This window comes from Ovis canadensis, chromosome 17, assembly GCF_042477335.2.
Source record: "Ovis canadensis isolate MfBH-ARS-UI-01 breed Bighorn chromosome 17, ARS-UI_OviCan_v2, whole genome shotgun sequence".
In the NCBI taxonomy this organism is placed as follows: Eukaryota; Metazoa; Chordata; class Mammalia; order Artiodactyla; family Bovidae; genus Ovis; species Ovis canadensis.
Window position 1 is genome coordinate 6,941,958 of NC_091261.1, and position 69,923 is coordinate 7,011,880.

Genomic DNA, 69,923 nt, shown 5'->3' on the forward strand with positions numbered 1-69,923 from the left:
CGCCGCGTGGATCAAAGGATCTATGGTTTTCCCTCGAGTCTTTCCCACGAGGCTTTCCCACGAGGCTTTCCCACAGGGCTGTCCCACGTGCACACGTGGTGGGAGTCGATCCTCGTCTTGAACGTCAAGGCAGTTCAGGGAAAACAGGTTCCTCTGGAATGGACTGACACATCTGGGGGACTCTTGGAATGGTGGCAACCCTGGAGTTCCTCTCGCCTTTCCTGTGGAGAGCGCCTCTTCTTGAGATGCGACGGGAACGCCGGGAATTCTTTCCCTACGAAACAGGGAAAGGATCCCTCATCTCGAGCTAGGAGGCGGAAACGGGGCTTCCCTGGATGTGTGCGGGAAACCACGTGCTTCCTCTCAAGTGCAGACGGGTATGTCGGGGAACTTCTTGAGTTGCAGCAAGGGTGTGAAGGACCCTTTGGAAGTTCCAGTGGTTAGATGTGATTGGCCTCGAGAAGCCTCAGCGGAAATGGGCCTCATCTCGCCTGGAGGGCAAAACCTCCTGGATTTTCTCGAGTTGCGGCAGGTGCTCTCGACTTACGACGGGGACCTCAGGGACCCGCTCTGGTGTCCTCAGGAAAGGCCAGTCCCCATGCGAGTTCCTCGGGGGCCTCTCGGGATTCCTCTCCCGTCGATGCCGGGGCCTAAGACCTTGTGTGGAGTCGGGGCCAGAACCTGAGGATTCCTCTCCAGTGCTGACATGGATCTTGGGGTACTTCTGGAGTCTCCCCAGGGGAGTCAGTCCTCGTCTCGAATGCGAGCATGCACTTGCGCTTTCCTCCAGAGCGGTAGCAGCAGTGTCACGCAGTCCGCCGCGTGGATCAAAGGATCTATGGTTTTCCCTCGAGTCCTTCCCACGAGGCTTTCCCACGAGGCTTTCCCACAGGGCTGTCCCACGTGCACACGTGGTGGGACTCGATCATCGGCTTGAACGTCAAGGCAGTGCAGGGAAAACAGGTTCCTCTGGAATGGACTGACACATCTGGGGGACTCTTGGAATGGTGGCACGACCCTGGAGTTCCTCTCGCCTTTCCTGTGGAGAGCGCCTCCTCTTGAGATGCGACGGGAACGCAGGGAATTCTTTCCCTACGAAACAGGGAAAGGATCCCTCATCTCGAGCTAGAAGGCGGAAACGGGGCTCCCCTGGATGTGTGCGGGACCCCACGTGCTTCCTCTCGAGTGCAGACGGGTATGTCGGGGAACTTCTTGAGTTGCAGCAAGGGTGTGAAGGACCCTTTGGAAGTTCCAGTGGTTAGATGTGATTGGCCTCGAGAAGCCTCAGCGGAAATGGGCCTCATCTCGCCTGGAGGGCAAAACCTCCTGGATTTTCTCGAGTTGCGGCAGGTGCTCTCGACTTACGACGGGGACCTCAGGGACCCGCTCTGGTGGCCTCAGGAAAGGCCAGTCCCCATGCGAGTTCCTCGGCGGCCTCTCGGGATTCCTCTCCCGTCGATGCCGGGGCCTAAGACCTTGTGTGGAGTCGGGGCCGGAACCTGAGGATTCCTCTCCAGTGCTGACATGGATCTTGGGGTACTTCTGGAGTCTCCCCAGGGGAGTCAGTCCTCGTCTCGAATGCGGGCATGCACTTGCGCTTTCCTCCAGAGCGGTAGCAGCAGTGTCACGCAGTCCGCCGCGTGGATCAAAGGGTCTATGGTTTTCCCTCGAGTCTTTCCCACGAGGCTTTCCCACGAGGCTTTCCCACAGGGCTGTCCCACGTGCACACGTGGTGGGAGTCGATCCTCGGCTTGAACGTCAAGGCAGTGCAGGGAAAACAGGTTCCTCTGGAATGGACTGACACATCTGGGGGACTCTTGGAATGGTGGCACGACCCTCGAGTTCCTCTCGCCTTTCCTGTGGAGAGCGCCTCCTCTTGAGATGCGACGGGAACGCCGGGAATTCTTTCCCTACGAAACAGGGAAAGGATCCCTCATCTCGAGCTAGGAGGCGGAAACGGGGCTCCCCTGGATGTGTGCGGGACACCACATGCTTCCTCTCGAGTGGAGACGGGTATGTCGGGGAACTTCTTGAGTTGCAGCAAGGGTGTGAAGGACCCTTTGGAAGTTCCAGTGGTTAGATGTGATTGGCCTCGAGAAGCCTCAGCGGAAATGGGCCTCATCTCGCCTGGAGGGCAAAACCTCCTGGATTTTCTCGAGTTGCGGCAGGTGCTCTCGACTTACGACGGGGACCTCAGGGACCCGCTCTGGTGTCCTCAGGAAAGGCCAGTCCCCATGCGAGTTCCTCGGGGGCCTCTCGGGATTCCTCTCCCGTCGATGCCGGGGCCTAAGACCTTGTGTGGAGTCGGGGCCAGAACCTGAGGATTCCTCTCCAGTGCTGACATGGATCTTGGGGTACTTCTGGAGTCTCCCCAGGGGAGTCAGTCCTCGTCTCGAATGCGAGCATGCACTTGCGCTTTCCTCCAGAGCGGTAGCAGCAGTGTCACGCAGTCCGCCGCGTGGATCAAAGGATCTATGGTTTTCCCTCGAGTCCTTCCCACGAGGCTTTCCCACGAGGCTTTCCCACAGGGCTGTCCCACGTGCACACGTGGTGGGACTCGATCATCGGCTTGAACGTCAAGGCAGTGCAGGGAAAACAGGTTCCTCTGGAATGGACTGACACATCTGGGGGACTCTTGGAATGGTGGCACGACCCTGGAGTTCCTCTCGCCTTTCCTGTGGAGAGCGCCTCCTCTTGAGATGCGACGGGAACGCAGGGAATTCTTTCCCTACGAAACAGGGAAAGGATCCCTCATCTCGAGCTAGAAGGCGGAAACGGGGCTCCCCTGGATGTGTGCGGGACCCCACGTGCTTCCTCTCGAGTGCAGACGGGTATGTCGGGGAACTTCTTGAGTTGCAGCAAGGGTGTGAAGGACCCTTTGGAATTTCCAGTGGTTAGATGTGATTGGCCTCGAGAAGCCTCAGCGGAAATGGGCCTCATCTCGCCTGGAGGGCAAAACCTCCTGGATTTTCTCGAGTTGCGGCAGGTGCTCTCGACTTACGACGGGGACCTCAGGGACCCGCTCTGGTGGCCTCAGGAAAGGCCAGTCCCCATGCGAGTTCCTCGGGGGCCTCTCGGGATTCCTCTCCCGTCGATGCCGGGGCCTAAGACCTTGTGTGGAGTCGGGGCCGGAACCTGAGGATTCCTCTCCAGTGCTGACATGGATCTTGGGGTACTTCTGGAGTCTCCCCAGGGGAGTCAGTCCTCGTCTCGAATGCGGGCATGCACTTGCGCTTTCCTCCAGAGCGGTAGCAGCAGTGTCACGCAGTCCGCCGCGTGGATCAAAGGGTCTATGGTTTTCCCTCGAGTCTTTCCCACGAGGCTTTCCCACGAGGCTTTCCCACAGGGCTGTCCCACGTGCACACGTGGTGGGAGTCGATCCTCGGCTTGAACGTCAAGGCAGTGCAGGGAAAACAGGTTCCTCTGGAATGGACTGACACATCTGGGGGACTCTTGGAATGGTGGCACGACCCTCGAGTTCCTCTCGCCTTTCCTGTGGAGAGCGCCTCCTCTTGAGATGCGACGGGAACGCCGGGAATTCTTTCCCTACGAAACAGGGAAAGGATCCCTCATCTCGAGCTAGGAGGCGGAAACGGGGCTCCCCTGGATGTGTGCGGGACACCACATGCTTCCTCTCGAGTGGAGACGGGTATGTCGGGGAACTTCTTGAGTTGCAGCAAGGGTGTGAAGGACCCTTTGGAAGTTCCAGTGGTTAGACGTGATTGGCCTCGAGAAGCCTCAGCGGAAATGGGCCTCATCTCGCCAGGAGGGCAAAACCTCCTGGATTTTCTCGAGTTGCGGCAGGTGCTCTCGACTTACGATGGGGACCTCAGGGACCCGCTCTGGTGGCCTCAAGAAAGGCCAGTCCCCATGCGAGTTCCTCGGGGGCCTCTCGGGATTCCTCTCCCGTCGATTCCGGGGCCTAAGACCTTGTGTGGAGTCGGGGCCGGAACCTGAGGATTCCGCTCCAGTGCTGACATGGATCTTGGGGTACTTCTGGAGTCTCCCCAGGGGAGTCAGTCCTCGTCTCGAATGCGGGCATGCACTTGCGCTTTCCTCCAGAGCGGTAGCAGCAGTGTCACGCAGTCCGCCGCGTGGATCAAAGGATCTATGGTTTTCCCTCGAGTCTTTCCCACGAGGCTTTCCCACGAGGCTTTCCCACAGGGCTGTCCCACGTGCACACGAGGTGGGAGTCGATCCTCGGCTTGAACGTCAAGGCAGTGCAGGGAAAACAGGTTCCTCTGGAATGGACTGACACATCTGGGGGACTCTTGGAATGGTGTCACGACCCTGGAGTCCCTCTCGCTTTTCCTGTGGAGAGCGCCTCCTCTTGAGATGCGACTGGAACGCCGGGAATTCTTTCCCTACGAAACAGGGAAAGGATCCCTCATCTCCAGCTAGGAGGCGGAAACGGGGCTACCCTGGATGTGTGCGGGACCCCACGTGCTTCCTCTCGAGTGGAGACGGGTATGTTGGGGAACTTCTTGAGTTGCAGCAATGGTGTGAAGGACCCTTTGGAAGTTCCAGTGGTTAGATGTGATTGGCCTCGAGAAGCCTCAGCGGAAATGGGCCTCATCTCGCCTGGAGGGCAAAACCTCCTGGATTTTCTCGAGTTGCGGCAGGTGCTCTCGACTTACGACGGGGACCTCAGGGACCCGCTCTGGTGGCCTCAGGAAAGGCCAGTCCCGATGCGAGTTCCTCGGGGTCCTCTCGGGATTCCTCTCCCGTCGATGCCGGGGCCTAAGACCTTGTGTGGAGTCGGGGCCGGAACCTGAGGATTCCTCTCCAGTGCTGACATGGATCTTGGGGTACTTCTGGAGTCTCCCCAGGGGAGTCAGTCCTCGTCTGGAATGCGGGCATGCACTTGTGCTTTCCTCCAGAGCGGTAGCAGCAGTGTCACGCAGTCCGCCGCGTGGATCAAAGGATCTATGGTTTTCCCTCGAGTCTTTCCCACAAGGCTTTCCCACGAGGCTTTCCCACAGGGCTGTCCCACGTGCACACGTGGTGGGAGTCGATCCTCGGCTTGAACGTCAAGGCAGTGCAGGGAAAACAGGTTCCTCTGGAATGGCCTGACACATCTGGGGGACTCTTGGAATGGTGGCATGACCCTGGAGTCCCTCACGCCTTTCCTGTGGAGAGCGCTTCCTCTTGAGATGCGACGAGAACGCCGGGAATTCTTTCCCTACGAAACAGGGAAAGGATCCCTCATGTCGAGCTAGGAGGCGGAAACGGGGCTCCCCTGGATGGGTGCGGGACCCCAAGTGCTTCCTCTCGAGTGGAGACGGGTATGTCGGGGAACTTCTTGAGTTGCAGCAATATTGTGAAGGACCCTTTGGAAGTTCCAGTGGTTAGATGTTATTGGCCTCGAGAAGCCTCAGCGCAAATGGGCCTCATCTCGCCAAGAGGGCAAAACCTCCTGGATTTTCTCGAGTTGCGGCAGGTGCTCTCGACTTACGACGGGGACCTCAGGGACCCGCTCTGGTGGCCTCAGGAAAGGCCCGTCCCCATGCGAGTTCCTCGGGGGCCTCTCGGGATTCCTCTCCCGTCGATGCCGGGGCCTAAGACCTTGTGTGGAGTCGGGGCCGGAACCTGAGGATTCCTCTCCAGTGCTGACATGGATCTTGGGGTACTTCTGGAGTCTCCCCAGGGGAGTCAGTCCTCGTCTCGAATGCGGGCATGCACTTGCGCTTTCCTCCAGAGCGGTAGCAGCAGTGTCACGCGATCCGCCACGTGGATCCAAGGATCTATGGTTTTCCCTCGAGGCTTTCCCACGAGGCTTTCCCACAGGGCTGTCCCACGTGCACACGTGGTGGGAGTCGATCCTCGGCTTGAACGTCAAGGCAGTGCAGGGAAAACAGGTTCCTCTGGAATGGACTGACACATCTGGGGGACTCTTGGAATGGTGTCACGACCCTGGAGTTCCTCTCGCCATTCCTGTGGAGAGCGCCTCCTCTTGAGATGCGACTGGAACGCCGGGAATTCTTTCCCTACGAAACAGGGAAAGGATCCCTTATCTCGAGATAGGAGGCGGAAACGGGGCTCCCCTGGATGTGTGCGGGACACCACGTGTTTCCTCTCGAGTGGAGACGGGTATGTCGGGGAACTTCTTGAGTTGCAGCAAGGGTGTGAAGGACCCTTTGGAAGTTCCAGTGGTTAGATGTGATTGGCCTCGAGAAGCCTCAGCGGAAATGGGCCTCATCTCGCCTGGAGGGCAAAACCTCCTGGATTTTCTCGAGTTGCGGCAGGTGCTCTCGACTTACGACGGGGACCTCAGGGACCCGCTCTGGTGGCCTCAGGAAAGGCCAGTCCCCATGCGAGTTCCACGGGGCCCTCTCGTGATTCCTCTCCCGTCGATGCCGGGGCCTAAGACCTTGTGTGGAGTCGGGGCCGGAACCTGAGGATTCCTCTCCAGTGCTGACATGGATCTTGGGGTACTTCTGGAGTCTCCCCAGGGGAGTCAGTCCTCGTCTCGAATGCGGGCATGCACTTGCGCTTTCCTCAAGAGCGGTAGCAGCAGTGTCACGCAGTCCGCCGCGTGGATCAAAGGATCTATGGTTTTCCCTCGAGTCTTTCCCACGAGGCTTTCCCACGAGGCTTTCCCACAGGGCTGTCCCACGTGCACACGTGGTGGGAGTCGATCCTCGGCTTGAACGTCAAGGCAGTGCAGGGAAAACAGGTTCCTCTGGAATGGACTGACACATCTGGGGGACTCTTGGAATGGTGGCATGACCCTGGAGTTCCTCTCGCCTTTCCTGTGGAGAGCGCCTCCTCTTGAGATGCGACGAGAACGCCGGGAATTCTTTCCCTATGAAACAGGGAAAGGATCCCTCATCTCGAGCTAGGAGGCGGAAACGGGGCTCCCCTGGATGTGTGCGGGACACCACGTGCTTCCTCTCGAGTGGAGACGGGTAAGTCGGGGAACTTCTTGAGTTGCAGCAAGGGTGTGAAGGACCCTTTGGAAGTTCCAGTGGTTAGACGTGATTGGCCTCGAGAAGCCTCAGCGCAAATGGGCCTCATCTCGCCAAGAGGGCAAAACCTCCTGGATTTTCTCGAGTTGCGGCAGGTGCTCTCGACTTACGACGGGGACCTCAGGGACCCGCTCTGGTGGCCTCAGGAAAGGCCCGTCCCCATGCGAGTTCCTCGGGGGCCTCTCGGGATTCCTCTCCCGTCGATGCCGGGGCCTAAGACCTTGTGTGGAGTCGGGGCCGGAACCTGAGGATTCCTCTCCAGTGCTGACATGGATCTTGGGGTACTTCTGGAGTCTCCCCAGGGGAGTCAGTCCTCGTCTCGAATGCGGGCATGCACTTGCGCTTTCCTCCAGAGCGGTAGCAGCAGTGTCACGCAATCCACCACGTGGATCCAAGGATCTATGGTTTTCCCTCGAGGCTTTCCCACGAGGCTTTCCCACAGGGCTGTCCCACGTGCACACGTGGTGGGAGTCGATCCTCGGCTTGAACGTCAAGGCAGTGCAGGGAAAACAGGTTCCTCTGAATGGACTGACACATCTGGGGGACTCTTGGAATGGTGTCACGACCCTGGAGTTCCTCTCGCCTTTCCTGTGGAGAGCGCCTCCTCTTGAGATGCGACTGGAACGCCGGGAATTCTTTCCCTACGAAACAGGGAAAGGATCCCTCATCTCGAGCTAGGAGGCGGAAACGGGGCTCCCCTGGATGTGTGCGGGACCCCACGTGCTTCCTCTCGAGCGCAGACGGGTATGTCGGGGAACTTCTTGAGTTGCAGCAAGGGTGTGAAGGACCCTTTGGAAGTTCCAGTGGTTAGATGTGATTGGCCTCGAGAAGCCTCAGCGGAAATGGGCCTCATCTCGCCTGGAGGGCAAAACCTCCTGGATTTTCTCGAGTTGCGGCAGGTGCTCTCGACTTACGACGGGGACCTCAGGGACCCGCTCTGGTGGCCTCAGGAAAGGCCAGTCCCCATGCGAGTTCCTCGGGGCCCTCTCGTGATTACTCTCCCGTCGATGCCGGGGCCTAAGACCTTGTGTGGAGTCGGGGCCGGAACCTGAGGATTCCTCTCCAGTGCTGACATGGATCTTGGGGTACTTCTGGAGTCTCCCCAGGGGAGTCAGTCCTCGTCTCGAATGCGGGCATGCACTTGCGCTTTCCTCCAGAGCGGTAGCAGCAGTGTCACGCAGTCCGCCGCGTGGATCAAAGGATCTATGGTTTTCCCTCGAGTCTTACCCACGAGGCTTTCCCACGAGGCTTTCCCACAGGGCTGTCCCACGTGCACACGTGGTGGGACTCGATCATCGGCTTGAACGTCAAGGCAGTGCAGGGAAAACAGGTTCCTCTGGAATGGACTGACACATCTGGGGGACTCTTGGAATGGTGGCACGACCCTGGAGTTCCTCTCGCCTTTCCTGTGGAGAGCGCCTCCTCTTGAGATGCGACGGGAACGCCGGGAATTCTTTCCCTACGAAACAGGGAAAGGATCCCTCATCTCGAGCTTGGAGGCGGAAACGGGGCTCCCCTGGATGTGTGCGGGACCCCACGTGCTTCCTCTCGAGTGCAGACGGGTATGTCGGGGAACTTCTTGAGTTTCAGTAATGGTGTGAAGGACCCTTTGGAAGTTCCAGTGGTTAGATGTGATTGGCCTCGAGAAGCCTCAGCGGAAATGGGCCTCATCTCGCCTGGAGGGCAAAACCTCCTGGATTTTCTCGAGTTGCGGCAGGTGCTCTCGACTTACGACGGGGACCTCAGGGACCCGCTCTGGTGGCCTCAGGAAAGGCCAGTCCCCATGCGAGTTCCTCGGGGGCCTCTCGGGATTCCTCTCCCGTCGATGCCGGGGCCTAAGACCTTGTGTGGAGTCGGGGCCGGAACCTGAGGATTCCTCTCCAGTGCTGACATGGATCTTGGGGTACTTCTGGAGTCTCCCCAGGGTAGTCAGTCCTCGTCTCGAATGCGGGCATGCACTTGCGCTTTCCTCCAGAGCGGTAGCAGCAGTGTCACGCAGTCCGCCGCGTGGATCAAAGGATCTATGGTTTTCCCTCGAGTCTTTCCCACGAGGCTTTCCCACGAGGCTTTCCCACAGGGCTGTCCCACGTGCACACGTGGTGGGAGTCGATCCTCGGCTTGAACGTCAAGGCAGTGCAGGGAAAACAGGTTCCTCTGGAATGGACTGACACATCTGGGGGACTCTTGGAATGGTGGCACGACCCTCGAGTTCCTCTCGCCTTTCCTGTGGAGAGCGCCTCCTCTTGAGATGCGACGGGAACGCCGGGAGTTCTCTCCCTACAAAACAGGGAAAGGATCCCTCATCTCGAGCTAGGAGGCGGAAACGGGGCTCCCCTGGATGTGTGCGGGACACCACATGCTTCCTCTCGAGTGGAGACGGGTATGTCGGGGAACTTCTTGAGTTGCAGCAAGGGTGTGAAGGACCCTTTGGAAGTTCCAGTGGTTAGACGTGATTGGCCTCGAGAAGCCTCAGCGGAAATGGGCCTCATCTCGCCTGGAGGGCAAAACCTCCTGGATTTTCTCGAGTTGCGGCAGGTGTTCTCGACTTACGATGGGGACCTCAGGGACCCGCTCTGGTGGCCTCAGGAAAGGCCAGTCCCCATGCGAGTTCCTCAGGGGCCTCTCGGGATTCCTCTCCCGTCGATGCCGGGGCCTAAGACCTTGTGTGGACTCGGGGCCGGAACCTGAGGATTCCGCTCCAGTGCTGACATGGATCTTGGGGTACTTCTGGAGTCTCCCCAGGGGAGTCAGTCCTCGTCTCGAATGCGGGCATGCACTTGCGCTTTCCTCCAGAGCGGTAGCAGCAGTGTCACGCAGTCCACCGCGTGGATCAAAGGATCTATGGTTTTCCCTCGAGTCTTTCCCACGAGGCTTTCCCACGAGGCTTTCCCACAGGGCTGTCCCACGTGCACACGTGGTGGGAGTCGATCCTCGGCTTGAACGTCAAGGCAGTGCAGGGAAAACAGGTTCCTCTGGAATGGACTGACACATCTGGGGGACTCTTGGAATGGTGTCACGACCCTGGAGTCCCTCTCGCGTTTCCTGTGGAGAGCGCCTCCTCTTGAGATGCGACTGGAACGCCGGGAATTCTTTCCCTACGAAACAGGGAAAGGATCCCTCATCTCCAGCTAGGAGGCGGAAACGGGGCTACCCTGGATGTGTGCGGGACCCCACGTGCTTCCTCTCGAGTGGAGACGGGTATGTCGGGGAACTTCTTGAGTTGCAGCAATGGTGTGAAGGACCCTTTGGAAGTTCCAGTGGTTAGATGTGATTGGCCTCGAGAAGCCTCAGCGGAAATGGGCCTCATCTCGCCTGGAGGGCAAAACCTCCTGGATTTTCTCGAGTTGCGGCAGGTGCTCTCGACTTACGACGGGGACCTCAGGGACCCGCTCTGGTGGCCTCAGGAAAGGCCAGTCCCCATGCGAGTTCCTCGGGGGCCTCTCGGGATTCCTCTCCCGTCGATGCCGGGGCCTAAGACCTTGTGTGGAGTCGGGGCCGGAACCTGAGGATTCCTCTCCAGTGCTGACATGGATCTTGGGGTACTTCTGGAGTCTCCCCAGGGGAGTCAGTCCTCTTCTGGAATGCGGGCATGCACTTGTGCTTTCCTCCAGAGCGGTAACAGCAGTGTCACGCAGTCCTCCGCGTGGATCAAAGGATCTATGGTTTTCCCTCGAGTCTTTCCCACGAGGCTTTCCCACGAGGCTTTCCCACAGGGATGTCCCACGTGCACACGTGGTGGGAGTCGATCCTCGGCTTGAACGTCAAGGCAGTGCAGGGAAAACAGGTTCCTCTGGAATGGACTGACACATCTGGGGGACTCTTGGAATGGTGGCATGACCCTGGAGTTCCTCTCGCCTTTCCTGTGGAGAGCGCCTCCTCTTGAGATGCGACGGGAACGCCGGGAGTTCTTTCCCTACGAAACAGGGATAGGATCCCTCATCTCGAGCTAGGAGGCGGAAACGGGGCTCCCCTGGATGTGTGCGGGACACCACGTGCTTCCTCTCGAGTGCAGACGGGTATGTCGGGGAACTTCTTGAGTTGCAGCAAGGGTGTGAAGGACCCTTTGGAAGTTCCAGTGGTTAGACGTGATTGGCCTCGAGAAGCCTCAGCGGAAATGGGCCTCATCTCGCCTGGAGGGCAAAACCTCCTGGATTTTCTCGAGTTGCGGCAGGTGCTCTCGACTTACGACGGGGACATCAGGGAACCGCCTTGGTGGCCTCAGGAAAGGCCAGTCCCCAATCGAGTTCCTCGGGGGCGTCTCGGGATTCCTCTCCCGTCGATGCCGGGGCCTAAGACCTTGTGTGGAGTCGGGGCCGGAACCTGAGGATTCCTCTCCAGTGCTGACATGGATCTTGGGGTACTTCTGGAGTCTCCCCAGGGGAGTCAGTCCTCGTCTCGAATGCGGGCATGCACTTGTGCTTTCCTCCAGAGCGGTAGCAGCAGTGTCACGCAGTCCGCCGCGTGGATCAAAGGATCTATGGTTTTCCTTCGAGTCTTTCCCACGAGGCTTTCCCACGAGGCTTTCCCACAGGGCTCTCCCACGTGCACACGTGGTGGGAGTCGATCCTCGGCTTGAACGTCAAGGCAGTGCAGGGAAAACAGGTTCCTCTGGAATGGACTGACACATCTGGGGGACTCTTGGAATGGTGGCATGACCCTGGAGTTCCTCTCGCCTTTCCTGTGGAGAGCGCCTCCTCTTGAGATGCGACGGGAACGCCGGGAATTCTTTCCCTACGAAACAGGGAAAGGATCCCTCATCTCGAGCTAGGAGGCGGAAACGGGGCTCCCCTGGATGTGTGCGGGACACCACGTGCTTCCTCACGAGTGCAGACGGGTATGTCGGGGAACTTCTTGAGTTGCAGCAAGGGTGTGAAGGACCCTTTGGAAGTTCCAGTGGTTAGACGTGATTGGCCTCGAGAAGCCTCAGCGGAAATGTGCCTCATCTCGCCTGGAGGGCAAAACCTCCTGGATTTTCTCGAGTTGCGGCAGGTGCTCTCGACTTACGATGGGGACCTCAGGGACCCGCTCTGGGGGCCTCAGGAAAGGCCAGTCCCCATGCGAGTTCCTCGGGGGCCTCTCGGGATTCCCCTCCCGTCGATGCCGGGGCCTAAGACCTTGTGTGGAGTCGGGCCCGGAACCTGAGGATTCCGCTCCAGTGCTGACATGGATCTTGGGGTACTTCTGGAGTCTCCCCAGGGGAGTCAGTCCTCGTCTCGAATGCGGGCATGCACTTGCGCTTTCCTCCAGAGCGGTAGCAGCAGTGTCACGCAGTCCGCCGCGTGGATCAAAGGATCTATGGTTTTCCCTCGAGTCTTTCCCACGAGGCTTTCCCACGAGGCTTTCCCACAGGGCTGTCCCACGTGCACACGTGGTGGGAGTCGATCCTCGGCTTGAACGTCAAGGCAGTGCAGGGAAAACAGGTTCCTCTGGAATGGACTGACACATCTGGGGGACTCTTGGAATGGTGTCACGACCCTGGAGTTCCTCTCGCGTTTCCTGTGGAGAGCGCCTCCTCTTGAGATGCGACTGGAACGCCGGGAATTCTTTCCCTACGAAACAGGGAAAGGATCCCTCATCTCCAGCTAGGAGGCGGAAACGGGGCTACCCTGGATGTGTGCGGGACCCCACGTGCTTCCTCTCGAGTGGAGACGGGTATGTCGGGGAACTTCTTGAGTTGCAGCAATGGTGTGAAGGACCCTTTGGAAGTTCCAGTGGTAGATGTGATTGGCCTCGAGAAGCCTCAGCGGAAATGGGCCTCATCTCGCCTGGAGGGCAAAACCTCCTGGATTTTCTCGAGTTGCGGCAGGTGCTCTCGACTTACGACGGGGACCTCAGGGACCCCCTCTGGTGGCCTCAGGAAAGGCCAGTCCCCATGCGAGTTCCTCGGGGGCCTCTCGGGATTCCTCTCCCGTCGATGCCGGGGCCTAAGACCTTGTGTGGAGTCGGGGCCGGAACCTGAGGATTCCTCTCCAGTGCTGACATGGATCTTGGGGTACTTCTGGAGTCTCCCCAGGGGAGTCAGTCCTCGTCTGGAATGCGGGCATGCACTTGTGGTTTCCTCCAGAGCGGTAGCAGCAGTGTCACGCAGTCCGCCGCGTGGATCAAAGGATCTATGGTTTTCCCTCGAGTCTTTCCCACGAGGCTTTCCCACGAGGCTTTCCCACAGGGCTGTCCCACGTGCACACGTGGTGGGAGTCGATCCTCGGCTTGAACGTCAAGGCAGTGCAGGGAAAACAGGTTCCTCTGGAATGGACTGACACATCTGGGGGACTCTTGGAATGGTGGCATGACCCTGGAGTTCCTCTCGCCTTTCCTGTGGAGAGCGCCTCCTCTTGAGATGCGACGGGAACGCCGGGAATTCTTTCCCTACGAAACAGGGAAAGGATCCCTCATCTCGAGCTAGGAGGCGGAAACGGGGCTCCCCTGGATGTGTGCGGGACACCACGTGCTTCCTCTCGAGTGCAGACGGGTATGTCGGGGAACTTCTTGAGTTGCAGCAAGGGTGTGAAGGACCCTTTGGAAGTTCCAGTGGTTAGATGTGATTGGCCTCGAGAAGCCTCAGCGGAAATGGGCCTCATCTCGCCTGGAGGGCAAAACCTCGTGGATTTTCTCGAGTTGCGGCAGGTGCTCTCGACTTAAGACGGGGACCTCAGGGACCCCCTCTGGTGGCCTCAGGACAGGCCAGTCCCCATGCGAGTTCCTCGGGGGCCTCTCGGGATTCCTCTCCCGTCGATGCCGGGGCCTAAGACCTTGTGTGGAGTCGGGGCCGGAACCTGAGGATTCCTCTCCAGTGCTGACATGGATCTTGGGGTACTTCTGGAGTCTCCCCAGGGGAGTCAGTCCTCGTCTCGAATGCGGGCATGCATTTGCGCTTTCTTCCAGAGCGGTAGCAGCAGTGTCACGCAGTCCGCCGCGTGGATCAAAGGATCTATGGTTTTCCCTCGAGTCTTTCCCACGAGGCTTTCCCACGAGGCTTTCCCACAGGGCTGTCCCACGTGCACACGAGGTGGGAGTCGATCCTCGGGTTGAACGTCAAGGCAGTGCAGGGAAAACAGGTTCCTCTGGAATGGACTGACACATCTGGGGAACTCTTGGAATGGTGGCACGACCCTGGAGTTCCTCTTGCCTTTCCTGTGGAGAGCGCCTCCTCTTGAGATGCGACGGGAACGCCGGGAATTCTTTCCCTACGATACAGGGAAAGGATCCCTCATCTCGAGCTAGGAGGCGGAAATGGGGCTCCCCTGGATGTGTGCGGGACACCACGTGCTTCCTCTCGAGTGCAGACGGGTATGTCGGGGAACTTCTTGAGTTGCAGCAAGGGTGTGATGGACCCTTTGGAAGTTCCAGTGGTTAGATGTGATGGGCCTCGAGAAGCCTCAGCGGAAATATGCCTCATCTCGCCTGGAGGGCAAAACCTCCTGGATTTTCTCGAGTTGCGGCAGGTGCTCTCGACTTACGACGGGGACCTCAGGGACCCGCTCTGGTGGCCTCAGGAAAGGCCAGTCCCCATGCGAGTTCCTCTAGGTCGTCTCGGGATTCCTCTCCCGTCGATGCCGGGGCCTAAGACCTTGTGTGGAGTCGCGGCCGGAACCTGAGGATTCCTCTCCAGTGCTGACATGGATCTTGGGGTACTTCTGGAGTCTCCCCAGGGGAGTCAGTCCTCGTCTCGAATGCGGGCATGCACTTGCGCTTTCCTCCAGAGCGGTAGCAGCAGTGTCACGCAGTCCGCCGCGTGGATCAAAGGATCTATGGTTTTCCCTCGAGTCTTTCCCACGAGGCTTTCCCACAGGGCTGTCCCACGTGCACACGTGGTGGGAGTCGATCCTCGGCTTGAACGTCAAGGCAGTGCAGGGAAAAGAGGTTCCTCTGGAATGGACTGACACATCTGGGGGACTCTTGGAATGGTGGCACGACCCTCGAGTTCCTCTCGCCTTTCCTGTGGAGAGCGCCTCCTCTTGAGATGCGACGGGAACGCCGGGAGTTCTTTCCCTACGAAACAGGGAAAGGATCCCTCATCTCGAGCTAGGAGGCGGAAACGGGGCTCCCCTGGATGTGTGCGGGACACCACATGCTTCCTCTCGAGTGGAGACGGGTATGTCGGGGAACTTCTTGAGTTGCAGCAAGGGTGTGAAGGACCCTTTGGAAGTTCCAGTGGTTAGACGTGATTGGCCTCGAGAAGCCTCAGCGGAAATGGGCCTCATCTCGCCTGGAGGGCAAAACCTCCTGGATTTTCTCGAGTTGCGGCAGGTGCTCTCGACTTACGATGGGGACCTCATGGACCCGCTCTGGTGGCCTCAGGAAAGGCCAGTCCCCATGCGAGTTCCTCGGGGGCCTCCCGGGATTCCTCTCCCGTCGATGCCGGGGCCTAAGACCTTGTGTGGAGTCGGGGCCGGAACCTGAGGATTCCGCTCCAGTGCTGACATGGATCTTGGGGTACTTCTGGAGTCTCCCCAGGGGAGTCAGTCCTCGTCTCGAATGCGGGCATGCACTTGCGCTTTCCTCCAGAGCGGTAGCAGCAGTGTCACCCGGTCCGCCGCGTGGATCAAAGGATCTATGGTTTTCCCTCGAGTCTTTCCCACGAGGCTTTCCCACGAGGCTTTCCCACAGGGCTGTCCCACGTGCACACGTGGTGGGAGTCGATCCTCGGCTTGAACGTCAAGGCAGTGCAGGGAAAACAGGTTCCTCTGGAATGGACTGACACATCTGGGGGACTCTTGGAATGGTGTCACGACCCTGGAGTTCCTCTCGCGTTTCCTGTGGAGAGCGCCTCCTCTTGAGATGCGACTGGAACGCCGGGAATTCTTTCCCTACGAAACAGGGAAAGGATCCCTCATCTCCAGCTAGGAGGCGGAAACGGGGCTACCCTGGATGTGTGCGGGACCCCACGTGCTTCCTCTCGAGTGGAGACGGGTATGTCGGGGAACTTCTTGAGTTGCAGCAATGGTGTGAAGGACCCTTTGGAAGTTCCAGTGGTTAGATGTGATTGGCCTCAAGAAGCCTCAGCGGAAATGGGCCTCATCTCGCCTGGAGGGCAAAACCTCCTGGATTTTCTCGAGTTGCGGCAGGTGCTCTCGACTTACGACGGGGACCTCAGGGACCCGCTCTGGTGGCCTCAGGAAAGGCCAGTCCCCATGCGAGTTCCTTTGGGGCCTCTCGGGATTCCTCTCCCGTCGATGCCGGGGCCTAAGACCTTGTGTGGAGTCGGGGCCGGAAACTGAGGATTCCTCTCCAGTGCTGACATGGATCTTGGGGTACTTCTGGAGTCTCCCCAGGGGAGTCAGTCCTCGTCGGGAATGCGGGCATGCACTTGTGCTTTCCTCCAGAGCGGTAGCAGCAGTGTCACGCAGTCCGCCGCGTGGATCAAAGGATCTATGGTTTTCCCTCGAGTCTTTCCCACGAGGCTTTCCCACGAGGCTTTCCCACAGGGCTGTCCCACGTGCACACGTGGTAGGAGTCGATCCTCGGCTTGAACGTCAAGGCAGTGCAGGGAAAACAGGTTCCTCTGGAATGGACTGACACATCTGGGGGACTCTTGGAATAGTGGCATGACCCTGGAGTTCCTCTCGCCTTTCCTGTGGAGAGCGCCTCCTCTTGAGATGCGACGGGAACGCCGGGAGTTCTTTCCCTACGAAACAGCGATAGGATCCCTCATCTCGAGCTAGGAGGCGGAAACGGGGCTCCCCTGGATGTGTGCGGGACACCACGTGCTTCCTCTCTAGTGGAGACGGGTATGTCGGGGAACTTCTTGAGTTGCAGCAAGGGTGTGAAGGACCCTTTGGAAGTTCCAGTGGTTAGACGTGATTGGCATCGAGAAGCCTCAGCAGAAATGGGCCTCATCTCGCCTGGAGTGCAAAACCTCCTGGATTTTCTCGAGTTGCGGCAGGTGCTCTCGACTTACGACGGGGACCTCAGGGACCCGCTCTGGTGGCCTCAGGAAAGGCCAGTCCCCATGCGAGTTCCTCGGGGTCGTCTCGGGATTCCTCTCCCGTCGATGCCGGGGCCTAAGACCTTGTGTGGAGTTGGGGCCGGAACCTGAGGATTCCGCTCCAGTGCTGACATGGATCTTGGGGTACTTCTGGAGTCTCCCCAGGGGAGTCAGTCCTCGTCTCGAATGCGGGCATGCACTTGCGCTTTCCTCCAGAGCGGTAGCAGCAGTGTCACGCAGTCCGCCGCGTGGATCAAAGGATCTATGGTTTTCCCTCGAGTCTTTCCCACGAGGCTTTCCCACGAGGCTTTCCCACAGGGCTGTCCCACGTGCACACGTGGTGGGACTCGATCCTCGGCTTGAACGTCAAGGCAGTGCAGGGAAAACAGGTTCCTCTGGAATGGACTGACACATCTGGGGGACTCTTGGAATGGTGGCATGACCCTGGAGTTCCTCTCGCCTTTCCTGTGGAGAGCGCCTCCTCTTGAGATGCGACGGGAACGCCGGGAATTCTTTCCCTACGAAACAGGGAAAGGATCCCTCATCTCGAGCTAGGAGGCCGAAACGGGTCTCCCCTGGATGTGTGCGGGACACCACGTGCTTCCTCTCGAGTGCAGACGGGTATGTCGGGGAACTTCTTGAGTTGCAGCAAGGGTGTGAAGGACCCTTTGGAAGTTCCAGTGGTTAGATGTGATTGGCCTCGAGAAGCCTCAGCGGAAATGGGCCTCATCTCGCCTGGAGGGCAAAACCTCCTGGATTTTCTCGAGTTGCGGCAGGTGCTCTCGACTTACGACGGGGACATCAGGGAACCGCTCTGGTGGCCTCAGGAAAGGCCAGTCCCCAATCGAGTTCCTCGGGGGCGTCTCGGGATTCCTCTCCCGTCGATGCCGGGGCCTAAGACCTTGTGTGGAGTCGGGGCCGGAACCTGAGGATTCCTCTCCAGTGCTGACATGGATCTTGGGGTACTTCTGGAGTCTCCCCAGGGGAGTCAGTCCTCGTCTCGAATGCGGGCATGCACTTGCGCTTTCCTCCAGAGCGGTAGCAGCAGTGTCACGCAGTCCGCCGCGTGGATCAAAGGATCTATGGTTTTCCCTCGAGTCTTTCCCACGAGGCTTTCCCACGAGGTTTTCCCACAGGGCTGTCCCACGTGCACACGTGGTGGGAGTCGATCCTCGGCTTGAACGTCAAGGCAGTGCAGGGAAAACAGGTTCCTCTGGAATGGACTGACACATCTGGGGGACTCTTGGAATGGTGTCACGACCCTGGAGTTCCTCTCGCGTTTCCTGTGGAGAGCGCCTCCTCTTGAGATGCGACTGGAACGCCGGGAATTCTTTCCCTACGAAACAGGGAAAGGATCCCTCATCTCCAGCTAGGAGGCGGAAACGGGGCTACCCTGGATATGTGCGGGACCCCACGTGCTTCCTCTCGAGTGGAGACGGGTATGTCGGGGAACTTCTTGAGTTGCAGCAATGGTGTGAAGGACCCTTTGGAAGTTCCAGTGGTTAGATGTGATTGGCCTCGAGAAGCCTCAGCGGAAATGGGCCTCATCTCGCCTGGAGGGCAAAACCTCTTGGATTTTCTCGAGTTGCGGCAGGTGCTCTCGACTTACGACGGGGACCTCAGGGACCCGCTCTGGTGGCCTCCGGAAAGGCCAGTCCCCATGCGAGTTCCTCGGGGTCGTCTCGGGATTCCTCTCCCGTCGATGCCGGGGCCTAAGACCTTGTGTGGAGTCGGGGCCGGAACCTGAGGATTCCGCTCCAGTGCTGACATGGATCTTGGGGTACTTCTGGAGTCTCCCCAGGGGAGTCAGTCCTCGTCTCGAATGCGGGCATGCACTTGCGCTTTCCTCCAGAGCGGTAGCAGCAGTGTCACGCAGTCCGCCGCGTGGATCAAAGGATCTATGGTTTTCCCTCGAGTCTTTCCCACGAGGCTTTCCCACGAGGCTTTCCCACAGGGCTGTCCCACGTGCACACGTGGTGGGAGTCGATCCTCGGCTTGAACGTCAAGGCAGTGCAGGGAAAACAGGTTCCTCTGGAATGGACTGACACATCTGGGGGACTCTTGGAATGGTGGCATGACCCTGGAGTTCCTCTCGCCTTTCCTGTGGAGAGCGCCTCCTCTTGAGATGCGACGGGAACGCCGGGAATTCTTTCCCTACGAAACAGGGAAAGGATCCCTCATCTCGAGCTAGGAGGCGGAAACGGGGCTCCCCTGGATGTGTGTGGGACACCACGTGCTTCCTCTCGAGTGCAGACGGGTATGTCGGGGAACTTCTTGAGTTGCAGCAAGGGTGTGAAGGACCCTTTGGAAGTTCCAGTGGTTAGATGTGATTGGCCTCGAGAAGCCTCAGCGGAAATGGGCCTCATCTTGCCTGGAGGGCAAAACCTCCTGGATTTTCTCGAGTTGCGGCAGGTGCTCTCGACTTACGACGGGGACCTCAGGGACCCGCTCTGGTGGCCTCAGGAAAGGCCAGTCCCCATGCGAGTTCCTCGGGGGCCTCTCGGGATTCCTCTCCCGTCGATGCCGGGGCCTAAGACCTTGTGTGGAGTCGGGGCCAGAACCTGAGGATTCCTCTCCAGTGCTGACATGGATCTTGGGGTACTTCTGGAGTCTCCCCAGGGGAGTCAGTCCTCGTCTCGAATGCGAGCATGCACTTGCGCTTTCCTCCAGAGCGGTAGCAGCAGTGTCACGCAGTCCGCCGCGTGGATCAAAGGATCTATGGTTTTCCCTCGAGTCCTTCCCACGAGGCTTTCCCACGAGGCTTTCCCACAGGGCTGTCCCACGTGCACACGTGGTGGGACTCGATCATCGGCTTGAACGTCAAGGCAGTGCAGGGAAAACAGGTTCCTCTGGAATGGACTGACACATCTGGGGGACTCTTGGAATGGTGGCACGACCCTGGAGTTCCTCTCGCCTTTCCTGTGGAGAGCGCCTCCTCTTGAGATGCGACGGGAACGCCGGGAATTCTTTCCCTACGAAACAGGGAAAGGATCCCTCATCTCGAGCTAGGAGGCGGAAACGGGGCTCCCCTGGATGTGTGCGGGACCCCACGTGCTTCCTCTCGAGTGCAGACGGGTATGTCGGGGAACTTCTTGAGTTTCAGTAATGGTGTGAAGGACCCTTTGGAAGTTCCAGTGGTTAGATGTGATTGGCCTCGAGAAGCCTCAGCGGAAATGGGCCTCATCTCGCCTGGAGGGCAAAACCTCCTGGATTTTCTCGAGTTGCGGCAGGTGCTCTCGACTTACGACGGGGACCTCAGGGACCCGCTCTGGTGGCCTCAGGAAAGGCCAGTCCCCATGCGAGTTCCTCGGGGGCCTCTCGGGATTCCGCTCCCGTCGATGCCGGGGCCTAAGACCTTGTGTGGAGTCGGGGCCGGAACCTGAGGATTCCTCTCCAGTGCTGACATGGATCTTGGGGTACCTCTGGAGTCTCCCCAGGGGAGTCAGTCCTCGTCTCGAATGCGGGCATGCACTTGCGCTTTCCTCCAGAGCGGTAGCAGCAGTGTCACGCAGTCCGCCGCGTGGATCAAAGGATCTATGGTTTTCCCTCGAGGCTTTCCCACGAGGCTTTCCCACAGGGCTGTCCCACGTGCACACGTGCTGGTAGTTGATCCTCGGCTTGAACGTCAAGGCAGTGCAGGGAAAACAGGTTCCTCTGGAATGGACTGACACATCTGGGGGACTCTTGGAATGGTGGCATGACCCTGGAGTTCCTCTCGCCTTTCCTGTGGAGAGCGCCTCCTCTTGAGATGCGACGGGAACGCCGGGAATTCTTTCCCTACGAAACAGGAAAAGGATCCCTCATCTCGAGCTAGGAGGCGGAAACGGGTCTCCCCTGGATGTGTGCGGGACACCACGTGCTTCCTCTCGAGTGGAGACGGGTATGTCGGGGAACTTCTTGAGTTGCAGCAAGGGTGTGAAGGACCCTTTGGAAGTTCCAGTGGTTAGATGTGATTGGCCTCGAGAAGCCTCAGCGGAAATGGGCCTCATCTCGCCTGGAGGGCAAACCTCCTGGATTTTCTCGAGTTGCGGAAGGTGCTCTCGACTTACGACGGGGACCTCAGGGACCCGCTCTGGTGGCCTCAGGAAAGGCCAGTCCCCATGCGAGTTCCTCGGGTTCCTCTGGGGATTCCTCTCCGGTCGATGCCGGGGCCTAAGGCCTTGTGTGGAGTCGGGGTCGGAACCTGAACATTCCTCTCCAGTGCTGACATGGATCTTGGGGTACTTCTGGAGTCTCCCCAGGGGAGTCAGTCTTCGTCTCGAATGCGGGCATGCACTTGCGCTTTCCTCCAGAGCGGTAGCAGCAGTGTCACGCAGTCCGCCGCGTGGATCAAAGGATCTATGGTTTTCCCTCGAGTCTTTTCCACGAGGCTTTCCCACGAGGCTTTCCCACAGGGCTGTCCCACGTGCACACGTGGTGGGAGTCGATCCTTGGCTTGAACGTCAAGGCAGTGCAGGGAAAACAGGTTCCTCTGGAATGGACTGACACATCTGGGGGACTCTTGGAATGGTGGCACGACCCTGAAGTTCCTCTCGCCTTTCCTGTGGAGAGCGCCTCCTCTTGAGATGCGACGGGAACGCCGGGAAATCTTTCCCTACGAAAAAGGGAAGGATCCCTCATCTCGAGCTAGGAGGCGGAAACGGGGCTCCCCTGGATGTGTGAGGGACCCCACGTGCTTCCTCTCGAGTGGAGACGGGTATGTCGGGGAACTTCTTGAGTTGCAGCAAGGGTGTGAAGGACCCTTTGGAAGTTCCAGTGGTTAGACGTGATTAGACTCGAGAAGCCTCAGCGGAAATGCGCCTCATCTCGCCTGGAGGGCAAAACCTCCTGGATTTTCTCGAGTTGCGGCAGGTGCTCTCGACTTACGACGGGGACCTCAGGGACCCGCTCTGGTGGCCTCAGGAAAGGCCAGTCCCCATGCGAGTTCCTCGGGGGCCTCTCGGGATACCTCTCCCGTCGATGCCGGGGCCTAAGACCTTGTGTGGAGTCGGGGCCGGAACCTGAGGATTCCTCTCCAGTGCTGACATGGATCTTGGGGTACTTCTGGAGTCTCCCCAGGGGAGTCAGTCCTCGTCTCGAATGCGGGCATGCACTTGCGCTTTCCTCCAAAGCGGTAGCAGCAGTGTCACGCAGTCCGCCGCGTGGATCAAAGGATCTATGGTTTTCCCTCGAGTCTTTCCCAGGAGGCTTTCCCACGAGGCTTTCCCACAGGGCTGTCCCACGTGCACACGTGGTGGGAGTCGATCCTCGGCTTGAACGTCAAGGCAGTGCAGGGAAAACAGGTTCCTCTGGAATGGACTGACACATCTGGGGGACTCTTGGAATGGTGTCTCGACCCTGGAGTTCCTCTCGCCTTTCCTGTGGAGAGCGCCTCCTCTTCAGATGCGACGGGAACGCCGGGAATTCTTTCCCTACGAAACAGGGAAAGGATCCCTCATCTCGAGCTAGGAGGCGGAAACGGGGCTCCCCTGGATGTGTGCGGGACCCACGTCCTTCCTCTCGAGTGGAGACGGGTATGTCGGGGAACTTCTTGAGTTGCAGCAAGGGTGTGAAGGACCCTTTGGAAGTTCCAGTGGTTAGACGTGATTAGCCTCGAGAAGCCTCAGCGGAAATGGGCCTCATCTCGCCTGGAGGGCAAAACCTCCTGGATTTTCTCGAGTTGCGGCAGGTGCTCTCGACTTACGACGGGGACCTCAGGGACCCGCTCTGGTGGCCTCAGGAAAGGCCAGTCCCCATGCGAGTTCCTCGGGGGCCTCTCGGGATTCCTCTCCCGTCGATGCCGGGGCCTAAGACCTTTGTGGAGTCGTGGCCGGAACCTGAGGATTCCTCTCCAGTGCTGACATGGATCTTGGGGTACTTCTGGAGTCTCCCCAGGGGAGTCAGTCCTCGTCTCGAATGCGGGCATGCACTTGCGCTTTCCTCCAGAGCGGTAGCAGCAGTGTCACGCAGTCCGCCGCGTGGATCAAAGGATCTATGGTTTTCCCTCGAGTCTTTCCCACGAGGCTTTCCCACGAGGCTTTCCCACAGGGCTGTCCCACGTGCACACGTGGTGGGAGTCGATCCTCGGCTTGAACGTCAAGGCAGTGCAGGGAAAACAGGTTCCTCTGGAATGGACTGACACATCTGGGGGACTCTTGGAATGGTGGCATGACCCTTCAGTTCCTCTCGCCTTTCCTGTGGAGAGCGCCTCCTCTTGAGATGCGACGGGAACGCCGGGAATTCTTTCCCTACGAAACAGGGAAAGGTTCCCTCATCTCGAGCTAGGAGGCGGAATCGGGGCTCCCCTGGATGTGTGCGGGACCCCACGTGCTTCGTCTCGAGTTAAGACGGGTATGTCGGGGAACTTCTTGAGTTGCAGCAAGGGTGTGAAGGACCCTTTGGAAGTTCCAGTGGTTAGACGTGATTAGCCTCGAGAAGCCTCAGCGGAAATGGGCCTCATCTCGCCTGGAGGGCAAAACCTCCTGGATTTTCTCGAGTTGCGGCAGGTGCTCTCGACTTACGACGGGGACCTCAGGGACCCGCTCTGGTGGCCTCAGGAAAGGCCAGTCCCCATGCGAGTTCCTCGGGGCCTCTCGGGATTCCTCTCCCGTCGATGCCGGGGCCTAAGACCTTGTGTGGAGTCGGGGCCGGAACCTGAGGATTCCTCTCCAGTGCTGACATGGATCTTGGGGTACGTCTGGAGTCTCCCAGGGGAGTCAGTCCTCGTCTCGAATGCGGGCATGCACTTGCGCTTTCCTCCAGAGCAGTAGCAGCAGTGTCACGCAGTCCGCCGCGTGGATCAAAGGATCTATGGTTTTCCCTCGAGTCTTTCCCACGAGGCTTTCCCACGAGGCTTTCCCACAGGGCTGTCCCACGTGCACACGTGGTGGGAGTCGATCCTCGGCTTGCACGTCACGGCAGTGCAGGGAAAACAGGTTCCTCTGGAATGGACTGACACATCTGGGGGACTCTTGGAATGGTGTCACGACCCTGGAGTTCCTCTCGCCTTTCCTGTGGAGAGCGCCTCCTCTTGAGATGCGACTGGAACGCCGGGAATTCTTTCCCTACGAAAAAGGGAAGGATCCCTCATCTCGAGCTAGGAGGCGGAAACGGGGCTCCCCTGGATGTGTGAGGGACCCCACGTGCGTCCTCTCGAGTGGAGACGGGTATGTCGGGGAACTCCTTGAGTTGCAGCAATGGTGTGAAGGACCCTTTGGAAGTTCCAGTGGTTAGATGTGATTGGCCTCGAGAAGCCTCAGCAGAAATGGGCCTCATCTCGCCTGGAGGGCAAAACCTCCTGGATTTTCTCGAGTTGCGGCAGGTGCTCTCGACTTACGACGGGGACCTCAGGGACCCGCTCTGGTGGCCTCAGGAAAGGCCAGTCCCCATGCGACTTCCTCGGGGGCCTCTCGGGATTCCTCTCCCGTCGATGCCGGGGCCTAAGACCTTGTGTGGAGTCGGGGCCGGAACCTGAGGATTCCTCTCCAGTGCTGACATGGATCTTGGGGTACGTCTGGAGTCTCCCCAGGGGAGTCAGTCCTCGTCTCGAATGCGGGCATGCACTTGCGCTTTCCTCCAGAGCGGTAGCAGCAGTGTCACGCAGTCCGCCGCGTGGATCAAAGGATCTATGGTTTTCCCTCGAGTCTTTCCCACGAGGCTTTCCCACGAGGCTTTCCCACAGGGCTGTCCCACGTGCACACGTGGTGGGAGTCGATCCTCGGCTTGAACGTCAAGGCAGTGCAGGGAAAACAGGTTCCTCTGGAATGGACTGACACATCTGGGGGACTCTTGGAATTGTGGCACGACCCTGGAGTTCCTCTCGCCTTTCCTGTGGAGAGCGCCTCCTCTTGAGATGCGACGGGAACGCCGGGAATTCTTTCCCTACGAAACAGGGAAAGGATCCCTCATCTCGAGCTAGGAGGCGGAAACTGGGATCCCCTGGATGTGTGCGGGACCCACGTGCTTCCTCTCGAGTGGAGACGGGTATGTCGGGGAACTTCTTGAGTTGCAGCAAGGTTGTGAAGGACCCTTTGGAAGTTCCAGTGGTTAGACGTGATTAGCCTCGAGAAGCCTCAGCGGAAATGGGCCTCATCTCGCCTGGAGGGCAAAACCTCCTGGATTTTCTCGAGTTGCAGCAGGTGCTCTCGACTTACGACGGGGACCTCAGGGACCCGCTCTGGTGGCCTCAGGAAAGGCCAGTCCCCATGCGAGTTCCTCGGGGGCGTCTCGGGATTCCTCTCCCGTCGATGCCGGGGCCTAAGACCTTGTGTGGAGTCGGGGTCGGAACCTGAGGATTCCTCTCCAGTGCAGACATGGATCTTGGGGTACGTCTGGAGTCTCCCCAGGGGAGTCAGTCCTCGTCTCGAATGCGGGTATGCACTTGCGCTTTCCTCCAGAGCGGTAGCAGCAGTGTCACGCAGTCCGCCGCGTGGATCAAAGGATCTATGGTTTTCTCTCGAGTCTTTCCCACGAGGCTTTCCCACGAGGCTTTCCCACAGGGCTGTCCCACGTGCACACGTGGTGGGAGTCGATCCTCGGCTTGAACGTCAAGGCAGTGCAGGGAAAACAGGTTCCTCTGGAATGGACTGACACATCTGGGGGACTCTTGGAATGGTGTCTCGACCCTGGAGTTCCTCTCGCCTTTCCTGTGGAGAACGCCTCCTCTTGAGATGCGACTGGAACGCCGGGAATTCTTTCCCTACGAAAAAGGGAAGGATCCCTCATCTCGAGCTAGGAGGCGGAAACGGGGCTTCCCTGGATGTGTGCGGGACCCACGTTCTTCCTCTCGAGTGGAGACGGGTATTTCGGGGAACTTCTTGAGTTGCAGCAAGGGTGTGAAGGACCCTTTGGAAGTTCCAGTGGTTAGATGTGATTGGCCTCGAGAAGACTCAGCGGAAATGGGCCTCATCTCGCCTGGAGGGCAAAACCTCCTGGAATTTCTCGAGTTGCGGCAGGTGCTCTCGACTTACGACGGGGACCTCAGGGACCCGCTCTGGTGGCCTCAGGAAAGGCCAGTCCCCATGCGAGTTAGTCGGGGGCCTCTCGGGATTCCTCTCCCGTCGATGCCGGGGCCTAAGACCTTGTGTGGAGTCGGGGCCGGAACCTGAGGATTCCTCTCCAGTGCTGACATGGATCTTGGGGTACGTCTGGAGTCTCCCCAGGGGAGTCAGTCCTCGTCTCGAATGCGGGCATGCACTTGCGCTTTCCTCCAGAGCAGTAGCAGCAGTGTCACGCAGTCCGCCGCGTGAATCAAAGGATCTATGGTTTTCCCTCGAGTCTTTCCCACGAGGCTTTCCCACGAGGCTTTCCCACAGGGCTGTCCCACGTGCACACGTGGTGGGAGTCGATCCTCGGCTTGCACGTCAAGGCAGTGCAGGGAAAACAGGTTCCTCTGGAATGGACTGACACATCTGGGGGACTCTTGGAATGGTGTCACGACCCTGGAGTTCCTCTCGCCTTTCCTGTGGAGAGCGCCTCCTCTTGAGATGCGACTGGAAGGCCGGGAATTCTTTCCCTACGAAAAAGGTAAGATCCCTCATCTCGAGCTAGGTGGCGGAAACGGGGCTCCCCTGGATGTGTGAGGGACCCCACGTGCTTCCTATCGAGTGGAGACGGGTATGTCGGGGAACTTCTTGAGTTGCAGCAAGGGTGTGAAGGACCCTTTGGAAGTTCCAGTGGTTAGACGTGATTAGCCTCGAGAAGCCTCAGCGGAAATGGGCCTCATCTCGCCTGGAGGGCAAAACCTCCTGGATTTTCTCGAGTTGCGGCAGGTGCTCTCGACTTACGACGGGGACCTCAGGGACCCGCTCTGGTGGCCTCAGGAAAGGCCAGTCCCCATGCGAGTTCCTGGGGGGCGTCTCGGGATTCCTCTCCCGTCGAGGCCGGGGCCTAAGACCTTGTGTGGAGTCGGGGCCGGAACCTGAGGATTCCTTTCCAGTGCTGACATGGATCTTGGGGTACGTCTGGAGTCTCCCCAGGGGAGTCAGTCCTCGTCTCGAATGCGGGCATGCACTTGCGCTTTCCTCCAGAGCGGTAGCAGCAGTGTCACGCAGTCCGCCGCGTGGATCAAAGGATCTATGGTTTTCCCTCGAGTCTTTCCCACGAGGCTTTCCCACGAGGCTTTCCCACAAGGCTGTCCCACGTGCACACGTGGTGGGAGTCGATCCTCGGCTTGAACGTCAAGGCAGGGCAGGGAAAACTGGTTCCTCTGGAATGGACTGACACATCTGGGGGACTCTTGGAATGGTGGCACGACCCTGGAGTTCCTCTCGCCTTTCCTGTGGAGAGCGCCTCCTCTTGAGATGCGACGGGAACGCCGGGAATTCTTTCCCTACGAAACAGGGAAAAGATCCCTCATCTAGAGCTAGGAGGCGGAAACGGGGCTCCCCTGGATGTGTGCGGGAACCTCGTGCTTCCTCTCGAGTGGAGACGGGTATGTCGGGGAACTTCTTTAGTTGCAGCAAGGGTGTGAAGGACCCTTTGGAAGTTCCAGTGGTTAGACGTGATTAGCCTCGAGAAGCCTCATCCGAAATGGGCCTCATCTCACCTGGAGGGCAAAACCGCCTGGATTTTCTCGAGTTGCGGCAGGTGCTCTCGACTTACGACGGGGACCTCAGGGACCCGCTCTGGTGGCCTCAGGAAAGACCAGTCCCCATCCGAGTTCCTCGGGGGCCTCTAGGGATTCCTCTCCCGTCGTTGCCGGGGCTAAGACCTTGTGTGGAGTCGGGGCCGGAACCTGAGGATTCCTCTCCAGTGCTGACATGGATCTTGGGGTACTTCTGGAGTCTCCCCAGGGGAGTCAGTCCTCGTCTCGAATGCGGGCATGCACTTGCGCTTTCCTCCAGAGCGGTAGCAGCAGTGTCACGCAGTCCGCCGCGTGGATCAAAGGATCTATGGTTTTCCCTCGAGTCTTTCCCACGAGGCTTTCCCACGAGGCTTTCCCACAGGGCTGTCCCACGTGCACACGTGGTGGGAGTCGATCCTCGGCTTGAACGTCAAGGCAGTGCAGGGAAAACAGGTTCCTCTGGAATGGACTGACACATCTGGGGGACTCTTGGAATGGTGTCTCGACCCTGGAGTTCCTCTCGCCTTTCCTGTGGAGAACGCCTCCTCTTGAGATGCGACGGGAACGCCGGGAATTCTTTCCCTACGAAAAAGGGAAGGATCCCTCAACTCGAGCTAGGAGGCGGAAACGGGGCTTCCCTGGATGTGTGCGGGACCCACGTTCTTCCTCTCGAGTGGAGACGGGTATTTCGGGGAACTTCTTGAGTTGCAGCAAGGGTGTGAAGGACCCTTTGGAAGTTCCAGTGGTTAGATGTGATTGGCCTCGAGAAGCCTCAGCGGAAATTGGCCTCATCTCGCCTGGAGGGCAAAACCTCCTGGATTTTCTCGAGTTGCGGCAGGTGCTCTCGACTTAGGACGGGGACCTCAGGGACCCGCTCTGGTGGCATCAGGAAAGGCCAGTCCCCATGCGAGTTCCTCGGGGGCGTCTCGGGATTCCTCTCCCGTCGATGCCGGGGCCAAGACCTTGTGTGGAGTCGGGGTCGGAACCTGAGGATTCCTCTCCAGTGCAGACATGGATCTTGGGGTACTTCTGGAGTCTCCCCAGGGGAGTCAGTCCTCGTCTCGAATGCGGGTATGCACTTGCGCTTTCCTCCAGAGCGGTAGCAGCAGTGTCACGCAGTCCGCCGCGTGGATCAAAGGATCTATGGTTTTCCCTCGAGTCTTTCCCACGAGGCTTTCCCACGAGGCTTTCCCACAGGGCTGTCCCACGTGCACACGTGGTGGGAGTCGATCCTCGGCTTGAACGTCAAGGCAGTGCAGGGAAAACAGGTTCCTCTGGAATGGACTGACACATCTGGGGGACTCTTGGAATGGTGGCACGACCCTGGAGTTCCTCTCGCCTTTCCTGTGGAGAGCGCCTCCTCTTGAGATGCAACGGGAACGCCGGGAATTCTTTCCCTACGAAACAGGGAAAGGATCCCTCATCTCGAGCTAGGAGGCGGAAACGGGGCTCCCCTGGATGTGTGCGGGACCCACGTGCTTCCTCTCGAGTGGAGACGGGTAGGTCGGGGAACTTCTTGAGTTGCAGCAAGGGTGTGAAGGACCCTTTGGAAGTTCCAGTGGTTAGACGTGATTAGCCTCGAGCAGCCTCAGCGGAAATGGGCCTCATCTCGCCTGGAGGTCAAAACCTCCTGGATTTTCTCGAGTTGCGGCAGGTGCTCTCGACTTACGACGGGGACCTCAGGGACCCGCTCTGTTGGCCTCAGGAAAGGCCAGTCCACATGCGAGTTCCTCGGGGGCATCTGGGGATTCCTCTCCCGTCGTTGCCGGGGCCTAAGTCCTTGTGTGGAGTCGGTGCCGGAACCTGAGGATTCCTCTCCAGTGCTGACATGGATCTTGGGGTACTTCTGGAGTCTCCCCAGCGGAGTCAGTCCTCGTGTCGAATGCGGGCATGCACTTGCGCTTTCCTCCAGAGCGGTAGCAGCAGTGTCACGCAGTCCGCCGCGTGGATCAAAGGATCTATGGTTTTCCCTCGAGTCTTTCCCACGAGGCTTTCCCAGGAGGCTTTCCCTCAGGGCTGTCCCACGTGCACACGTGGTGGGACTCGATCCTCGGCTTGAACGTCAAGGCAGTGCAGGGAAAACAGGTTCCTATGTAATGGACTGACACATCTGGGGGACTCTTGGAATGGTGGCACGACCCTGGAGTTCCTCTCGCCTTTCCTGTGGAGAGCGCCTCCTCTTGAGATGCGACGGGAACGCCGAGAATTCTTTCCCTACGAAACAGGGAAAGGATCCCTCATCTCGAGCTAGGAGGTGGAAACGGGGCTCCCCTGGATGTGTGCGGGACCCCACGTGCTTCCTCTCGAGGGGAGACGGGTATGTCGGGGAAGTTCTTGAGTTGCAGCAAGGGTGTGAAGGACCCTTTGGTAGTTCCAGTGGTTAGATGTGATTGGCCTCGAGAAGCCTCAGCGGAAATGGTCCTCATCTCGCCTGGAGGGCAAAACCTCCTGGATTTTCTCGAGTTGCGGCAGGTGCTCTCGACTTACGACGGGGACCTCAGGGACCCGCTCTGGTGGCCTCAGGAAAGGCCAGTCCCCATGCGAGTTCCTCGGGGGCGTCTCGGGATTCCTCTCCCGTCGATGCCGGGGCCAAGACCTTGTGTGGAGTCGGGGTCGGAACCTGAGGATTCCTCTCCAGTGCAGACATGGATCTTGGGGTACTTATGGAGTCTCCCCAGGGGAGTCAGTCCTCGTCTCGAATGCGGGTATGCACTTGCGCTTTCCTCCAGAGCGGTAGCAGCAGTGTCACGCAGTCCGCCGCGTGGATCAAAGGATCTATGGTTTTCCCTCGAGTCTTTCCCACGAGGCTTTCCCACGAGGCTTTCCCACAGGGCTGTCCCACGTGCACACGTGGTGGGAGTCGATCCTCGGCTTGAACGTCAAGGCAGTGCAGGGAAAACAGGTTCCTCTGGAATGGACTGACACATCTGGGGGACTCTTGGAATGGTGGCACGACCCTGGAGTTCCTCTCGCCTTTCCTGTGGAGAGCGCCTCCTCTTGAGATGCGACGGGAACGCCGGGAATTCTTTCCCTACGAAACAGGGAAAGGATCCCTCATCTCGAGCTAGGAGGCGGAAACGGGGCTCCCCTGGATGTGTGCGGGACCCACGTGCTTCCTCTCGAGTGGAGACGGGTAGGTCGGGGAACTTCTTGAGTTGCAGCAAGGGTGTGAAGGACCCTTTGGAAGTTCCAGTGGTTAGACGTGATTAGCCTCGAGCAGCCTCAGCGGAAATGGGCCTCATCTCGCCTGGAGGTCAAAACCTCCTGGATTTTCTCGAGTTGCGGCAGGTGCTCTCGACTTACGACGGGGACCTCAGGGACCCGCTCTGGTGGCCTCAGGAAAGGCCAGTCCACATGCGAGTTCCTCGGGGGCATCTGGGGATTCCTCTCCCGTCGTTGCCGGGGCCTAAGTCCTTGTGTGGAGTCGGTGCCGGAACCTGAGGATTCCTCTCCAGTGCTGACATGGATCTTGGGGTACTTCTGGAGTCTCCCCAGGGGAGTCAGTCCTCGTGTCGAATGCGGGCATGCACTTGCGCTTTCCTCCAGAGCGGTAGCAGCAGTGTCACGCAGTCCGCCGCGTGGATCAAAGGATCTATGGTTTTCCCTCGAGTCTTTCCCACGAGGCTTTCCCAGGAGGCTTTCCCTCAGGGCTGTCCCACGTGCACACGTGGTGGGACTCGATCCTCGGCTTGAACGTCAAGGCAGTGCAGGGAAAACAGGTTCCTCTGTAATGGACTGACACATCTGGGGGACTCTTTGAATGGTGGCACGACCCTGGAGTTCCTCTCGCCTTTCCTGTGGAGAGCGCCTCCTCTTGAGATGCGACGGGAACGCCGAGAATTCTTTCCCTACGAAACAGGGAAAGGATCCCTCATCTCGAGCTAGGAGGTGGAAACGGGGCTCCCCTGGATGTGTGCGGGACCCCACGTGCTTCCTCTCGAGGGGAGACGGGTATGTCGGGGAAGTTCTTGAGTTGCAGCAAGGGTGTGAAGGACCCTTTGGAAGTTCCAGTGGTTATACGTGATTAGCCTCGAGAAGCCTCATTGGAAATGGGCCTCATCTCGCCTGGAGGGCAAAACCTCCTGGATTTTCTCGAGTTGCGGCAGGTGCTCTCGACTAACGACGGGGACCTCAGGGACCCGCTCTGGTGGCCTCAGGAAAGGCCAGTCCCCATGCGAGTTCCTCGGGGGCCTCTGGGGATTCCTCTCCCGGCGATGCCGGGGCCTTAGTCCTTGTGTGGAGTCGGGGCCGGAACCTGAGGATTCCTCTCCAGTGCTGACATGGATCTTGGGGTACTTCTGGAGTCTCCCCTGGGGAGTCAGTCTTCGTCTCGAATGCGGGCATGCACTTGCGCTTTCCTCGAGAGCGGTAGCAGCAGTGTCATGCAGTCCGCCTCGTGGATCAAAGGATCTATGGTTTTCCCTCGAGTCTTTCCCACGAGGCTTTCCCACGAGCTTTCCCACAGGGCTGTCCCACGTGCACACGTGTTGGGAGTCGATCCTCGGCTTGATCGTCAAGGCAGTGCAGGGAAAACAGGTTCCTCTGGAATGGACTGACACATCTGGGGGACTCTTGGAATGGTGGCACGACCCTGGAGTTCCTCTCGCCTTTCCTGTGGAGAGCGCCTCCTCTTGAGATGCGACGGGAACGCCGGGAATTCTTTCCCTACCAAACAGGGAAAGGATCCCTCATCTCGAGCTAGGAGGCGGAAACGGGGCTCCCCTGGATATGTGCGGGACACCACGTGCTTCCTCTCGAGTGCAGACGGGTATGTCGGGGAACTTCTTGAGTTGCAGCAAGGGTGTGAAGGACCCTTTGGAAGTTCCAGTGGTTAGATATGATTGGCCTCGAGAACCCTCAGCGGAAATGGGCCTCATCTCGCCTGGAGGGCAAAACCTCCTGGATTTTCTCGAGTTGCGGCAGGTGCTCTCGACTTACGACGGGGACCTCAGGGACCCGCTCTGGTGGCCTCAGGAAAGGCCAGTCCCCATGCGATTTCCTCAGGGGCCTCTCGGGATTCCTCTCCCGTCGATGCCGGGGCCTAAGACCTTGTGTGGAGTCGGGGCCGGAACCTGAGGATTCCTCTCCAGTGCTGAAATGGATCTTGGGGTACTTCTGGAGTCTCACCAGGGGAGTCAGACCTCGTCTCCAATGCGGGCATGCACTTGCGCTTTCCTCCAGGGCGGTAGCAGCAGTGTCACGCAGTCCGCCGCGTGGATCAAAGGATCTATGGTTTTCCCTCGAGTCTTTCCCACGAGGCTTTCCCAAGAGGCTTTCCCACAGGGCTGTCCCATGTGCACACGTGGTGGGAGTCGATCCTCGGCTTGAACGTCAAGGCAGTGCAGGGAAAACAGGTTCCTCTGGAATGGACTGACACATCTGGGGGTCTCTTGGAATGGTGGCACGACCCTGGAGTTCCTCTCGCCTTTCCTGTGGAGAGCGCCTCCTCTTGAGATGCGACGGGAACGCCGGGAATTCTTTCCCTACGAAACAGGGAAAGGATCCCTCATCTCGAGCTAGGAGGCGGAAACGGGGCTCCCCTGGATGTGTGCGGGACCTACGTGCTTCCTCTCGTGTGGAGACGGGTATGTCGGGGAACTTCTTGAGTTGCAGCAAGGGTGTGAAGGACCCTTTGGAAGTTCCAGTGGTTAGACGTGATTAGCCTCGAGAAGCCTCAGCGGAAATGGGCCTCATCGCGCCTGGAGGGCAAAACCTCCTGTATTTTCTCGAGTTGCGGCAGGTGCTCTCGACTTACGACGGGGACCTCAGGGACCCGCTCTGGTGGCCTCAGGAAGGGCCAGTCCCCATGCGAGTTCCTCGGGGGCATCTCGGGATTCCTCTCCCGTCGATGCTGGGGCCTAAGACCTTGTGTGGAGTCGGGGCCGGAACCTGAGGATTCCTCTCCAGTGCTGACATGGATCTTGGGGTACTTCTGGAGTCTCCCCAGGGGAGTCAGTCCTCGTCTCGAATGCGGGCATGCACTTGCACTTTCCTCCAGAGCGGTAGCAGCATTGTCACGCCGTCCGCCGCGTGGATCAAAGGATCTATGGTTTTCCCTCGAGTCTTTCCCACGAGGCTTTCCCACGAGGCTTTCCCACAGGGCTGTCCCACGTGCACACGTGGTGGGAGTCGATCCTCGGCTTGAACGTCAAGGCAGTGCAGGGAAAACAGGTTCCTCTGGAATGGACTGACACATCTGGGGGACTCTTGGAATGGTGGCATGACCCTGGAGTTCCTCTCGCCTTTCCTGTGGAGAGCGCCTCCTCTTGAGATGCGACGGGAACGCCGGGAATTCTTTCCCTACGAAACAGGGAAAGGATCCCTCATCTCGAGCTAGGAGGCGGAAACGGGGCTCCCTTGGATGTGTGCGGGACCCCACGTGCTTCCTCTCGAGTGCAGACGGGTATGTCGGGGAACTTCTTGAGTTGCAGCAAGGGTGTGAAGGACCCTTTGGAAGTTCCAGTGGTGAGATGTGATTGGCCTCGAGAAGCCTCAGCGGAAATGGGCCTCATCTCGCCTGGAGGGCAAAACCTCCTGGATTTTCTCGAGTTGCGGCAGGTGCTCTCGACTTACGACGGCGACCTCAGGGAACCGCTCTGGTGGCCTCAGGAAAGGCCAGTCCCCATGCGAGTTCCTCGGGGGCGTCTCGGGATTCCTCTCCCGTCGATGCCGGGGCCTAAGACCTTGTGTGGAGTAGGGGCCGGAACCTGTGGATTCCTCTCCAGTGCTGACATGGATCTTGGGGTAATTCTGGAGTCTCCCCCGGGGAGACAGTGCTCGTCTCGAATGCGGGCATGCACATGCGCTTTCCTCCAGAGCGGTAGCAGCAGTGTCACGCAGTCCGCCGCGTGGATCAAAGGATCTATGGATTTCCCTCGAGTCTTTCCCACGAGGCTTTCCCACGAGGCTTTCCCACAGGGCTGTCCCACGTGCACAACGTGGTGGGAGTCGATCCTCGGCTTGAACGTCAAGGCAGTGCAGGGAAAACAGGTTCCTCTGGAATGGACTGACACATCTGGGGGTCTCTTGGAATGGTGACACGACCCTGGAGTTCCTCTCGCCTTTCCTGTGGAGAGCGCCTCCTCTTGAGATGCGACGGGAACGCCGGGAATTCTTTCCCTACGAAACAGGGAAAGGATCCCTCATCTCGAGCTAGGAGGTGGAAACGGGGCTCCCCTGGATGTGTGCGGGACCCCACGTGCTTCCTCTCGATTGGAGACGGGTATGTCGGGGAACTTCTTGAGTTGCAGCAAGGGTGTGAAGGACCCTTTGGAAGTTCCAGTGGTTAGATGTGATTGGCCTCGAGAAGCCTCAGCGGAAATGGGCCTCATCTCGCCTGGAGGGCAAAACCTCCTGGATTTTCTCGAGTTGCGGCAGGTGCACTCGACTTACGACGGGGACCTCAGGGACCCGCTCTGGTGGCCTCAGGAAAGGCCAGTCCCCATGCGAGTTCCTCGTGGGCCTCTCAGTATTCCTCTCCCGTCGATGCCGGGGCCTAAGACCTTGTGTGGAGTCGGGGCCGGAACCTGAGGATTCCTCTCCAGTGCTGACATGGATCTTGGGGTACTTCTGGAGTCTCCCCAGGGGAGTCAGTCCTCGTCTCGAATGCGGGCATGCACTTGCGCTTTCCTCCAGAGCGGTAGCAGCAGTGTCACGCAGTCCGCCGCGTGGATCAAAGGATCTATGGTTTTCCCTCGAGTCTTTCCCACGAGGCTTTCCCACGAGGCTTTCCCACAGGACTGTCCCACGTGCACACGTGGTGGGAGTCGATTCTCGGCTTGAACGTCAAGGCAGTGCAGGGAAAACAGGTTCCTCTGGAATGGACTGACACATCTGGGGGACTCTTGGAATGGTGGCACGACCCTGGAGTTCCTCTCGCCTTTCCTGTGGAGAGCGCCTCCTCTTGAGATGCGACGGGAACGCCGGGAATTCTTTCCCTACGAAACAGGGAAAGGATCCCTCATCTCGAGCTAGGAGGCGGAAACGGGGCTCCCCTGGATGTGTGCGGGACCCCACGTGCTTCCTCTCGAGTGGAGACGGGTATGTCGGGGAACTTCTTGAGTTGCAGCAAGGGTGTGAAGGATCCTTTGGAAGTTCCAGTGGTTAGATGTGATTGGCCTCGAGAAGCCTCAGCGGCAATGGGCCTCATCTCGCCTGGAGGGCAAAACCTCCTGGATTTTCTCGAGTTGCGGCAGGTGCTCTCGACTTACGACGGGGACCTCAGGGAACCGCTCTGGTGGCCTCAGGAAAGGCCAGTCCCCATGTGAGTTCCTAGGGGGCCTCTCGGGATTTCTCTCCCGTCGATGCCGGGGCCTAAGACCTTGTGTGGAGTCGGGACCGGAACCTGAGGATTCCTCTCCAGTGCTGACATGGATCTTGGGGTACTTCTGGAGTCTCCCCAGGGGAGTCAGTCCTCGTCTCGAATGCGGGCATGCACTTGCGCTTTCCTCCAGAGCGGTAGCAGCAGTGTCACGCAGTCCGCCGCGTGGATCAAAGGATCTATGGTTTTCCCTCGAGTCTTTCCCACGAGGCTTTCCCACGAGGCTTTCCCACAGGGCTGTCCCACGTGCACACGTGGTGGGAGTGGATCCTCGGCTTGAACGTCAAGGCAGTGCAGGGAAAACAGGTTCCTCTGGAATGGACTGACACATCTGGGGGACTCTTGGAATGGTGGCACGACCCTGGAGTTCCTCTCGCCTTTCCTGTGGAGAGCGCCTCCTCTTGAGATGCGACGGGAACGCCGGGAATTCTTTCCCTACGAAACAGGGAAAGGATCCCTCATCTCGAGCTAGGAGGCGGAAACGGGGCTCCCCTGGATGTGTGCGGGACACCTCGTGCTTCCTCTCGAGTGCAGACGGGTATGTCGGGGAACTTCTTGAGTTGCAGCAAGGGTGTGAAGGACCCTTTGGAAGTTCCAGTGGTTAGATGTGATTGGCCTCGAGAAGCCTCAGCGGCAATGGGCCTCATCTCGCCTGGAGGGCAAAACCTCCTGGATTTTCTCGAGTTGCGGCAGGTGCTCTCGACTTACGACGGGGACCTCAGGGACCCGCTCTGGTGGCCTCAGGAAAGGCCAGTCCCCATGCGAGTTCCTCGGGGGCGTCTCGGGATTCCTCTCCCGTCGATGCCGGGGCCTAAGACCTTGTGTGGAGTCGGGGCCGGAACCTGAGGATTCCTCTCCAGTGCTGACATGGATCTTGGGGTAATTCTGGAGTCTCCCCAGGGGAGTCAGTCCTCGTCTCGAATGGGGGCATGCAGTTGCGCTTTCCTCCAGAGCGGTAGCAGCAGTGTCACCCAGTCCGCCGCGTGGATCAAAGGATCTATGGTTTTCCCTCGAGTCTTTCCCACGAGGCTTTCCCACGAGGCTTTCCCACAGGGCTGTCCCACGTGCACACGTGGTGGGAGTCGATCCTCGGCTTGAACGTCAAGGCAGTGCAGTGAAAACAGGTTCCTCTGGAATGGACTGACACATCTGGGGGACTCTTGGAATGGTGGCACGACCCTGGAGTTCCTCTCGCCTTTCCTGTGGAGAGCGCCTCCTCTTGAGATGCGACGGGAACGCCGGGAATTCTTTCCCTACGAAACAGGGAAAGGATCCCTCATCTCGAGCTAGGAGGCGGAAACGGGGCTCCCCTGGATGTGTGCGGGACACCTCGTGCTTCCTCTCGAGTGCAGACGGGTATGTCGGGGAACTTCTTGAGTTGCAGCAAGGGTGTGAAGGACCCTTTGGAAGTTCCAGTGGTTAGATGTGATTGGCCTCGAGAAACCTCAGCGGCAATGGGCCTCATCTCGCCTGGAGGGCAAAACCTCCTGGATTTTCTCGAGTTGCGGCAGGTGCTCTCGACTTACGACGGGGACCTCAGGGACCCGCTCTGGTGGCCTCAGGAAATGCCAGTCCCCATGCGAGTTCCTCGGGGGCCTCTCGGGATTCCTCTCCCGTCGATGCCGGGGCCTAAGACCTTGTGTGGAGTTGGGGCCGGAACCTGAGGATTCCTCTCCAGTGCTGACATGGATCTTGGGGTAATTCTGGAGTCTCCCCAGGGGAGTCAGTCCTCGTCTCGAATGCGGGCATGCACTTGCGCTTTCCTCCAGAGCGGTAGCAGCAGTGTCACGCAGTCCGCCGCGTGGATCAAAGGATCTATGGTTTTCCCTCGAGTCTTTCCCACGAGGCTTTCCCACGAGGCTTTCCCACAGGGCTGTCCCACGTGCCCACGTGGTGGGAGTCGATCCTCGGCTTGAACGTCAAGGCAGTGCAGGGAAAACAGGTTTCTCTGGAACGGACTGACACATCTGGGGGACTCTTGGAATGGTGGCACGACCCTGGAGTTCCTCTCGCCTTTCCTGTGGAGAGCGCCTCCTCTTGAGATGCGACGGGAACGCCGGGAATTCTTTCCCTACGAAACAGTGAAAAGATCCCTCATCTAGAGCTAGGAGGCGGAAACGGGGCTCCCCTGGATGTGTGCGGGACCCACGTGCTTCCTCTCGAGTGGAGACGGGTATGTCGGGGAACTTCTTGAGTTGCAGCAAGGGTGTGAAGGACCCTTTGGAAGTTCCAGTGGTTAGACGTGATTAGCCTCGAGAAGCCTCAGCGGAAATGGGCCTCATCGCGCCTGGAGGGCAAAACCTCCTGGATTTTCTCGAGTTGCGGCAGGTGCTCTCGACTTACGACGGGGACCTCAGGGACCCGCTCTGGTGGCCTCAGGAAAGGCCAGTCCCCATGCGAGTTCCTCGGGGGCATCTCGGGATTCCTCTCCCGTCGATGCCGGGGCCTAAGACCTTGTGTGGAGTCGGGGCCGGAACCTGAGGATTCATCTCCAGTGCTGACATGGATCTTGGGGTACTTCTGGAGTCTCCCCAGGGGAGTCAGTCCTCGTCTCGAATGCGGGCATGCACTTGCGCTTTCCTCCAGAGCGGTAGCAGCATTGTCACGCAGTCCGCCGCGTGGATCAAAGGATCTATGGTTTTCCCTCGAGTCTTTCCCACGAGGCTTTCCCACGAGTCTTTCCCACAGGGCTGTCCCACGTGCACACGTGGTGGGAGTCGATCCTCGGCTTGAACGTCAAGGCAGTGCAGGGAAAACAGGTTCCTCTGGAATGGACTGACACATCTGGGGGACTCTTGGAATGGTGGCACGACCCTGGAATTCCTCTCGCCTTTCCTGTGGAGAGCGCCTCCTTTGAGATGCGACGGGAACGCCGGGAATTCTTTCCCTACGAAACAGGGAAAGGATCCCTCATCTCGAGCTAGGAGGCGGAAACGGGGCTCCCCTGGATGTGTGCGGGACCCCACGTGCTTCCTCTCGAGTGGAGACGGGTATGTCGGGGAACTTCTTGAGTTGCAGCAAGGGTGTGAAGGACCCTTTGGAAGTTCCAGTGGTTAGATGTGATTGGCCTCGAGAAGCCTCAGCGGAAATGGGCCTCATCTCGCCTGGAGGGCAAAACCTCCTGGATTTTCTCGAGTTGCGGCAGGTGCTCTCGACTTACGACGGGGACCTCAGGGACCCGCTCTGGTGGCCTCAGGAAAGGCCAGTCCCCATGCGAGTTCCTCGGGGGCCTCTCGGGATTCCTCTCCCGTCGATGCCGGGGCCTAAGACCTTGTGTGGAGTCGGGGCCGGAACCTGAGGATTCCTATCCAGTGCTGACATGGATCTTGGGGTACTTCTGGAGTCTCCCCAGGGGAGTCAGTCCTCGTCTCGATTGCGGGCATGCACTTGCGCTTTCCTCCAGAGCGGTAGCAGCAGTGTCACGCAGTCCGCCGCGTGGATCAAAGCATCTATGGTTTTCCCTCGAGTCTTTCTCACGAGGCTTTCCCACGAGGCTTTCCCACAGGGCTGTCCCACGTGCACGCGTGGTAGGATTCGATCCTCGGCTTGAACGTCAAGGCAGTGCAGGGAAAACAGGTTCCTCTGGAATGGACTGACACATCTGGGGGACTCTTGGAATGGTGGCACGACCCTGGAGTTCCTCTCGCCTTTCCTGTGGAGAGCGCCTCCTCTTGAGATGCGACGGGAACGCCGGGAATTCTTTCCCTACGAAACAGGGAAAGGATCCCTCATCTCGAGCTTGGAGGCGGAAACGGGGCTCCCCTGGATGTGTGCGGGACACCACGTGCTTCCTCTCGAGTGCAGACGGGTATGTCGGGGAACTTCTTGAGTTGCAGCAAGTGTGTGAAGGACCCTTTGGAAGTTCCAGTGGTTAGATGTGATTGGCCTCGAGAAGCCTCAGCGGAAATGGGCCTCATCTCGCCTGGAGGGCAAAACCTCCTGGATTTTCTCGAGTTGCGGCAGGTGCTCTCGACTTACGACGGGGACCACAGGGAACCGCTCTGGTGGCCTCAGGAAAGGCCAGTCCCCATGCGAGTTCCTCGGGGGCCTCTCGGGATTCCTCTCCCGTCGATGCCGGGGCATAAGGCCTTGTGTGGAGTCGGGGCCGGAACCTGAGGATTCCTCTCCAGTGCTGACATGGATCTTGGGGTACTTCTGGAGTCTCCCCAGGGGAGTCAGTCCTCGTCTCGAATGCGGGCATGCACTTGCGCTTTCCTCCAGAGCGGTAGCAGCAGTGTCACGCAGTCCGCCGCGTGGATCAAAGGATCTATGGTTTTCCCTCGAGTCTTTCCCACGAGGCTTTCCCACAGGGCTGTCCCAAGTGCACACGTGGTGGGAGTCGATCCTCGGCTTGAACGTCAAGGCAGTGCAGGGAAAACAGGTTCCTCTGGAATGGACTGACACATCTGGGGGACTCTTGGAATGGTGGCACGACCCTGGAGTTCCTCTCCCCTTTCCTGTGGAGAGCGCTTCCTCTTGAGATGCGACGGGATCGCCGGGAATTCTTTCCTTACGAAACAGGGAATGGATCCCTCATCTCGAGCTAGGAGGCGGAAACGGGGCTCCCCTGGATGTGTGCGGGACCCCACGTGCTTCCTCTCGAGTGGAGACGGGTATGTCGGGGAACTTCTTGAGTTGCAGCAAGGGTGTGAAGGACCCTTTGGAAGTTCCAGTGGTTAGATGTGATTGGCCTCGAGAAGCCTCAGCGGCAATGGGCCTCATCTCGCCTGGAGGGCAAAACCTCCTGGATTTTCTCGAGTTGCGGCAGGTGCTCTCGACTTACGACGGGGACCTCAGGGACCCGCTCTGGTGGCCTCAGGAAAGGCCAGTCCCCATGTGAGTTCCTCGGGGGCCTCTCGGGATTCCTCTCCCGTCGATGCCGGGGCCTAAGACCTTGTGTGGAGTCGGGGCCGGAACCTGAGGATTCCTCTCCAGTGCTGACATGGATTTTGGGGTACTTCTGGAGTCTCTTCAGGGGAGTCAGTCCTCGTCTCGAATGCGGGCATGCACTTGCGCTTTCCTCCAGAGCGGTAGCAGCAGTGTCACGCAGTCTGCCAAATGGGTCAAAGGATCTATGGTTTTCCCTCGAGTCTTTCCCACGAGGCTTTCCCACGAGGCTTTCCCACAGGGCTGTCCCACGTGCACACGTGGTGGGAGTCGATTCTCGGCTTGAACGTCAAGGCAGTGCAGGGAAAACAGGTTCCTCTGGAATGGACTGACAGATCTGGGGGACTCTTGGAATGGTGGCACGACCCTGGAGTTCCTCTCGCCTTTCCTGTGGAGAGCGCCTCCTCTTGAGATGCGACGGGAACGCCGGGAATTCTTTCCCTACGAAACAGGGAAAGGATCCCTCATCTCGAGCTAGGAGGCGGAAACGGGGCTCCCCTGGATGTGTGCGGGACCCCACGTGCTTCCTCTCGAGTGGAGACGGGTATGTCGGGGAACTTCTTGAGTTGCAGCAAGGGTGTGAAGGATCCTTTGGAAGTTCCAGTGGTTAGATGTGATTGACCTCGAGAAGCCTCAGCGGCAATGGGCCTCATCTCGCCTGGAGGGCAAAACCTCCTGGATTTTCTCGAGTTGCGGCAGGTGCTCTCGACTTACGACGGGGACCTCAGGGAACCGCTCTGGTGGCCTCAGGAAAGGCCAGTCCCCATGTGAGTTCCTAGGGGGCCTCTCGGCATTCCTCTCCCGTCGATGCCGGGGCCTAAGACCTTGTGTGGAGTCGGGGCCGGAACCTGAGGATTCCTCTCCAGTGCTGACATGGATCTTGGGGTACTTCTGGAGTCTCCCCAGGGGAGTCAGTCCCCGTCTCGAATGCTGGCATGCACTTGCGCTTTCCTCCAGAGCGGTAGCAGCAGTGTCACGCAGTCCGCCGCGTGGATCAAAGGATCTATGGTTTTCCCTCGAGTCTTTCCCACGAGGCTTTCCCACGAGGCTTTCCCACAGGGCTGTCCCACGTGCACACGTGGTGGGAGTCGATTCTCGGCTTGAACGTCAAGGCAGTGCAGGGAAAACAGGCTCCTCTGGAATAGACTGACACATCTGGTGGACTCTTGGAATGGTGGCACGACCCTGGAGTTCCTCTCGCCTTTCCTGTGGAGAGCGCCTCCTCTTGAGATGCGACGGGAACGCCGGGAATTCTTTCCCTACGAAACAGGGAAAGGATCCCTCATCTCGAGCTAGGAGGCGGAAATGGGGCTCCCCTGGATTTGTGCGGGACCCCACGTGCTTCCTCTCGAGTGGAGACGGGTATGTCGGGGAACTTCTTGAGTTGCAGCAAGGGTGTGAAGGACCCTTTGGAAGTTCCAGTGGTTAGACGTGATTGGCCTCGAGAAGCCTCAGCGGAAATGGGCCTCATCTCGCCTGGAGGGCAAAACCTCCTGGATTTTCTCGAGTTGCGGCAGGTGCTCTCGACTTACGACGGGGACCTCAGGTACCCGCTCTGGTGGCCTCAGGAAAGGCCAGTCCCCATGCGAGTTCCTAGGGGGCCTCTCGGGATTCCTCTCCGGTCGATGCCTGGGCCTAAGACCTTGTGTGGAGTCGGGGCCGGAACCTGAGGATTTCTCTCCAGTGCTGACATGGATCTTGGGGTACTTCTGGAGTCTCCCCAGGGGAGTCAGTCCTCGTCTCGAACGCTGGCATGCACTTGCGCTTTCCTCCAGAGCGGTAGCAGCAGTGTCACGCAGTCCGCCGCGTGGATCAAAGCATCTATGGTTTTCCCTCGAGTCTTTCCCACGAGGCTTTCCCACGAGGCTTTCCCACAGGGCTGTCCCACGTGCACACGTGGTGGGAGTCGATCCTCGGCTTGAACGTCAAGGCAGTGCAGGGAAAATAGGTTCCTCTGGAATGGACTGACACATCTGGGGGACTCTTGGAATGGTGGCACGACCCTGGAGTTCCTCTCGCCTTTCCTGTGGAGAGCACCTCCTCTTGAGATGCGACGGGAACGCCGGGAATTCTTTCCCTACGAAACAGGGAAAGGATCCCTCATCTCGAGCTAGGAGGCGGAAACGGGGCTCCCCTGGATGTGTGCGCGACCCCACGTGCTTCCTCTCGAGTGGAGACGGGTATGTCGGGGAACTTCTTGAGTTGCAGCAATGGTGTGAAGGACCCTTTGGAAGTTCCAGTGGTTAGATGTGATTGGCTCGAGAAGCCTCAGCGGAAAAGGGCCTCATCTCGCCTGGAGGGCAAAACCTCCTGGATTTTCTCGAGTTGCGGCAGGTGCTCTCGACTTACGACGGGGACCTCAGGGAACCGCTCTGGTGGCCTCAGGAAAGGCCAGTCCCCATGCGAGTTCCTCGTGGGCCTCTCGGGATTCCTCTCCCGTCGATGCCGGGGCCTAAGACCTTGTGTGGAGTCAGGGCCGGAACCTGAGGATTCCTCTCCAGTGCTGACATGGATTTGGGGTACTTCTGGAGTCTCCCCAGGGGAGTCAGTCCTCGTCTCGAATGCGGGCATGCACTTGCGCTTTCCTCCAGAGCGAGAGCAGCAGTGTCACGCAGTCCGCCGCGTGGATCAAAGGATCTATGGTTTTTCATCGAGTCTTTCCCACGAGGCTTTCCCACGAGGCTTTCCCACAGGGCTGTCCCACGTGCACACGTGGTGGGAGTCGATCCTCGGCTTGAACGTCAAGGCAGTGCAGGGAAAACAGGTTCCTCTGGAATGGACTGACACATCTGGGGGACTCTTGGAATGGTGGCACGACCCTGGAGTTCCTCTCGCCTTTCCTGTGGAGAGCGCCTCCTCTTGAGATGCGACGGGAACGCCGGGAATTCTTTCCCTACGAAACAGGGAAAGGATCCCTCATCTCGAGCTAGGAGGCGGAAACGGGGCTCCCCTGGATGTGTACGGGACACCTCGTGCTTCCTCTCGAGTGCAGACGGGTATGTCGGGGAACTTCTTGAGTTGCAGCAAGGGTGTGAAGGACCCTTTGGAAGTTCCAGTGGTTAGATGTGATTGGCCTCGAGAAGCCTCAGCGGCAATGGGCCTCATCTCGCCTGGAGGGCAAAACCTCCTGGATTTTCTCGAGTTGCGGCAGGTGCTCTCGACTTACGACGGGGACCTCAGGGACCCGCTCTGGTGGCCTCAGGAAAGGCCAGTCCCCATGCGAGTTCCTCGGGGGCCTCTCGGGATTCCTCTCCCGTCGATGCCGGGGCCTAAGACCTTGTGTGGAGTCGGGGCCGGAACCTGAGGATTCCTCTCCAGTGCTGACATGGATCTTGGGGTACTTCTGGAGTCTCCCCAGGGGAGTCAGTCCTCGTCTCGAATGCGGGCATGCACTTGCGCTTTCCTCCAGAGCGGTAGCAGCAGTGTCACGCAGTCCGCCGCGTGGATCAAAGGATCTATGGTTTTCCCTCGAGTCTTTCCCACGAGGCTTTCCCACGAGGCTTTCCCACAGGGCTGTCCCACGTGCACACGTGGTGGGAGTCGATCCTCGGCTTGAACGTCAAGGCAGTGCAGGGAAAACAGGTTCCTCTGGAATGGACTGACACATCTGGGGGACTCTTGGAATGGTGGCACGACCCTGGAATTCCTCTCGCCTTTCCTGTGGAGAGCGCCTCCTTTGAGATGCGACGGGAACGCCGGGAATTCTTTCCCTACGAAACAGGGAAAGGATCCCTCATCTCGAGCTAGGAGGCGGAAACGGGGCTCCCCTGGATGTGTGCGGGACCCCACGTGCTTCCTCTCGAGTGGAGACGGGTATGTCGGGGAACTTCTTGAGTTGCAGCAAGGGTGTGAAGGACCCTTTGGAAGTTCCAGTGGTTAGATGTGATTGGCCTCGAGAAGCCTCAGCGGAAATGGGCCTCATCTCGCCTGGAGGGCAAAACCTCCTGGATTTTCTCGAGTTGCGGCAGGTGCTCTCGACTTACGACGGGGACCTCAGGGACCCGCTCTGGTGGCCTCAGGAAAGGCCAGTCCCCATGCGAGTTCCTCGGGGGCCTCTCGGGATTCCTCTCCCGTCGATGCCGGGGCCTAAGACCTTGTGTGGAGTCGGGGCCGGAACGTGAGGATTCCTCTCCAGTGCTGACATGGATCTTGGGGTACTTCTGGAGTCTCCCCAGGGGAGTCAGTCCTCGTCTCGACTGCGGGCATGCACTTGCGCTTTCCTCCAGAGCGGTAGCAGCAGTGTCAGGCAGTCCGCCGCGTGGATCAAAGCATCTATGGTTTTCCCTCGAGTCTTTCCCACGAGGCTTTCCCACGAGGCTTTCCCACAGGGCTGTCCCACGTGCACGCGTGGTAGGATTCGATCCTCGGCTTGAACGTCAAGGCAGTGCAGGGAAAACAGGTTCCTCTGGAATGGACTGACACATCTGGGGGACTCTTGGAATGTTGTCACGACCCTGGAGTTCCTCTCGCCTTTCCTGTGGAGAGCGCCTCCTCTTGAGATGCGACGGGAACGCCGGGAATTCTTTCCCTACGAAACAGGAAAAGGATCCCTCATCTCGAGCTTGGAGGCGGAAACGGGGCTCCCCTGGATGTGTGCGGGACACCACGTGCTTCCTCTCGAGTGCAGACGGGTATGTCGGGGAACTTCTTGAGTTGCAGCAAGGGTGTGAAGGACCCTTTGGAAGTTCCAGTGGTTAGATGTGATTGGCCTCGAGAAGCCTCAGCGGAAATGGGCCTCATCTCGCCTGGAGGGCAAAACCTCCTGGATTTTCTCGAGTTGCGGCAGGTGCTCTCGACTTACGACGGGGACCTCAGGGACCCGCTCTGGTGGCCTCAGGAAAGGCCAGTCCCCATGCGAGTTCCTCGGGGGCCTCTCGGGATTCCTCTCCCGTCGATGCCGGGGCCTAAGACCTTGTGTGGAGTCGGGGCCGGAACCTGAGGATTCCTCTCCAGTGCTGACATGGATCTTGGGGTACTTCTGGAGTCTCCCCAGGGGAGTCAGTCCTCGTCTGGAATGCGGGCATGCACTTGCGCTTTCCTCCAGAGCGGTAGCAGCAGTGTCACGCAGTCCGCCGCGTGGATCAAAGGATCTATGGTTTTCCCTCGAGTCTTTCCCACGAGGCTTTCCCACAGGGCTGTCCCAAGTGCACACGTGGTGGGAGTCGATCCTCGGCTTGAACGTCAAGGCAGTGCAGGGAAAACAGGTTCCTCTGGAATGGACTGACACATCTGGGGGACTCTTGGAATGGTGGCACGACCCTGGAGTTCCTCTCGCCTTTCCTGTGGAGAGCGCCTCCTCTTGAGATGCGACGGGAACGCCGGGAATTCTTTCCTTACGAAACAGGGAATGGATCCCTCATCTCGAGCTAGGAGGCGGAAACGGGGCTCCCCTGGATGTGTGCGGGACCCCACGTGCTTCCTCTCGAGTGGAGACGGGTATGTCGGGGAACTTCTTGAGTTGCAGCAAGGGTGTGAAGGACCCTTTGGAAGTTCCAGTGGTTAGATGTGATTGGCCTCGAGAAGCCTCAGCGGCAATGGGCCTCATCTCGCCTGGAGGGCAAAACCTCCTGGATTTTCTCGAGTTGCGGCAGGTGCTCTCGACTTACCACGGGGACCTCAGGGACCCGCTCTGGTGGCCTCAGGAAAGGCCAGTCCCCATGCGAGTTCCTCGGGGGCCTCTCGGGATTCCTCTCCCGTCGATGCCGGGGCCTAAGACCTTGTGTGGAGTCGGGGCCGGAACCTGAGGATTCCTCTCCAGTGCTGACATGGATCTTGGGGTACTTCTGGAGTCTCCCCAGGGGAGTCAGTCCTCGTCTCGAATGCGGGCATGCACTTGCGCTTTCCTCCAGAGCGGAAGCAGCAGTGTCACGCAGTCCGCCGCGTGGATCAAAGGATCTATGGTTTCCCCTCGAGTCTTTCCCACGAGGCTTTCCCACGAGGCTTTCCCACAGGGCTGTCCCACGTGCACACGTGGTGGGAGTCGATCCTCGGCTTGAACGTCAAGGCAGTGCAGGGAAAACAGGTTCCTCTGGAATGGACTGACACATCTGGGGGACTCTTGGAATGGTGGCACGACCCTGGAGTTCCTCTCGCCTTTCCTGTGGAGAGCGCCTCCTCTTGAGATGCGACGGGAACGCCGGGAATTCTTTCCCTATGAAACAGGGAAAGGATCCCTCATCTCGAGCTAGGAGGCGGAAACGGGGCTCCCCTGGATGTGTGCGAGACCCACGTGCTTCCTCTCCAGTGGAGACGGGAATGTCGGGGAACTTCTTGAGTTGCAGCAAGGGTGTGAAGGACCCTTTGGAAGTTCCAGTGGTTAGATGTTTTTGGCCTCGAGAAGCCTCAGCGGAAATGGGCCTCATCTCGCCTGGAGGGCAAAACCTCCTGGATTTTCTCGAGTTGCGGCAGGTGCTCTCGACTTACGACGGGGACCTCAGGGACCCGCTCTGGTGGCCTCAGGAAAGGCCAGTCCCCATGCGAGTTCCTCGGGGGCCTCTCGGGATTCCTCTCCCGTCGATGCCGGGGCCTAAGACCTTGTGTGGAGTCGGGGCCGGAACCTGAGGATTCCTCTCCAGTGCTGACATGGATCTTGGGGTACTTCTGGAGTCTCCCCAGGGGAGTCAGTCCTCGTCTCGAATGCGGGCATGCACTTGCGCTTTCCTCCAGAGCGGTAGCAGCAGTGTCACGCAGTCCGCCGCGTGGATCAAAGGATCTATGTTTTTCCCTCGAGTCTTTCCCACGAGGCTTTCCCACGAGGCTTTCCCACAGGGCTGTCCCACGTGCACACGTGGTGGGAGTCGATCCTCGGCTTGAACGTCAAGGCAGTGCAGGGAAAACAGGTTCCTCTGGAATGGACTGACACATCTGGGGGACTCTTGGAATGGTGGCACGACCCTGGAGTTCCTCTCGCCTTTCCTGTGGAGAGCGCCTCCTCTTGAGATGCGACGGGAACACCGGGAATTCTTTCCCTACGAAACAGGGAAAGGATCCCTCATCTCGAGCTAGGAGGCGGAAACGGAGCTCCCCTGGATGTGTGCGGGACCCCACGTGCTTCCTCTCGAGTGGAGACGGGTATGTCGGGGGACTTCTTGAGTTGCAGCAATGGTGTGAAGGACCCTTTGGAAGTTCCAGTGGTTAGATGTGATTGGCCTCGAGAAGCCTCAGCGGAAAAGGGCCTCATTTCGCCTGGAGGGCAAAACCTCTTGGATTTTCTCGAGTTGCGGCAGGTGCTCTCGACTTACGACGGGGACCTCAGGGACCCGCTCTGGTGGCCTCAGGAAAGGCCAGTCCCCATGCGAGTTCCTCGGGGGCCTCTCGGGATTCCTCTGCCGTCGATGCCGGGGCCTAAGACCTTGTGTGGAGTCGGGGCCGGAACCTGAGGATTCCTCTCCAGTGCTGACATGGATCTTGGGGTACTTCTGGAGTCTCCCCAGGTGAGTCAGTCCTCGTCTCGAATGCGGGCATGCACTTGCGCTTTCCTCCAGAGCGGTAGCAGCAGTGTCACGCAGTCCTCCGCGTGGATCAAAGGATCTATGGTTTTCCCTCGAGTTTTTCCACGAGGCTTTCCCACGAGGCTTTCCCACAGGGCTGTCCCACGTGCACACGTGGTGGGAGTCGATCCTCGGCTTGAACGTCAAGGCAGTGCAGGGAAAACAGGCTCCTCTGGAATGGACTGACACATCTGGGGGACTCTTGGAATGGTGGCATGACCCTGGAGTTCCTCTCGCCTTTCCTGTGGAGAGCGCCTCCTCTTGAGATGCGACGGGAACGCCGGGAATTCTTTCCCTACGAAACAGGGAAAGGATCCCTCATCTCGAGCTAGGAGGCGGAAACGGGGCTCCCCTGGATGTGTGCGGGACACCTCGTGCTTCCTCTGGAGTGCAGACGGGTATGTCGGGGAACTTCTTGAGTTGCAGCAAGGGTGTGAAGGACCCTTTGGAAGTTCCAGTGGTTAGATGTGATTGGCCTCGAGAAGCCTCAGTGGAAATGGGCCTCATCTCGCCTGGAGGGCAAAACCTCCTGGATTTTCTCGAGTTGCGGCAGGTGCTCTCGACTTACCACGGGGACCTCAGGGACCCGCTCTGGTGGCCTCAGGAAAGGCGAGTCCCCATGCGAGTTCCTCGGGGGCCTCTCGGGATTCCTCTCCCGTCGATGCCGGGGCCTAAGACCTTGTGTGGAGTCGGGGCCGGAACCTGAGGATTACTCTCCAGTGCTGACATGGATCTTGGGGTACTTCTGGAGTCTCCCCAGGGGATCCAGTCCTCGTCTCGAATGCGGGCATGCACTTGCGCTTTCCTCCAGAGCGGTAGCAGCAGTGTCACGCAGTCCGCCGCGTGGATCAAAGGATCTATGGTTTTCCCTCGAGTCTTTCCCACGAGGCTTTCCCACGAGGCTTTCCCACAGGGCTGTCCCACGTGCACACGTTGTGGGAGTCGATCCTCGGCTTGAACGTCAAGGCAGTGCAGGGAAAACAGGTTCCTCTGGAATGGACTGACACATCTCGGGGACTCTTGGAATGGTGGCACGACCCTGGAGTTCCTCTCGCCTTTCCTGTGGAGAGCGCCTCCTCTTGAGATGCGACGGGAACGCCGGGAATTCTTTCCCTACGAAACAGGGAAAGGATCCCTCATCTCGAGCTAGGAGGCGGAAACGGGGCTCCCCTGGATGTGTGCGGGAACCTCGTGCTTCCTCTCGAGTGGAGTCGGGTATGTCGGGGAACTTCTTGAGTTGCAGCAAGGGTGTGAAGGACCCTTTGGAAGTTCCAGTGGTTAGATGTGATTGGCCTCGAGAAGCCTCAGCGGAAATGGGCCTCATCTCGCCTGGAGGGCAAAACCTCCTGGATTTTCTCGAGTTGCGGCAGGTGCTCTCGACTTACGACGGGGACCTCAGGGACCCGCTCTGGTGGCCTCAGGAAAGGCGAGTCCCCATGCGAGTTCCTCGGGGGCCTCTCGGGATTCCTCTCCCGTCGATGCCGGGGCCTAAGACCTTGTGTGGAGTCGGGGCCGGAACCTGAGGATTCCTCTCCAGTGCTGACATGGATCTTGGGGTACTTCTGGAGTCTCCCCAGGGGAGTCAGTCCTCGTCTCGAATGCGGGCATGCACTTGCGCTTTCCTCCAGAGCGGTAGCAGCAGTGTCACGCAGTCCGCCGCGTGGATCAAAGGATCTATGGTTTTCCCTCGAGTCTTTCCCACGAGGCTTTCCCACGAGGCTTTCCCACAGGGCTGTCCCACGTGCACACGTGGTGTGACTCGATCCTCGGCTTGAACGTCAAGGCAGTGCAGGAAAAACAGGTTCCTCTGGAATGGACTGACACATCTGGGGGACTCTTGGAATGGTGGCACGACCCTGGAGTTCCTCTCGCCTTTCCTGTGGAGAGCGCCTCCTCTTGAGATGCGACGGGAACGCCGGGAATTCTTTCCCTACGAAACAGGGAAAGGATCCCTCATCTCGAGCTAGGAGGCGGAAACGGGGCTCCCCTGGATGTTTGCGGGACCCCACGTGCTTCCTCTCGAGTGGAGACGGGTATGTCGGGGAACTTCTTGAGTTGCAGCAATGGTGTGAAGGACCCTTTGGAAGTTCCAGTGGTTAGATGTGATTGGCCTCGAGAAGCCTCAGCGGAAATGGGCCTCATTTCGCCTGGAGGGCAAAACCTCCTGGATTTTCGCAAGTTGCGGCAGGTGCTCTCGACTTACGACGGGGACCACAGGGACCCGCTCTGGTGGCCTCAGGAAAGGCCAGTCCCCATGCGAGTTCCTCGGGGGCCTCTCGGGATTCCTCTCCCGTCGATGCCGGGGCCTAAGACCTTGTGTGGAGTCGGGGCCGGAACCTGAGGATTCCTCTCCAGTGCTGACATGGATCTTGGGGTACTTCTGGAGTCTCCCCAGGGGAGTCAGTCCTCGTCTCGAATGCAGGCATGCACTTGCGCTTTCCTCCACAGCGGAAGCAGCAGTGTCACGCAGTCCGCCGCGTGGATCAAAGGATCTATGGTTTTCCCTCGAGTCTTTCCCACGAGGCTTTCCCACGAGGCTTTCCCACAGGGCTGTCCCACGTGCACACGTGGTGGGAGTCGATCCTCGGCTTGAACGTCAAGGCAGTGCAGGGAAAACAGGTTCCTCTGGAATGGACTGACACATCTGGGGGACTCTTGGAATGGTGTCACGACCCTGGAGTTCCTCTCGCCTTTCCTGTGGAGAGCGCCTCCTCTTGAGATGCGACGGGAACGCCGGGAATTCTTTCCCTACGAAACAGGGAAAGGATCCCTCATCTCGAGCTAGGAGGCGTAAACGGGGCTCCCCTGGATGTGTGCGGGACCCCACGTGCTTCCTCTCGAGTGGAGACGGGTATGTCGGGGAACTTCTTGAGTTGCATCAAGGGTGTGAAGGACCCTTTGGAAGTTCCAGTGGTTAGATGTGATTGGCCTCGAGAAGCCTCAGCGGAAATGGGCCTCATCTCGCCTGGAGGGCAAAACCTCCTGGATTTTCTCGAGTTGCGGCAGGTGCTCTCGACTTACGACGGGGACCTCAGGGACCCGCTCTGGTGGCCTCAGGAAAGGCCAGTCCCCATGCGAGTTCCTCGGGGGCGTCTCGGGATTCCTCTCCCGTCGATGCCGGGGCCTAAGACCTTGTGTGGAGTCGGGGCCGGAACCTGAGGATTCCTCTCCAGTGCTGACATGGATCTTGGGGTACTTCTGGAGTCTCCCCAGGGGAGTCAGTCCTCGTCTCGAATGCGGGCATGCACTTGCGCTTTCCTCCAGAGCGGTAGCAGCAGTGTCACGCAGTCCGCCGCGTGGATCAAAGGATCTATGGTTTCCCCTCGAGTCTTTCCCACGAGGCTTTCCCACGAGGCTTTCCCACAGGGCTGTCCCACGTGCACACGTGGTGGGAGTCGATCCTCGGCTTGAACGTCAAGGCAGTGCAGGGAAAACAGGTTCCTCTGGAATGGACTGACACATCTGGGGGACTCTTGGAATGGTGGCACGACCCTGGAGTTCCTCTCGCCTTTCCTGTGGAGAGCGCCTCCTCTTGAGATGCGACGGGAACGCCGGGAATTCTTTCCCTATGAAACAGGGAAAGGATCCCTCATCTCGAGCTAGGAGGCGGAAACGGGGCTCCCCTGGATGTGTGCGAGACCCACGTGCTTCCTCTCGAGTGGAGACGGGTATGTCGGGGAACTTCTTGAGTTGCAGCAAGGGTGTGAAGGACCCTTTGGAAGTTCCAGTGGTTAGATGTTTTTGGCCTCGAGAAGCCTCAGCGGAAATGGGCCTCATCTCGCCTGGAGGGCAAAACCTCCTGGATTTTCTCCAGTTGCGGCAGGTGCTCTCGACTTACGACGGGGACCTCAGGGACCCGCTCTGGTGGCCTCAGGAAAGGCCAGTCCCCATGCGAGTTCCTCGGGGGCCTCTCGGGATTCCTCTCCCGTCGATGCCGGGGCCTAAGACCTTGTGTGGAGTCGGGGCCGGAACCTGAGGATTCCTCTCCAGTGCTGACATGGATCTTGGGGTACTTCTGGAGTCTCCCCAGGGGAGTCAGTCCTCGTCTCGAATGCGGGCATGCACTTGCGCTTTCCTCCAGAGCGGTAGCAGCAGGGTCACGCAGTCCGCCGCGTGGATCAAAGGATCTATGTTTTTCCCTCGAGTCTTTCCCACGAGGCTTTCCCACGAGGCTTTCCCACAGGGCTGTCCCACGTGCACACGTGGTGGGAGTCGATCCTCGGCTTGAACGTCAAGGCAGTGCAGGGAAAACAGGTTCCTCTGGAATGGACTGACACATCTGGGGGACTCTTGGAATGGTGGCACGACCCTGGAGTTCCTCTCGCCTTTCCTGTGGAGAGCGCCTCCTCTTGAGATGCGACGGGAACGCCGGGAATTCTTTCCCTACGAAACAGGGAAAGGATCCCTCATCTCGAGCTAGGAGGCGGAAACGGAGCTCCCCTGGATGTGTGCGGGACCCCACGTGCTTCCTCTCGAGTGGAGACGGGTATGTCGGGGGACTTCTTGAGTTGCAGCAATGGTGTGAAGGACCCTTTGGAAGTTCCAGTGGTTAGATGTGATTGGCCTCGAGAAGCCTCAGCGGAAAAGGGCCTCATTTCGCCTGGAGGGCAAAACCTCTTGGATTTTCTCGAGTTGCGGCAGGTGCTCTCGACTTACGACGGGGACCTCAGGGACCCGCTCTGGTGGCCTCAGGAAAGGCCAGTCCCCATGCGAGTTCCTCGGGGGCCTCTCGGGATTCCTCTGCCGTCGATGCCGGGGCCTAAGACCTTGTGTGGAGTCGGGGCCGGAACCTGAGGATTCCTCTCCAGTGCTGACATGGATCTTGGGGTACTTCTGGAGTCTCCCCAGGTGAGTCAGTCCTCGTCTCGAATGCGGGCATGCACTTGCGCTTTCCTCCAGAGCGGTAGCAGCAGTGTCACGCAGTCCGCCGCGTGGATCAAAGGATCTATGGTTTTCCCTCGAGTTTTCCCACGAGGCTTTCCCACGAGGCTTTCCCACAGGGCTGTCCCACGTGCACACGTGGTGGGAGTCGATCCTCGGCTTGAACGTCAAGGCAGTGCAGGGAAAACAGGCTCCTCTGGAATGGACTGACACATCTGGGGGACTCTTGGAATGGTGGCATGACCCTGGAGTTCCTCTCGCCTTTCCTGTGGAGAGCGCCTCCTCTTGAGATGCGACGGGAACGCCGGGAATTCTTTCCCTACGAAACAGGGAAAGGATCCCTCATCTCGAGCTAGGAGGCGGAAACGGGGCTCCCCTGGATGTGTGCGGGACACCTCGTGCTTCCTCTGGAGTGCAGACGGGTATGTCGGGGAACTTCTTGAGTTGCAGCAAGGGTGTGAAGGACCCTTTGGAAGTTCCAGTGGTTAGATGTGATTGGCCTCGAGAAGCCTCAGTGGAAATGGGCCTCATCTCGCCTGGAGGGCAAAACCTCCTGGATTTTCTCGAGTTGCGGCAGGTGCTCTCGACTTACCACGGGGACCTCAGGGACCCGCTCTGGTGGCCTCAGGAAAGGCGAGTCCCCATGCGAGTTCCTCGGGGGCCTCTCGGGATTCCTCTCCCGTCGATGCCGGGGCCTAAGACCTTGTGTGGAGTCGGGGCCGGAACCTGAGGATTACTCTCCAGTGCTGACATGGATCTTGGGGTACTTCTGGAGTCTCCCCAGGGGATCCAGTCCTCGTCTCGAATGCGGGCATGCACTTGCGCTTTCCTCCAGAGCGGTAGCAGCAGTGTCACGCAGTCCGCCGCGTGGATCAAAGGATCTATGGTTTTCCCTCGAGTCTTTCCCACGAGGCTTTCCCACGAGGCTTTCCCACAGGGCTGTCCCACGTGCACACGTGGTGGGAGTCGATCCTCGGCTTGAAGGTCAAGGCAGTGCAGGGAAAACAGGTTCCTCTGGAATGGACTGACACATCTGGGGGACTCTTGGAATGGTGGCACGACCCTGGAGTTCCTCTCGACTTTCCTGTGGAGAGCGCCTCCTCTTGAGATGCGACGGGAACGCCGGGAATTCTTTCCCTACGAAACAGGGAAAGGATCCCTCATCTCGAGCTAGGAGGCGGAAACGGGGCTCCCCTGGATGTGTGCGGGAACCTCGTGCTTCCTCTCGAGTGGAGACGGGTATGTCGGGGAACTTCTTGAGTTGCAGCAAGGGTGTGAAGGACCCTTTGGAAGTTCCAGTGGTTAGATGTGATTGGCCTCGAGAAGCCTCAGCGGAAATGGGCCTCATCTCGCCTGGAGGGCAAAACCTCCTGGATTTTCTCGAGTTGCGGCAGGTGCTCTCGACTTACGACGGGGACCTCGGGGACCCGCTCTGGTGGCCTCAGGAAAGGCCAGTCCCCATGCGAGTTCCTCGGTGGCCTCTCGGGATTCCTCTCCCGTCGATGCCGGGGCCTAAGACCTTGTGTGGAGTCGGGGCCGGAACCTCAGGATTCCTCTCCAGTGCTGACATGGATCTTGGGGTACTTCTGGAGTCTCCCCAGGGGAGTCAGTCCTCGTCTCGAATGCGGGCATGCACTTGCGCTTTCCTCCAGAGCGGTAGCAGCAGTGTCACGCAGTCCGCCGCGTGGATCAAAGGATCTATGGTTTTCCCTCGAGTCTTTCCCACGAGGCTTTCCCACGAGGCTTTCCCACAGGGCTGTCCCACGTGCACACGTGGTGTGACTCGATCCTCGGCTTGAACGTCAAGGCAGTGCAGGGAAAACAGGTTCCTCTGGAATGGACTGACACATCTGGGGGACTCTTGGAATGGTGGCACGACCCTGGAGTTCCTCTCGCCTTTCCTGTGGAGAGCGCCTCCTCTTGAGATGCGACGGGAACGCCGGGAATTCTTTCCCTACGAAACAGGGAAAGGATCCCTCATCTCGAGCTAGGAGGCGGAAATGGGGCTCCCCTGGATGTGTGCGGGACCCCACGTGCTTCCTCTCGAGTGGAGACGGGTATGTCGGGGAACTTCTTGAGTTGCAGCAAGGGTGTGAAGGACCCTTTGGAAGTTCCAGTGGTTAGATGTTTTTGGCCTCGAGAAGGCTCAGCGGAAATGGGCCTCATCTCGCCTGGAGGGCAAAACCTCCTGGATTTTCTCGAGTTGCGGCAGGTGCTCTCGACTTACGACGGGGACCTCAGGGACCCGCTCTGGTGGCCTCAGGAAAGGCCAGTCCCCATGCGACTTCCTCGGGGGCCTCTCGGGATTCCTCTCCCGTCGATGATGGGCCTAAGACCTTGTGTGGAGTCGGGGCCGGAACCTGAGGATTCCTCTCCAGTGCTGACATGGATCTTGGGGTACTTCTGGAGTCTCCCCAGGGGAGTCAGTCCTCGTCTGGAATGCGGGCATGCACTTGCGCTATCCTCCAGAGCGGTAGCAGCAGTGTCAAGCAGTCCGCCGCGTGCATCAAAGGATCTATGGTTTTCCCTCGAGTCTTTCCCACGAGGCTTTCCCACGAGGCTTTCCCACAGGGCTGTCCCACGTGCACACGTGGTGGGAGTCGATCCTCGGCTTGAACGTCAAGGCAGTGCAGGGAAAACAGGTTCCTCTGGAATGGACTGACACATCTGGGAGACTCTTGGAATGGTGGCACGACCCTGGAGTTCCTCTCGCCTTTCCTGTGGAGAGCGCCTCCTCTTGAGATGCGACGGGAACGCCGGGAATTCTTTCCCTACGAAACAGGGAAAGGATCCCTCATCTCGAGCTAGGAGGCGGAAACGGAGCTCCCCTGGATGTGTGCGGGACCCCACGTGCTTCCTCTCGAGTGGAGACGGGTATGTCGGGGGACTTCTTGAGTTGCAGCAATGGTGTGAAGGACCCTTTGGAAGTTCCAGTGGTTAGATGTGATTGGCCTCGAGAAGCCTCAGCGGAAAAGGGCCTCATTTCGCCTGGAGGGCAAAACCTCTTGGATTTTCTCGAGTTGCGGCAGGTGCTCTCGACTTACGACGGGGACCTCAGGGACCCGCTCTGGTGGCCTCAGGAAAGGCCAGTCCCCATGCGAGTTCCTCGGGGGCCTCTCGGGATTCCTCTGCCGTCGATGCCGGGGCCTAAGACCTTGTGTGGAGTCGGGGCCGGAACCTGAGGATTCCTCTCCAGTGCTGACATGGATCTTGGGGTACTTCTGGAGTCTCCCCAGGTGAGTCAGTCCTCGTCTCGAATGCGGGCATGCACTTGCGCTTTCCTCCAGAGCGGTAGCAGCAGTGTCACGCAGTCCGCCGCGTGGATCAAAGGATCTATGGTTTTCCCTCGAGTTTTCCCACGAGGCTTTCCCACGAGGCTTTCCCACAGGGCTGTCCCACGTGCACACGTGGTGGGAGTCGATCCTCGGCTTGAACGTCAAGGCAGTGCAGGGAAAACAGGCTCCTCTGGAATGGACTGACACATCTGGGGGACTCTTGGAATGGTGGCATGACCCTGGAGTTCCTCTCGCCTTTCCTGTGGAGAGCGCCTCCTCTTGAGATGCGACGGGAACGCCGGGAATTCTTTCCCTACGAAACAGGGAAAGGATCCCTCATCTCGAGCTAGGAGGCGGAAACGGGGCTCCCCTGGATGTGTGCGGGACACCTCGTGCTTCCTCTGGAGTGCAGACGGGTATGTCGGGGAACTTCTTGAGTTGCAGCAAGGGTGTGAAGGACCCTTTGGAAGTTCCAGTGGTTAGATGTTTTTGGCCTCGAGAAGGCTCAGCGGAAATGGGCCTCATCTCGCCTGGAGGGCAAAACCTCCTGGATTTTCTCGAGTTGCGGCAGGTGCTCTCGACTTACGACGGGGACCTCAGGGACCCGCTCTGGTGGCCTCAGGAAAGGCCAGTCCCCATGCGACTTCCTCGGGGGCCTCTCGGGATTCCTCTCCCGTCGATGATGGGCCTAAGACCTTGTGTGGAGTCGGGGCCGGAACCTGAGGATTCCTCTCCAGTGCTGACATGGATCTTGGGGTACTTCTGGAGTCTCCCCAGGGGAGTCAGTCCTCGTCTGGAATGCGGGCATGCACTTGCGCTATCCTCCAGAGCGGTAGCAGCAGTGTCAAGCAGTCCGCCGCGTGCATCAAAGGATCTATGGTTTTCCCTCGAGTCTTTCCCACGAGGCTTTCCCACGAGGCTTTCCCACAGGGCTGTCCCACGTGCACACGTGGTGGGAGTCGATCCTCGGCTTGAACGTCAAGGCAGTGCAGGGAAAACAGGTTCCTCTGGAATGGACTGACACATCTGGGAGACTCTTGGAATGGTGCCACGACCCTGGAGTTCCTCTCGCCTTTCCTGTGGAGAGCGCCTCCTCTTGAGATGCGACGGGAACGCCGGAATTCTTTCCCTACGAAACAGGGAAAGGATCCCTCATTTCGAGCTTGGAGGCAGAAATGGGGCTCCCCTGGATGTGTGCGGGACCCCACGTGCTTCCTCTCGAGTGGAGACAGGTATGTCGGGGAACTTCTTGAGTTGCAGCAAGGGTGTGAAGGACCCTTTGGAAGTTCCAGTGGTTAGATGTGATTAGCCTCGAGAAGCCTCAGCGGAAATGGGCCTCATCTCGCCTGGAGGGCAAAACCTCCTGGATTTTCTCGAGTTGCGGCAGGTGCTCTCGACTTACGACGGGGACCTCAGAGACCCGCTCTGGTGGCCTCAGGAAAGGCCAGTCCCCATGCGACTTCCTCGGGTCCTCTCGGGATTCCTCTCCCGTCGATGCTGGGGCCTAAGACCTTGTGAGGAGTCGGGGCCGGAACCTGAGGATTCCTCTCCAGTGCTGACATGGATCTTGGGGTACTTCTGGAGTCTCCCCAGGGGAGTCAGTCCTCGTCTCGAATGCGGGCATGCACTTGCGCTTTCCTCCAGAGCGGTAGCAGCAGTGTCACGCAGTCCGCCGCGTGGATCAAAGGATCTATGGTTTTCCCTCGAGTCTTTCCCACGAGGCTTTCCCACGAGGCTTTCCCACTGGGTTGTCCCACGTGCACACGTGGTGGGAGTCGATCCTCGGCTTGAACGTCAAGGCAGTGCAGGAAAAACAGGTTCCTCTGAAATGGACTGACACATCTGGGGGTCTCTTGGAATGGTGGCACGACCCTGGAGTTCCTCTCGCCTTTCCTGTGGAGAGCGCCTCCTCTTGAGATGCGACGGGAATGCCGGGAATTCTTTCCTACGAAACAGGGAAAGGATCCCTCATCTCGAGCTAGGAGGCGGAAATGGGGCTACCCTGGATGTGTGCGGGACCCTCGTGCTTCCTCTCGAGTGGAGACGGGTATGTCGGGGAACTTCTAGAGTTGCAGCAAGGGTGTGAAGGACCCTTTGGAAGTTCAAGTGGTTAGATGTGATTAGCCTCGAGAAGCCTCAGCGGAAATGGACTTCATCTCGCCTGGAGGGCAAAACCTCCTGGATTTTCTCGAGTTGCGGCAGGTGCTCTCGACTTACGACGGGGACCTCAGGGACCCGCTCTGGTGACCTCAGGAAAGGCCAGTCCCCATGCGAGTTCCTCGGGGGCCTCTCGGGATTCCTCTCCCGTCGATGCCGGGGCCTAAGACCTTGTGTGGAGTCGGGGCCGGAACCTGAGGATTCCTCTCCAGTGCTGACATGGATCTTGGGGTACTTCTGGAGTCTCCCCAGGGGAGTCAGTCCTCGTCTCGAATGCGGGCATGCACTTGCGCTTTCCTCCAGAGCGGTAGCAGCAGTGTCACGCAGTCCGCCGCGTGGATCAAAGGATCTATGGTTTTCCCTCGAGTCTTTCCCACGAGGCTTTCCAACGAGGCTTTCCACAGGGCTGTCCCACGTGCACACGTGGTGGGAGTCGATCCTCGGCTTGAACGTCAAGGCAGTGCAGGGAAAACAGGTTCCTCTGGAATGGACTGACACATCTGGGGGACTCTTGGAATGGTGGCACGACCCTGGAGTTCCTCTCGCCTTTCCTGTGGAGAGCGCCTCCTCTTGAGATGCGACGGGAACGCCGGAATTCTTTCCCTACGAAACAGGGAAAGGATCCCTCATTTCGAGCTTGGAGGCAGAAACGGGGCTCCCCTGGATGTGTGCGGGACCCCACGTGCTTCCTCTCGAGTGGAGACAGGTATGTCGGGGAACTTCTTGAGTTGCAGCAAGGGTGTGAAGGACCCTTTGGAAGTTCCAGTGGTTAGATATGATTAGCCTCGAGAAGCCTCAGCGGAAATGGGCCTCATCTCGCCTGAAGGGCAAAACCTCCTGGATTTTCTCGAGTTGCGGCAGGTGCTCTCGACTTACGACGGGGACCTCAGAGACCCGCTCTGGTGGCCTCAGGAAAGGCCAGTCCCCATGCGACTTCCTCGGGTCCTCTCGGGATTCCTCTCCCGTCGATGCTGGGGCCTAAGACCTTGTGTGGAGTCGGGGCCGGAACCTGAGGATTCCTCTCCAGTGCTGACATGGATCTTGGGGTACTTCTGGAGTCTCCCCAGGGGAGTCAGTCCTCGTCTCGAATGCGGGCATGCACTTGCGCTTTCCTCCAGAGCGGTAGCAGTAGTGTCACGCAGTCCGCCGCGTGGATCAAAGGATCTATGGTTTTCCCTCGAGGCTTTCCCACGAGGCTTTCCCACGAGGCTTTCCCACAGGGCTGTCCCACGTGCACACGTGGTGGGAGTCGATCCTCGGCTTGAACGTCAAGGCAGTGCAGGGAAAACAGGTTCCTCTGGAATGGACTGACACATCTGGGGGTCTCTTGGAATGGTGGCACGACCCTGGAGTTCCTCTCGCCTTTCCTGTGGAGAGCGCCTCCTCTTGAGATGCGACGGGAATGCCGGGAATTCTTTCCTACGAAACAGGGAAAGGATCCCTCATCTCGAGCTAGGAGGCGGAAACGGGGCTACCCTGGATGTGTGCGGGACCCTCGTGCTTCCTCTCGAGTGGAGACGGGTATGTCGGGGAACTTCTTGAGTTGCAGCAAATGTGTGAAGGACCCTTTGGAAGTTCCAGTGGTTAGATGTTTTTGGCCTCGAGAAGCCTCAGCGGAAATGGGCCTCATCTCGCCTGGAGGGCAAAACCTCCTGGATTTTCTCGAGTTGCGGCAGGTGCTCTCGACTTACGACGGGGACCTCAGGGACCCTCTCTGGTGGCCTCAGGAAAGGCCAGTCCCCATGCGAGTTCCTCGGGGGCCTCTCGGGATTCCTCTCCCGTCGATGCCGGGGCCTAAGACCTTGTGTGGAGTCGGGGCCGGAACCTGAGGATTCCTCTCCAGTGCTGACATGGATCTTGGGGTACTTCTGGAGTCTCCCCAGGGGAGTCAGTCCTCGTCTCGAATGCGGGCATGCACTTGCGCTTTCCTCCAGAGCGGTAGCAGCAGTGTCACACAGTCCGCCGCGTGGATCAAAGGATCTATGGTTTTCCCTCGAGTCTTTCCCACGAGGCTTTCCCACGAGGCTTTCCCACAGGGCAGTCCCACGTGCACACGTGGTGTGACTCGATCCTCTGCTTGAACGTCAAGGCATTGCAGGGAAAACAGGTTCCTCTGGAATGGACTGACACATCTGGGGGACTCTTGGAATGGTGGCACGACCCTGGAGTTCCTCTCGCCTTTCCTGTGGAGAGCGCCTCCTCTTGAGATGCGACGGGAACGCCGGGAATTCTTTCCCTACGAAACAGGGAAAGGATCCCTCATCTCGAGCTAGGAGGCGGAAATGGGGCTCCCCTGGATGTTTGCGGGACCCCACGTGCTACCTCTCGAGTAGAGACGGGTATGTCGGGGAACTTCTTGAGTTGCAGCAAGGGTGTGAAGGACCCTTTGGAAGTTCCAGTGGTTAGATGTCTTTGGCCTCGAGAAGCCTCAGCGGAAATGGGCCTCATCTCGCCTGGAGGGCAAAACCTCCTGGATTTTCTCGAGTTGCGGCAGGTGCTCTCGCCTTACGACGGGGACCTCAGGGACCCGCTCTGGTGGCCTCAGGAAAGGCCAGTCCCCATGCGACTTCCTCGGGGGCCTCTCTGGATTCCTCTCCCGTCGATGCCGGGGCCAAAACCTTGTGTGGAGTCGGGGCCGGAACCTGAGGATTCCTCTCCAGTGCTGACATGGATCTTGGGGTACTTCTGGAGTCTCCCCAGGGGAGTCAGTCCTCGTCTGGAATGCGGGCATGCACTTGCGCTATCCTCCAGAGCGGTAGCAGCAGTGTCAAGCAGTCCGCCGCGTGCATCAAAGGATCTATGGTTTTCCCTCGAGTCTTTCCCATGAGGCTTTCCCACGAGGCTTTCCCACAGGGCTGTCCCACGTGCACACGTGGTGGGAGTCGATCCTCGGCTTGAACGTCAAGGCAGTGCAGGGAAAACAGGTTCCTCTGGAATGGACTGACACATCTGGGGGACTCTTGGAATGGTGGCACGACCCTGGAGTTCCTCTCGCCTTTCCTGTGGAGAGCGCCTCCTCTTGAGATGCGACGGGAACGCCGGAATTCTTTCCCTACGAAACAGGGAAAGAATCCCTCATTTCGAGCTTGGAGGCAGAAACGGGGCTCCCCTGGATGTGTGCGGGACCCCACGTGTTTCCTCTCGAGTGGAGACAGGTATTTCGGGGAACTTCTTGAGTTGCAGCAAGGTTGTGAAGGACCCTTTGGAAGTTCCAGTGGTTAGATGTGATTAGCCTCGAGAAGCCTCAGCGGAAATGGGCCTCAACTCGCCTGGAGGGCAAAACCTCCTGGATTTTCTCGAGTTGCGGCAGATGCTCGCGACTTACGACGGGGACCTCAGAGACCCGCTCTGGTGGCCTCAGGAAAGGCCAGTCCCCATGCGACTTCCTCGGGTCCTCTCGGGATTCCTCTCCCGTCGATGCTAGGGCCTAAGACCTTGTTTGGAGTCGGGGCCGGAACCTGAGGATTCCTCTCCAGTGCTGACATGGATCTTGGGGTACTTCTGGAGTCTCCCCAGGGGAGTCAGTCCTCGTCTCGAATGCGGGCATGCACTTGCGCTTTCCTCCAGAGCGGTAGCAGCATTGTCACGCAGTCCACCGCGTGGATCAAAGGATCTATGGTTTTCCCTCTAGGCTTTCCCACGAGGCTTTCCCACGAGGCTTTCCCACTGGGTTGTCCCACGTGCACACGTGGTGGGAGTCGATCCTCGGCTTGAACGTCAAGGCAGTGCAGGGAAAACAGGTTCCTCTGGAATGGACTGACACATCTGGGGGTCTCTTGGAATAGTGGCACGACCCTGGAGTTCCTCTCGCCTTTCCTGTGGAGAGCGCCTCCTCTTGAGATGCGACGGGAATGCCGGGAATTCTTTCCTACGAAACAGGGAAAGGATCCCTCATCTCGAGCTAGGAGGCGGAAACGGGGCTACCCTGGATGTGTGCGGGACCCTCGTGCTTCCTCTCGAGTGGAGACGGGTATGTCGGGGAACTTGTAGAGTTGCAGCAAGGGTGTGAAGGACCCTTTGGAAGTTCAAGTGGTTAGATGTGATTAGCCTCGAGAAGCCTCAGCGGAAATGGACTTCATCTCGCCTGGAGGGCAAAATCTCCTGGATTTTCTCGAGTTGCGGCAGGTGCTCTCGACTTACGACGGGGACCTCAGGGACCCGCTCTGGTGACCTCAGGAAAGGCCAGTCCCCATGCGAGTTCCTCGGGGGCCTCTCGGGATTCCTCTCCCGTCGATGCCGGGGCCGAAGACCTTGTGTGGAGTCGGGGCCGGAACCTGAGGATTCCTCTCCAGTGCTGACATGGATCTTGGGGTACTTCTGGAGTCTCCCCAGGGGAGTCAGTCCTCGTCTCGAATGCGGGCATGCACTTGCGCTTTCCTCCAGAGCGGTAGCAGCAGTGTCACGCAGTCCGCCGCGTGGATCAAAGGATCTATGGTTTTCCCTCGAGTCTTTCCCACGAGGCTTTCCCACGAGGTTTTCCACAGGGCTGTCCCACTTGCACACGTGGTGTGACTCGATCCTCGGCTTGAACGTCAACGCAGTGCAGGGAAAACAGGTTTCTCTGGAATGGACTGACACATCTGGGGGACTCTTGGAATGGTGGCACGACCCTGGAGTTCCTCTCGCCTTTCCTGTGGAGAGCGCCTCCTCTTGAGATGCGACGGGAACGCCGGGAATTCTTTCCCTACGAAACAGGGAAAGGATCCCTCATCTCGAGCTAGGAGGCGGAAATGGGGCTCCCCTGGATGTTTGCGGGACCCCACGTGCTTCCTCTCGAGTGGAGACGGGTATGTCGGGGAACTTCTTGAGTTGCAGCAAGGGTGTGAAGGACCCTTTGGAAGTTCCAGTGGTTAGATGTTTTTGGCCTCGAGAAGGCTCAGCGGAAATGGGCCTCATCTCGCCTGGAGGGCAAAACCTCCTGGATTTTCTCGAGTTGCGGCAGGTGCTCTCGACTTACGACGGGGACCTCAGGGACCCGCTCTGGTGGCCTCAGGAAAGGCCAGTCCCCATGCGACTTCCTCGGGGGCCTCTCGGGATTCCTCTCCCGTCGATGCCGGGCCGAAGACCTTGTGTGGAGTCGGGGCCGGAACCTGAGGATTCCTCTCCAGTGCTGACATGGATCTTGGGGTACTTCTGGAGTCTCCCCAGGGGAGTCAGTCCTCGTCTCGAATGCGGGCATGCACTTGCGCTTTCCTCCAGAGCGGTAGCAGCAGTGTCACGCAGTCCGCCGCGTGGATCAAAGGATCTATGGTTTTCCGTCGAGTCTTTCCCAAGAGGTTTTCCCACGAGCCTTTCCCACTGGGTTGTCCCACGTGCACACGTGGTGGGAGTCGATCCTCGGCTTGAACGTCAAGGCAGTGCAGGAAAAACAGGTTCCTCTGAAATGGACTGACACATCTGGGGGTCTCTTGGAATGGTGGCACGACCCTGGAGTTCCTCTCGCCTTTCCTGTGGAGAGCGCCTCCTCTTGAGATGCGACGGGAATGCCGGGAATTCTTTCCTACGAAACAGGGAAAGGATCCCTCATCTCGAGCTAGGAGGCGGAAACGGGGCTACCCTGGATGTGTGCGGGACCCTCGTGCTTCCTCTGGAGTGGAGACGGGTATGTCGGGGAACTTGTAGAGTTGCAGCAAGGGTGTGAAGGACCCTTTGGAAGTTCAAGTGGTTAGATGTGATTAGCCTCGAGAAGCCTCAGCGGAAATGGACTTCATCTCGCCTGGAGGGCAAAATCTCCTGGATTTTCTCGAGTTGCGGCAGGTGCTCTCGACTTACGACGGGGACCTCAGGGACCCGCTCTGGTGGCCTCAGGAAAGGCCAGTCCCCATGCGACTTCCTCGGGGGCCTCTCGGGATTCCTCTCCCGTCGATGCCGGGGCCAAAACCTTGTGTGGAGTCGGGGCCGGAACCTGAGGATTCCTCTCCAGTGCTGACATGGATCTTGGGGTACTTCTGGAGTCTCCCCAGGGGAGTCAGTCCTCGTCTGGAATGCGGGCATGCACTTGCGCTATCCTCCAGAGCGGTAGCAGCAGTGTCAAGCAGTCCGCCGCGTGCATCAAAGGATCTATGGTTTTCCCTCGAGTCTTTCCCACGAGGCTTTCCCACGAGGCTTTCCCACAGGGCTGTCCCACGTGCACACGTGGTGGGAGTCGATCCTCGGCTTGAACGTCAAGGCAGTGGAGGGAAAACAGGTTCCTCTGGAATGGACTGACACATCTGGGGGACTCTTGGAATGGTGGCACGACCCTGGAGTTCCTCTCTCCTTTCCTGTGGAGAGCGCCTCCTCTTGAGATGCGACGGGAACGCCGGAATTCTTTCCCTACGAAACAGGGAAAGGATCCCTCATTTCGAACTTGGAGGCAGAAACGGGGCTCCCCTGGATGTGAGCGGGACCCCACGTGCTTCCTCTCGAGTGGAGACAGGTATGTCGGGGAACTTCTTGAGTTGCAGCAAGGGTGTGAAGGACCCTTTGGAAGTTCCAGTGGTTAGATGTGATTAGCCTCGAGAAGCCTCAGCGGAAATGGGCCTCATCTCGCCTGAAGGGCAAAACCTCCTGGATTTTCTCGAGTTGCGGCAGGTGCTCTCGACTTACGACGGGGACCTCAGAGACCCGCTCTGGTGGCCTCAGGAAAGGCCAGTCCCCATGCGACTTCCTCGTGGGCCTCTCGGGATTCCTCTCCCGTCGATGCTGGGGCCTAAGACCTTGTGTGGAGTCGGGACCGGAACCTGAGGATTCCTCTCCAGTGCTGACATGGATCTTGGGGTACTTCTGGAGTCTCCCCAGGGGAGTCAGTCCTCGTCTCGAATGCGGGCATGCACTTGCGCTTTCCTCCAGAGCGGTAGCAGCAGTGTCACGCAGTCCGCCGCGTGGATCAAAGGATCTATGGTTTTCCCTCGAGTCTTTCCCACGAGGCTTTCCCACGAGGCTTTCCACAGGGCTGTCCCAAGTGCACACGTGGTGTGACTCGATCCTCGGCTTGAACGTCAAGGCAGTGCAGGGAAAACAGGTTTCTCTGGAATGGACTGACACATCTGGGGGACTCTTGGAATGGTGGCACGACCCTGGAGTTCCTCTCGCCTTTCCTGTGGAGAGCGCCTCCTCTTGAGATGCGACGGGAACGCCGGGAATTCTTTCCCTACGAAACAGGGAAAGGATCCCTCATCTCGAGCTAGGAGGCGGAAATGGGGCTCCCCTGGATGTTTGCGGGACGCCACGTGCTTCCTCTCGAGTGGAGACGGGTATGTCGGGGAACTTCTTGAGTTGCAGCAAGGGTGTGAAGGACCCTTTGGAAGTTCCAGTGGTTAGATGTTTTTGGCCTCGAGAAGGCTCAGCGGAAATGGGCCTCATCTCGCCTGGAGGGCAAAACCTCCTGGATTTTCTCGAGTTGCGGCAGGTGCTCTCGACTTACGACGGGGACCTCAGGGACCCGCTCTGGTGGCCTCAGGAAAGGCCAGTCCCCATGCGACTTCCTCGGGGGCCTCTCGGGATTCCTCTCCCGTCGATGCCGGGCCGAAGACCTTGTGTGGAGTCGGGGCCGGAACCTGAGGATTCCTCTCCAGTGCTGACATGGATCTTGGGGTATTTCTGGAGTCTCCCCAGGGGAGTCAGTCCTCGTCTCGAATGCGGGCATGCACTTGTGCTATCCTCCAGAGCGGTAGCAGCAGTGTCAAGCAGTCCGCCGCGTGCATCAAAGGATCTATGGTTTTCCCTCGAGTCTTTCCCACGAGGCTTTCCCACGAGGCTTTCCCACAGGGCTGTCCCACGTGCACACGTGGTGGGAGTCGATCCTCGGCTTGAACGTCAAGGCAGTGCAGGGAAAACAGGTTCCTCTGGAATGGACTGACACATCTGGGGGACTCTTGGAATGGTGGCACGACCCTGGAGTTCCTCTCTCCTTTCCTGTGGAGAGCGCCTCCTCTTGAGATGCGACGGGAACGCCGGAATTCTTTCCCTACGAAACAGGGAAAGGATCCCTCATTTCGAACTTGGAGGCAGAAACGGGGCTCCCCTGGATGTGTGCGGGACCCCACGTGCTTCCTCTCGTGTGGAGACAGGTATGTCGGGGAACTTCTTGAGTTGCAGCAAGGGTGTGAAGGACCCTTTGGAAGTTCCAGTGGTTAGATGTGATTAGCCTCGAGAAGCCTCAGCGGCAATGGGCCTCATCTCGCCTGGAGGGCAAAACCTCCTGGATTTTCTCGAGTTGCGGCAGGTGCTCTCGACTTACGACGGGGACCTCAGAGACCCGCTCTGGTGGACTCAGGAAAGGCCAGTCCCCATGCAACTTCCTCGTGGGCCTCTCGAAATTCCTCTCCCGTCGATGCCGGGGCCTAAGACCTTGTGTGGAGTCGGGGCCGGAACCTGAGGATTCCTCTCCAGTGCTGACATGGATCTTGGGGTACTTCTGGAGTCTCCCCAGGGGAGTCAGTCCTCGTCTCGAATGCGGGCATGCACTTGCGCTTTCCTCCAGAGCGGTAGCAGCAGTGTCACGCAGTCCGCCGCGTGGATCAAAGGATCTATGGTTTTCCCTCGAGTCTTTCCCACGAGGCTTTCCAACGAGGCTTTCCACAGGGCTGTCTCACGTGCACACGTGGTGTGACTCGATCCTCGGCTTGAACGTCAAGGCAGTGCAGGGAAAACAGGTTCCTCTGGAATGGACTGACACATCTGGGGGACTCTTGGAATGGTGGCACGACCCTGGAGTTCCTCTCGCCTTTCCTGTGGAGAGCGCCTCCTCTTGAGATGCGACGGGAACGCCGGGAATTCTTTCCCTACGAAACAGGGAAAGGATCCCTCATCTCGAGCTAGGAGGCGGAAATGGGGCTCCCCTGGATGTTTGCGGGACCCCACGTGCTTCCTCTCGAGTGGAGACGGGTATGTCGGGGAACTTCTTGAGTTGCAGCAAGGGTGTGAAGGACCCTTTGGAAGTTCCAGTGGTTAGATGTGATTAGCCTCGAGAAGCCTCAGCGGAATTGGGCCTCATCTCGCCTGGAGGGCAAAACCTCCTGGATTTTCTCGAGTTGCGGCATGTGCTCACGACTTACGACGGGGACCTCAGAGACCCGCTCTGGTGGACTCAGGAAAGGCCAGTCCCCATGCAACTTCCTCGGGGGCCTCTCGGGATTCCTCTCCCGTCGATGCCGGGGCCGAAGACCTTGTGTGGAGTCGGGGCCGGAACCTGAGGATTCCTCTCCAGTGCTGACATGGATCTTGGGGTACTTCTGGAGTCTCCCCAGGGGAGTCAGTCCTCGTCTGGAATGCGGGCATGCACTTGCGCTATCCTCCAGAGCGGTAGTAGCAGTGTCAGGCAGTCCGCCGCGTGCATCAAAGGATCTATGGTTTTCCCTCGAGGCTTTCCCACGAGGCTTTCCCACGAGGCCTTCCCACAGGGCTGTCCCACGTGCACACGTGGTGGGAGTCGATCCTCAGCTTGAACGTCAAGGCAGTGCAGGGAAAACAGGTTCCTCTGGAATGGACTGACAAATCTGGGGGACACTTTGGATGGTGGCACGACGCTGGAGTCCTCTCGCCTTTCCTGTGGAGAGCGCCTCCTCTTGAGATGCGACGGGAACGCCGGGAATTCTTTCCCTACGAAACAGGGAAAGGATCCCTCATCTCGAGCCAGGAGGCGGAAACGGGGCTCCCCTGGATGTGTGCGGGAACCTCGTGCTTCCTCTCGAGTGGAGACGGGTATGTCGGGTAACTTCTTGAGTTGCAGCAAGGGTGTGAAGGACCCTTTGGAAGTTCCAGTGGTTAGAAATGATTAGCCTCGAGAATCCTCAGCGGAAATGGGCCTCATCTCGCCTGGAGAGCAAAACCTCCTGGATTTTCTCGAGTTGCGGCAGGTACTAATGACTTACGACGGGGATCTCAGAGACCCGCTCTTGTGGCCTCAGGAAAGGCCAGTCCCCATGCGACTTCCTCGGGTCCTCTCGGGATTCCTCTCCCGTCGATGCTGAGGCCTAAGACCTTGTGTGGAGTCGGGGGCGGAACCTGAGGATTCCTCTCCAGTGCTGACATGGATCTTGGGGTACTTGTGGAGTCTCCCCAGGGGAGTCAGTCCTCGTCTCGAATGCGGGCATGCACTTGCACTTTCCTCCAGAGCTGTAGCAGCAGTGTCACGCAGTCTGCCACGTGGATCAAAGGATCTATGGTTTTCCCTCGAGTCTTTCCAACGAGGCTTTCCCACAGGGCTGTCCCACGTGCACACGTGGTGGGAGTCGATCCTCGGCGTGAACGTCAAGGCAGTGCAGGGAAAACAGGTTCCTCTGGAATGGACTGACACATTTGGGGGTCTCTTGGAATGGTGCCACGACCCTGGAGTTCCTCTCGCCTTTCCTGTGAAGAGCGCCTCCTCTTGAGATGCGACGGGAACGCCGGGAATTCTTTCCCTACAAAACAGGGAAAGGATGCCTCATCTCGAGCTAGGAGGCGGAAACGGGGCTCCCCTGGATGTGTGCGGGACCCCACGTGCTTCCTCTCGAGTGGAGACGGGTATGGCGGGGAACTTCTTGAGTTGCAGCAAGGGTGTGAAGGACCCTTTGGAAGTTCCAGTTGTTAGACGTGATTAGCCTCGAGAAGCCTCAGCGGAAATGGGCCTCATCTCGACTGGAGGTCAAAACCTCCTGGATTTTCTCGAGTTGCGGCAGGTGCTCTCGACTTACGACGGGGACCTCAGGGACCCGCTCTGGTGGCCTCAGGAAAGGCCAGTCCCCATGCGAATTCCTCGGGGGCTTCTCGGGATTATTCCCCGTCGATGCCGGGGCCTAAGACCTTGTGTGGAGTCGGGCCCGGAACCTGAGGATTCCTCTCCAATGCTGACATGGATCTTGGGGTACTTCTGGAGTCTCCCCAGGGGAGTCAGTCCTCGTCTCGAATGCGGGCATGCACTTGCGCTTTCCTCCAGAGCGGTAGCAGCAGTGTCACGCAGTCCGCCGCGTGGATCAAAGGATCTATGGTTTTCCCTCGAGTCTTTCCCACGAGGCTTTCCCACGAGGCTTTCCCACAGGGCTGTCCCACGTGCACACGTGGTGGGAGTCGATCCTCGGCTTGAAAGTCAAGGCAGTGCAGGGAAAACAGGTTCCTCTGGAATGGACTGACACATCTGGGCGTCTCATGGAATGGTGGCACGACCCTGGAGTTCCTCTCGTCTCTCCTGTGGAGAGCGCCTCCTCTTGAGATGCGACGGGAACGCCGGGAATTCTTTCCCTACGAAACAGGGAAAGGATCCCTCATCTCGAGCTAGGAGGCGGAAACGGGGCTCCCCTGGATGTGTGCGGGACCCCACGTGCTTCCTCTCGAGTGGAGACGGGTATGTCGGGGAACTTCTTGAGTTGCAGCAAGGGTGTGAAGGACCCTTTGGAAGTTCCAGTGGTTAGATGTGATTAGCCTCGAGAAGCCTCAGCGGAAATGGGCCTCATCTCGCCTGGAGGGCAAAACCTCCTGGATTTTCTCGAGTTGCGACATGTGCTCACGACTTACGA